General features: G+C 36.0%; 3 protein-coding genes across 4 annotated transcripts in view; 1 reads left to right on the top strand and 2 right to left on the bottom strand.

Annotated features, from left to right (window-relative positions):
• Positions 1 to 27,784, bottom strand: part of LOC149794511 (uncharacterized) — a 30,225-nt gene extending 2,441 nt beyond the window's left edge. Inside the window, exons 1-6 of the mRNA XM_089968766.1 lie at positions 27,682 to 27,784; positions 22,277 to 22,425; positions 21,320 to 21,379; positions 12,395 to 12,440; positions 4,720 to 4,769; positions 4,157 to 4,199 (exon numbers count right to left, since the gene is read on the bottom strand). Of these exons, the coding sequence (XP_089824892.1) occupies positions 4,157 to 4,199; positions 4,720 to 4,769; positions 12,395 to 12,440; positions 21,320 to 21,379; positions 22,277 to 22,404 (327 nt within the window). The 5' untranslated portion in view covers positions 22,405 to 22,425; positions 27,682 to 27,784. The remainder of the gene's footprint in view (positions 1 to 4,156; positions 4,200 to 4,719; positions 4,770 to 12,394; positions 12,441 to 21,319; positions 21,380 to 22,276; positions 22,426 to 27,681) is intronic.
• An 8,144-nt stretch (positions 27,785 to 35,928) lies between these two features.
• Positions 35,929 to 51,598, top strand: LOC149794510 (uncharacterized). The gene is made up of 3 exons (XM_089968765.1): positions 35,929 to 36,085; positions 47,605 to 47,728; positions 51,307 to 51,598. The coding sequence occupies exons 1-3, from the start codon at positions 35,964 to 35,966 to the stop codon at positions 51,571 to 51,573; spliced, it is 513 nt and encodes a 170-aa protein (XP_089824891.1). The 5' UTR covers positions 35,929 to 35,963; the 3' UTR covers positions 51,574 to 51,598.
• Positions 51,599 to 51,745: 147 nt separating this feature from the next.
• LOC149794509 (uncharacterized) lies at positions 51,746 to 60,723 on the bottom strand. Of its 2 annotated transcripts, none has more exons than XM_089968756.1 (2): positions 60,459 to 60,723; positions 51,746 to 57,847 (listed from the first exon to the last, which is right to left on the bottom strand). In XM_089968756.1, the coding sequence occupies exon 2, from the start codon at positions 57,343 to 57,345 to the stop codon at positions 55,318 to 55,320; it is 2,028 nt and encodes a 675-aa protein (XP_089824882.1). In that variant the 5' UTR covers positions 57,346 to 57,847; positions 60,459 to 60,723; the 3' UTR covers positions 51,746 to 55,317. The 2 variants fall into 2 exon arrangements, with proteins under 2 accessions (XP_089824882.1, XP_089824883.1); XM_089968757.1 differs by lacking the exon at positions 60,459 to 60,723 and adding an exon at positions 59,679 to 59,805.
• Between the last annotated feature and the right edge of the window lie 11,366 nt (positions 60,724 to 72,089).

The following is a 72,089-nucleotide window of genomic DNA, read 5'->3' as shown; positions in this document are numbered from 1 at the left end:
CTGAAAAATGGCTTTAAACCTAATAACAACAGCAACAAATTAATCTTTTACCATGTAATTCCAAATAAATCACTGTCCCTCTTGTCTGCAATGCCATGTATCCACAGTTTCATTAAAGAAAGAGATACAGAACTCAAGATATCATGCAGAAACTATTTTACTTCTTAGAGAAATTGTGATCTTGATTTTGACACGAAAGTCAAAAGGTATCCATCTTAGCACAAATGCCAGGCATTTACAAAGTTTGGTCAAGGTATCCTGAATATAAGTCAAATTATTGTGTTATACAAAGTTTCTTTCTTTTAGTCCACATGACCTTCACCTTTGCCTTTTTGAGCACAGAATCCATTGGTTTATTCCCTGCACCAGATGCATGCTATTAACAAGGTTTGTTAATGGAGAACAGGGCAATATTATATACAAAAAGACAGTAAACCATAATAAGATGTGACATAATGTTGGATTTGGTATTGTGGATCTAATGCCAATTTTCAGCACATGATATGCTGCTACAACATGGTGGCCAGTATATTAAGTAGAGGAAGAACCAGACACACAACCCCAGCCCCCCTCCCCCAAGATGAACCACAAACCTAATGGAAGCTATTGGTAAGCTTTCTCATATATCCACATTGGCTGAGCTGAGACTTGAACCCATATGGAAAGAGGTGAGATGAGAGTGATCTCTAATTAAAACATCTTCAACAAGTTCCATTAGAGCTGAACAAAAAACATGTTGAAAAATCTGAAGAACTGTTATGACAGCATCAAAATCCAATCAGTTCATTCATATACACATACAAACATGAATACCAATTCTTTTGTCTGTTTAAACTAGGTTTTTGTTTAATCATGCCAGCAAATATGTTGTCAAAAAAGCCCAAAAGGATCTCTGGTGTGTAAATATCAAATAAATACTAATAAGACCACCAAATTTCATTTGTCTATCTCAAGTGGCCTCTACCTGATCATGCTAAAAAAAACTCAATGCCCAGAAAGTTAAAAAATGAGTTAACAAATTGAAAACTTTGTGTAATGGCCTGAAAATCCAATTAGATAATCTACATATTAAAGCAAATATGTCTACCAAATTTAATTAGTTTACTTTAAGTGGAGTTTGCTGACTCAAGCTAATATGGATTCTGGAACAAAAATTATTTTAAGAGCCAAATCTAAAGAAGTCATATACTTATGACCATGTTAAATTTTCTAAAATTTGAAGGTTCTGATTTGAATAGTTTTTCAAGTATCACATAAAAATGAATCAGGCCAGACATATGGATAGCAGCAAAACCATATGCTTCTTTCCACAATGGACTGACATATTCTCCTACCCCACCTAATCAATGAGGACCCTCCCTTCACATTTCCCCCAATGATGTGCCTCCCTTCACATTTCCCCCAATGATGTGCCTCCCTTCACATTTCCCCCAAAGATGTGTCTCTTGCTCACAATCCACCCTGATCACTACCATCAACATAAAAATTATACCAGTGTCTAGCCACATGAGAAAATAATCATGTATGACTCAAGGGTACACATGTGCTGGGAATTAAATATTAAATTAAATTATAGATCATCATAGGATATAAATGTGAATAATAATTATTGACAAAGTCTATCAAAATGAACCATGGTTTATATCTTCTATTTCTTGTATAATTTAAGCATCAAACAATACATTTCTGAAATATGCATTTTAAAATTAAAAGTACGATGTCATTAATTAGGAAAAAAATAATCATAAAATGAAGATAGAAGATGAATCTGAGAGTATAACATTACAGGACTTACATAAAAACTTCTATTTGCATATGGTACAAAATATGTGGATATGTTTTCAGTTAGCTATTTTGGAATATATATATATATATATATATATATATATATATATATATATATATATATATATATATATATATATATATAGATATATATATATATATATATATATATATATATACACAGTCGACTCCACTTAACTGCACATCGGTTAACTGCACACTCCGGATAACTGCATGTAGTCACGCCGGACCCATTTTTCCCCAATGCTTTTCAATGATAACAAACTTCGGATAACTGCACTTCACTTAAATGCACACTCCAGATAATAGCACGATAAATGTTCTGCCCATGGCACATTATTCATTACAATTTTACTCCAGTTAACTGCACAATGTATAGTCAGGATCAGTTATTGCCAGTATACTGCTGTAGCGCTTCAAAAAAGCTGACAATTAAGCCGGTAAATGCAACTTTGTAAATGATTGACATGTAAAGGACGCCATAGGTGGTAGATACATGTATATTCCCGCCCACCAGGGGGCAATAGTGTGGTAACAATCATATGTTGCAATAGATGACGATCTTCAGACAGAAGGTGAAATCGACAACTCAGTAGAAAATGATGAAAGAAGTGATGACAACGACGCAGTAGATGACCAGGTTTCATCTAAAGTCGCTATTCAGTCACTCCAGAATTTACGCAGAGTCATGGAACAGAGACAATGTGAGCTATTTGAACCGTTTTACAAAATAGAGTTGGCAATTCACCAACTTATTAGTAAAACTTGTTTGCAGACATCAATTGCCGATTTCTTTCGGAAATCGTCAATTTCATTGTGTTTGATTTAACAATATTACGTTAGTGTTGTTCATTGTAGACTCTTGTTTCATTTAAGTAAACGTTGAAAGAGTGGATTCTAATCATCTTTATACGTTATTCTTCACCTATATTCGTGCCATGCTGATTTAAAGCTGTACTATACCGTACTTCGGTTAACTGCACACTCCGTTTAACTGCACAGTCTCGTGATAGGCCCGAGGCTGTGCAGTTAACCGGAGTCGACTGTGTGTATATATATATATATATATATATATATATATATATATATATATATATATAAAGCTGAAACCTTCCCTCATTATAGAAAGAAAGATATTGACATGCAAATTATTCTGAAGGTAACAACAAGATAATGGCAGTAGCTGTTTCTAAAATAAATACACCCTGTTTTGATTATAATTAAAATTATTTATTACAAGTAAATATTGTAATGTGGTTAAGTAAAATAATTCAAATTCGACAAATCTTCTTGACAAGACCCAAGTCAAATGTTCTTAAGACTTTGATAGTAACAAATATACATACAACTAAATTATAAAATTAAAAAATGGAACATGGAATTTTCAAAATTACATTGAGGCAAGATTTGATTCACTCTGAAAAATATGATCCAGGTTGGTCCAAGTTTCCTACTAGAAATAAATTGAGGGATGCTTCCCCTTATACCTTAAAAATGCCCTCCCCCTCTACCTTTCTATCCCATATTCTGTCCGCTCAGAGTCATCCCTCTCCCTATGCATATATTAGAAAAGCAACTCCTTAAAACTATTTTTTTTCATTGTTTTCTAACTTATTTTCTGATTCATTTAATTCTGAATAAATACCTGAATATACTTTTGTCTATTTCTACATCTACAGAGATGATGTTCTAACACTTATCACAAGCATCAAGTACTTTTATCACAAAAATGTGTCCCTTTATTCCCAAACGTGCCCTTGGTTATTAAAAGTGCCCATACCAATAAAGGTGCCTTTCTTGCTATACATGAGAAATACCTAGCTGTGGTCATAGGGGCTCATGTCAATGCTTAAAATTTAACTATCAGTCATACATATAGTATAAAATAATACAAGGGAGGACACTTCTCTCCTTTCTCATGTGATCTATTTAAGAATCAATGCTGATTTTTCAAGCTACATTACATGTACCCTAATAAATTTAATACACATGTTTAGCTCTGGCATTTGACTTTGTACTCTTATCCCAAGTTCAGCTTATTATCAGCCAGACCATTTCCCATGCTACTGCTCAACATGGCTGTGATCGCACCCACTTAATATGCAAGAACAACGCCCTGAATGGAATAATGCCTTCTCATAGTCCAAATGAAAATAAGTTTTAAATAATTGCATGGCATCATTTTCTTTTAACCACCGAGGAGAGTATTCCATTCAGTAGGATTTCTCTTGCATATTAAGGATTTCTCTTGCATTGCATGGCAATGTCGAGCAGTAGTGAGAGAAATTGTACTTTATTCAGAACATTTCATATTTTATCAAGTAACAAAACACTTGAATGACCTACTGACCTTTGAACTGATCACCTCGGCACACTCATATGGATGATTTTCTCTGAAAATCAGACATCAATAATTCTGTATTATAAAATGAAATGTGATTATATGAATGTTACAATTTAAATCAAACTGATGGGCTTGAATCATTAGAATCTTACTGTAAATAAGTGTGCTATGTCAACAAATCATTAACTATGCAATAGGCCACCATAAAAGCAAGAAACTGGCCATGGCCTACATATCATGTCCACCCATGTGCTCTGATAATGTGGACTTTTATTTCCCCAGATAAAGATAAGCGCATACTGAACCTACACGCCAAATGTGAAGAGTGGAATAAATGGTACCATGGTAAGGATGGATATATGGACCAACACAGATACTGATGTGATCAATATGTAATGCTTCCACCAAGATGGGCTCAACTGCGAGCATTTTCTGTAGCTCATATCAATAAAGATAACAAGTCTCTCTCATCACCTACACTCTCCTCTCCCATCTCTCTCTGTTGCTTAGGTATAAATAAATCCAGCTATTATACATTTTTTTTTACAAGCATTCTGAGAGGTTCTTACCTGACAAATTTAGAAAGATCTGGCACTTTATCTGTGGCTGTTTTTATCATCTGAAATGGAAATGATAAAAAATAAACACCTGTTAATCCTGAGTCAATATATACCCATGTGTAATTAATAGCATGCTGTGAGTCATTACATACCTGTATGTAATAAGTAACATTCTGAGAATCAATATATACCTGTAATAAATAACATGCTGTTTTGGTATTAATGGTACTTTTAACAAACTAGTGCTTGTGCAATGCAGAGGCTAAGTGCCTTTCCCAAGGTCATGCCAAGGCATCCAACCCAAGCTGGATTGGTTGAGTATCAAACCAAAAATGTTTGGATGAAGAGTCCATTGTTCTGCCATCTAAGTGACTCCTTTAATAACAAGCTACTGATCCAATTAATTATTATGAGAAGACATGTTTGGCTCAGCTACACTGTGTCAACACAGATAACATAAATCACGGCCATTTTATTCCAAAGCCATGTATTGTCAACCTGAACTTACAGTAACATAGACTGCTGCTAGAAATATGTGACAAAAACAAAATTACACATGAAAAATCAATCAAAAAACCATTCCTCAAAGCAGCATCCAAAATTACACGTTTACTCATTGATATTACACTACACATACAATATGGTGCTGCTCTCTCATTGGTGTTATATCCAACATACAATATGGTGCTGCTCTCTCATAGGTATTGTATCCAACATACAATATGGTGCTGCTCTCTCATTGGTATTGTATCCAACAAACAATACTGTGCTGTTCTCTCACTGGTGTTATATCCAACATACAATATGGTGCTGCTCTCATTGGTGTTATATCCAACATACAATATGGTGCTGCTCTCTCATTGGTATTGTATCCAACAAACAATACTGTGCTGTTCTCTCATTGGTGTTATATCCAACATACAATATGGTGCTGCTCTCATTGGTGTTATATCCAACATACAATATGGTGCTGCTCTCTCATTGGTATTGTATCCAACAAACAATACTGTGCTGTTCTCTCATTGGTGTTATATCCAACATACAATATGGTGCTGCTCTCTCATTGGTATTGTATCCAACAAACAATACTGTGCTGTTCTCTCACTGGTGTTATATCCAACATACAATATGGTGCTGCTCTCTCATTGGTGTTATATCCAACAAACAATACTGTGCTGTTCTCTCACTGGTGTTATATCCAACATACAATATGGTGCTGCTCTCTCATTGGTGTTATATCCAACAAACAATACTGTGCTGTTCTCTCACTGGTGTTATATCCAACATACAATATGGTGCTGTTCTCATTGGTGTTATATCCAACAAACAATATTATGCTGTTCTCTCACTGGTGTTATATCCAACATACAATATGGTGCTGCTCTCTCATTGGTATTGTATCCAACATACAATATGGTGCTGCTCTCTCATTGGTATTGTATCCAACATACAATATGGTGCTGCTCTCTCATTGGTATTGTATCCAACATACAATATGGTGCTGCTCTCTCATTGGTATTGTATCCAACATACAATATGGTGCTGCTCTCTCATTGGTATTGTATCCAACATACAATATGGTGCTGCTCTCTCATTGGTATTGTATCCAACATACAATATGGTGCTGCTCTCTCATTGGTATTGTATCCAACATACAATATGGTGCTGCTCTCTCATTGGTATTGTATCCAACATACAATATGGTGCTGCTCTCTCATTGGTATTGTATCCAACATACAATATTGTGCTGCTCTCTCATTGGTATTGTATCCAACATACAATATGGTGCTGCTCTCTCATTGGTATTGTATCCAACATACAATATGGTGCTGCTCTCTCATTGGTATTGTATCCAACATACAATATGGTGCTGCTCTCTCATTGGTATTGTATCCAACATACAATATGGTGCTGCTCTCTCATTGGCATTGTATCCAACATACAATATGGTGCTGCTCTCTCATTGGTATTGTATCCAACATACAATATGGTGCTGCTCTCTCATTGGTATTGTATCCAACATACAATATGGTGCTGCTCTCTCATTGGTATTGTATCCAACATACAATATGGTGCTGCTCTCTCATTGGTATTGTATCCAACATACAATATGGTGCTGCTCTCATTGGTATTGTATCCAACATACAATATGGTGCTGCTCTCTCATTGGTATTGTATCCAACATACAATATAGTGCTGCTCTCTCATTGGTATTGTATCCAACATACAATATTGTGCTGTTCTCTCACTGGTGTTATATCCAACATACAATATGGTGCTGCTCTCTCATTGGTGTTATATCCAACATACAATATTGTGCTGTTCTCATTGGTGTTATATCCAACATACAATATGGTGCTGTTCTCCCACTGGTGATGTATCCAACATACAATATGGTGCTGTTCTCTCACTGGTGTTATATCCAACATACAATATGGTGCTGCTCTCTCATTGGTGTTATATCCAACATACAATATTGTGCTGTTCTCATTGGTGTTATATCCAACAAACAATATTGTGCTGTTCTCATTGGTGTTATATCCAACATACAATATTGTGCTGTTCTCATTGGTGTTATATCCAACATACAATATTGTGCTGTTCTCATTGGTGTTATATCCAACATACAATATTGTGCTGTTCTCATTGGTGTTATATCCAACAAACAATATTGTGCTGTTCTCATTGGTGTTATATCCAACATACAATATGGTGGTGCTGTTCTCATTGGTGTTATATCCAACATACAATATGGTGGTGCTGTTCTCATTGGTGTTATATCCAACAAACAATATTGTGCTGTTCTCTCACTGGTGTTATATCCAACATACAATATGGTGGTGCTGTTCTCATTTGTGTTATATCCAACATACAATATGGTGGTGCTGTTCTCATTGGTGTTATATCCAACATACAATATGGTGGTGCTGTTCTCATTTGTGTTATATCCAACATACAATATGGTGGTGCTGTTCTCATTGGTGTTATATCCAACATACAATATGGTGGTGCTGTTCTCATTGGTGTTATATCCAACAAACAATATTGTGCTGTTCTCTCACTGGTGTTATATCCAACATACAATATGGTGGTGCTGTTCTCATTGGTGTTATATCCAACATACAATATGGTGGTGCTGTTCTCATTGGTGTTATATCCAACATACAATATGGTGGTGCTGTTCTCATTGGTGTTATATCCAACAAACAATATTGTGCTGTTCTCTCACTGGTGTTATATCCAACATACAATATGGTGGTGCTGTTCTCATTGGTGTTATATCCAACATACAATATGGTGGTGCTGTTCTCATTGGTATTGTATCCAACAAATAATATTATGCTGTTCTCTCATTGGTATTGTATCCAACATACAATATGGTGCTGTTCTCTCATTGGTATTGTATCTAACATACAATATGGTGCTGCTCTCTCATTGGTATTGTATCCAACAAACAATATAGTGCTGTTCTCTCACTGGTGTTATATCCAACAAACAATATAGTGCTGTTCTCTCACTGGTGTTATATCCAACATACAATATGGTGGTGCTGTTCTCATTGGTGTTATATCCAACATACAATATGGTGGTGCTCTCTCATTGGTGTTATATCCAACATACAATATTGTGGTGCTGTTCTCTCACTGGTGTTATATCCAACATACAATATGGTGGTGCTGTTCTCATTGGTGTTATATCCAACATACAATATGGTGCTGCTCTCTCATTGGTATTGTATCCAACAAACAATATTGTGCTGTTCTCTCACTGGTGTTATATCCAACATACAATATGGTGCTGTTCTCATTGGTGTTATGTCCAACATACAATATGGTGCTGCTCTCTCATTGGTATTGTATCCAACAAACAAAATTGTACTGTTCTCTCACTGGTGTTATATCCAACATACAATATGGTGCTGCTCTCTCATTGGTATTGTATCCAACAAACAATATTGTGCTGTTCTGTCACTGGTGTTATATCCAACATACAATATGGTGCTGTTCTCTCACTGGTGATGTATCCAACATACAATATGGTGCTGTTCTCTCACTGGTGTTATATCCAACATACAATATGGTGCTATTCTCTCAATGGTGTTATATCCAACATACAATATTGTGCTGTTCTCTCATTGGTGTTATATCCAACATACAATATGGTGCTGTTCTCCCACTGGTGATGTATCCAACATACAATATGGTGCTGTTCTCTCACTGGTGTTATATCCAACATACAATATGGTGCTATTCTCTCAATGGTGTTATATCCAACATACAATATAGTGCTGTTCTCTCATTGGAGTTATATCCAACATACAATATGGTGCTGGTGTTATATCCAACACACAATATGGTGCTGCTCACTCACTGGCAATACATCCAACAAACAATATGGTGCTTTTCACTCACTGGTAATACATCCAACATACAAAAAGGTGCTGTTCACTCGCTGGTAATACAGTGTATCCCCCAGGGGTGTAAAACTGATGGGAAAAATAACCCTTGGTGTCAGAACTGGGGGTCAAATAAAAAAAGTGGGGGTCAAAAATGTACTGACAAATTTTCATAAACCAACATGCACAATTAACAAACAAATGCATTGTCCATCCAAAGAATAATTTTATTAGTTCATTTTTCTTTTAAAGTTGTACTTTTAACAGTGTCCTTATAATCTTTCTGAAGCAATATTATAGACCAACACATCAGATACAAGCCAATTCAAAAAGCCTAATAAATCTTTTTAACCAAATGGCAGTTAATTTACTGCCTGTCATAAAATGTGTACTATCATCGATTTCATTGTACTTCATCCTAGAACAAATTTATCCAAAAATCAAGGAGGCTAATGTTTCATCTTGTTTCTAAAAGGGCACACTTGAACTTTAAGATCTTTCTTTTATTGCAGCAAAGTTAAAAACCAACAAAATCTGCAATGACCCTGATTTTGTAATCCAAATAACGCATTTGTCTCGGCAAGTTTACTGATTTCTTTGTTGTGAAAAAATATCTTGGGTGTTCTCCAGATATCTTCTGGCGAACGAGGGCAGATTTTTTAAAATTCTTAAACCCCGTCACGAAAGGATTATTCACTTTTGCAGTCTTCGCAATCATGCGATCAGAAGTCACACCGGTAATCCTAATGGACGTGCCGTATTCCAGTCAACGGAATTTTTTTTCTCCATTTTTCATTAAAGTTAGATCCACAGTTACTTTTTGTGTTCTGCTTCTTTCACTTTCTTCGCTAATGAATCTTTGTGCATGACACTTTAATCTGGAGATCACTTTCTAGTACAACAAGCATTGAGGTTAAACATCTAGATGACATCTTGCTGAGCTCGATGGAAATCAAATAAAATCTACAACTGTACATACACTCATTTATACATATCTCTCTCTCTCTTACACATGCCTAAATCAAATTACTGACAGCTTACTTAAAATTTTGAAGTGCATGACTGAATTTATTTTAGCTGGCTGTTGGCATAATTAGGCAGGAAAACAGTTGTTCACACTTTAAACAACTGACGAATTGAGCAGTTGCTCAAACTCACCAAGATCAAAAAACAGTAGGCTCTTGTTTGAGAAATTGGATGATTAGAAAATGGACAGAAGCTTCCTGGGGTCATTGTTAATAGGATCTAAAAACCATAAGAAATACTGCAGTGTACCTCCACTCATACATTATTTTAACTGGAGATAGCATTGATTCAGAATTATAAAATAACAATTAAGAAAAACATGACCACACTGACCACAGAAGGAAGGTGAAAACATTGCTTGGTTAAGAAACACATGGAAGCTGACCAAGGAATACAGGTGTTGGTTGAATACATTACATTAATTTTGGAAAATGTCCATAGGGTAATGAGAATGGTCATTATGACCAGGTGACTGCTGAACTCAGGTGACTGGTAGGATAGGTCTGACTATATATTTGTCTTCATACAAATTTTGTCGAGTCCAAACGTTTAGCAGAAATGTAATTTGCTGACCAAATATGATAAGATTTTACATGTACTAAAATTTACAAGTATCTGAATGCTTGAAAATCACAACATATGGATTTATTTAAACTGTGGCAATTTATGGCACCCTAGCATAAAACTTATTATAAAGTGCCAACCAAAGATAAAATTTGAAAAAAGAAAAACCAAATTGCACAAAAATGATATTTATTTTCAAATTCATTATGTACATCATAACAAAATACAAAATGCATACAATGCACAGATCTTAAAATTCTGTAATATTGATTACATATATTCATATTCATATAAAATAAAACACATGTAATATCCTTAAAACATAATCAAAATTTGTGGCATGTCTTCATACAGCCTCTTCAAGGAGCTCACCTCAAAATATTTTTGTCCCACAGGGTGAAAATCAATGCTTTTGTTGTTGTTGTTGTTGTGGGGTTTAACGCCATTTTTCAGCATGATAGGCTATACATGGCGGCCAGTATTAATGGTAGAGGAAGAACCCGGAAAACCCCGGAAAGAACCACCGACCCACGAGAAGCTACTGGCAAGCTTTCTCACATGCCCACATTGGCTGAATCTTAGACTCGAACCGCCGCAGACAGAGGTGGAAAATCAATGCACTTAACAAGTATGTGATACACTGTCAGAGAAGACTGGCAGGATATACATTCCAGTTGACATTTACCTTTTGGGAAGGATGCACAAATATGTGTGACCGATACATGATCAGCATAATACCTCCTCATCTCTCTCATTCATTCTCCATGAGTGTCATTTATCAAGAGTGGGTTTGATTTTCTTAAGTTTGTTTTTGAGTCAAGCATGTTGAACTACACAAAATCTCAAGTCAGTATACTGAATCTTCCATTCAGAAATGGGGGACTGAAGGGTCTTTTATTATGTTTCTATAATACCTGATGCATTAAATACTTGTCATATTTGTGATTTGGAATGTGTAAAGTATATGCTGTGAAGCAAAAAAAGCATAGGCATCTAGAGTTCAATCTGCCACAGTTTTGATAAGCAAGAAAAGTAGGGATTCTGGTGATTATGAAATAATTCCCATATGCTGCATATGATTGGTATCTGGTCCCAAGAAACCAATGTACAGTTGTAATACATTCATTCAATAAACTAAGAGATTTTGCCACACAAATCTCACGTTTGGTCTGATTAAAGTATTAACAGGATCCAACAAGTTGTGTTTACCATGGATTGCTGTTGCTACTGCCAATGTAATACTAGTTACCAGAGTACTCAATCTGGATACATGCTAATAAGTTTTCTAAATGTGTAAGAGTTGTTACTGCCAAAGTTTTGATAATCACAAAAACATGGCTGTGTGATGACTCCTAAATGTTGTATATTATGACAGGCTGTGTGCAAATAAACTACACTAATCCTTTTTACCACTAAAACTTTAAACTTTGAATCCGTTACAGTAACATTTCTTTGGATTCAACACAGTTGGTTTGAACAGCATTCATTCCTACCCTTACTTCTGAGAAACAACGAAAAGGTTACAATTATTTTAAACCATGTTCACTAATACCATTTATCTCCTTTATAGATTTGCTAGGTCCATTAGGTGTTGAAATCAGTTAGACTATACTGTATATAAACATTATGTCTCCACACAGCTTTGAAATGACAAATGATAAATGATGGAACTATGAACATTATTAAACTCGTTATTACCAACAAAAGTTCTGAATCCTCTTCAACTTTTTCCTTCCATTCATACCTGAAAAAAAACAAAGACTTTAAAAAACAAAGGAATCTTCCATTATGTACAATTAAAATACATATACCTCAACTATATCGCTTTGGTTTGATCTGGTGTTTTAGTTAACAAAAACATGAGTATTATCATTCATTTTGTACATTTAAAATACATATACCTCAACCATATCATTTTGGCATCATAACTGCCCATAATACAATATTATCATTACTGCCTCTCCTACATATAAAACAAAAATAACAACAAAAAATACATTTTTGCATAATGAACATCTCTTTAATCATTCTAGGTTATGTTAATATTCTCAGAATATAAGAAAACAATATTTTCTGATTTTGTGCCCTTCTTTTAAATGTTCACTAAATACTGATCAGATACAATAAAATATTTTAAAAGGCTAACTTATTCTATTCTACCTGATTAGTGTATCTGTCAAGTAACAATAAATGAGATCACATCAATTTATGATCCCCTGCAAATGTATCTTGTTCTCTCTAAGTGCATTATTAAGTACATTTACTTTACAATTAGTTTTCGGCATAGTTCACTCATGAGAAAAACAAATGTCCCTCAAGGTTTGAAAACTAAATACAACATGTGCTGATGTCATTTATCTGCCAAAATATAAATCTTTCCTGACTGAAATTCACAGCAAGTGCACTACATCATAATTGTAATATCGTGCTTCTGGCTTTCTTATTTTCCATACATACTGAATAGGACTGTGATCACCTGGTGAATTGCAAGGAATCTACATGCATGGACCTTACTGCCAACCAAAAACTGAAATTACATGGTGGCTATCATGGTTATGATGTACTATCATGCCCCTTCTGAGACTGAAATTACGTGGTGGCTATCATGGTTATGATGTACTATCATGCCCCTTCTGAGACTGAAATTACGTGGTGGCTATCATGGTTATGATGTACTATCAGGCCCCTTCTGAGACTGAAATTACATGGTGGCTATCATGGTTATGATGTACTATCTGGCCCCTTCTGAGACTGAAATTACATGGTGGCTATCATGGTTATGATGTACTATCTGGCCCCTTCTGAGACTGAAATTACGTGGTGGCTATCATGGTTATGATGTACTATCTGGACCCTTCTGAGACTGAAATTACGTGGTGGCTATCATGGTTATGATGTACTATCTGGCCCCTTCTGAGACTGAAATTACGTGGTGGCTATCATGGTTATGATGTACTATCAGGCCCCTTCTGAGACTGAAATTACATGGTGGCTATCATGGTTATGATGTACTATCTGGCCCCTTCTGAGACTGAAATTACGTGGTGGCTATCATGGTTATGATGTACTATCTGGCCCCTTCTGAGACTGAAATTACGTGGTGGCTATCATGGTTATGATGTACTATCTGGCCCCTTCTGAGACTGAAATTACGTGGTGGCTATCATGGTTATGATGTACTATCATGCCCCTTCTGAGACTGAAATTACATGGTGGCTATCATGGTTATGATGTACTATCAGGCCCCTTCTGAGACTGAAATTACATGGTGGCTATCATGGTTATGATGTACTACCTGGACCCTTCTGAGACTGAAATTACATGGTGGCTATCATGGTTATGATGTACTACCTGGCCCCTTCTGAGACTGAAATTACGTGGTGGCTATCATGGTTATGATGTACTACCTGGCCCCTTCTGAGACTGAAATTACGTGGTGGCTATCATGGTTATGATGTACTATCTGGCCCCTTCTGAGACTGAAATTACGTGGTGGCTATCATGGTTATGATGTACTATCATGCCCCTTCTGAGACTGAAATTACATGGTGGCTATCATGGTTATGATGTACTATCTGGCCCCTTCTGAGACTGAAATTACATGGTGGCTATCATGGTTATGATGTACTATCTGGCCCCTTCTGAGACTGAAATTACATGGTGGCTATCATGGTTATGATGTACTATCTGGCCCCTTCTGAGACTGAAATTACATGGTGGCTATCATGGTTATGATGTACTATCTGGCCCCTTCTGAGACTGAAATTACGTGGTGGCTATCATGGTTATGATGTACTATCTGGCCCCTTCTGAGACTGAAATTACATGGTGGCTATCATGGTTATGATGTACTATCTGGACCCTTCTGAGACTGAGAGAGGCCTGATCCACTTAAGAGTTTCATGCCCCTAGACCCTGGTTAAAATGACATTTGAAAACGACCTGAATGCCAAAACAAATCCATATAATTTAATCTGTAAAGATTGAAATAAAGATAAGTACAAGATGAAGCATATTTATCAATATCGTACGGCCCCTCATCACTCTGACTGGGTCTGCACAGTATATTAGCCATAAGAATTGCAAAGGCCAGTTCAGTATAGAACCTGCAAGGTCATGTTTCATTCTGTACTGAATTCATTTATCTGACGATATCATGTAATATTTGACAGTCATGTTTCATTCTGTACTGAATTCATTTATCTGACGATATCATGTAATATTTGACAGTCATGTTTCATTCTGTACTGAATTCATTTATCTGATGATATCATGTAATATTTGACAGTTAAAAAATATGTAGATTGTGCTTTTTACATATTATTTGCATTAGCTTTTATTTTAATGGGGAAAAGGGAGGGGGTATTTATTTTAAAACAGAATATGATACTGGTATACACTTTGAGGGGAAGTAAATAATTAATCAACCTACAAAATGGATTAAGTGTGCCAAAACAAAAAAATATAAACCCTGCTAAACAAAACTGACATTCGTTATTTTGTTAGAATTTCTTTCAATTATTAATAGCTACCATTTCATGATGGTCTAAATTTCTTTGAATTTACAAAGTGTATGTTCTAGAAATTAATTACGTACAAGCAGAAAAGATTGGTAGAAGTAACTAAACTCTTTAAGGATTTTGACTTGAAGTTGCATGCATTGGGTCTCGATAATATTTAAACAAATTTCAATATCATTATAAAGCCAAATAAGGAAAATATGTATTTCCAGTGAGCCAACAGTCCATTTTTTTTCTTCTTCCTGACCCTAGTATTTTTTTCCCCAGAGTAAAAACAAATTTTTCAGATAAAAAAATCCCAAATTGATTTGTGCATCTGATCTGGTTTAGCCCAGTACTTGAATTGGTTAGTACATTATATATACTAATCATTATAATACATGTATATGTTTAAAAAACCAAAATGTACCCACCTACCATAATGTTTTAAAAAAGTACAACAGGAAACATGTGCTCTTTCTTCCTGAGAGTCAACATCAGAAACCATTATTATTATTGGCTAATACATATATTCTTGCATATTGATCTTTCTTTAAATTTTCAATGTTCCTAGTTTATTTGTAGCTAAATCCCAAAATGAAAACAGCTCCACTAATGAAAACTGATCTGCCAACATTCCTTAGAATTCTACCTCTGCCTAAGAATGATCATGTGATCATGAAAAACTGGGTACATACTACATTGCTATTTTATGTCCACCTAAAAATATAACCTAATCACAAAAAAAAATATTAATGTAGCTCTTGTATAATAATGAAAAGATTATAAAATCTATTTTCAGTCTTTAAAGCTGTTCAAAATGACAGACGTACAGATCAATGTTTATAATAAAAGTGTTGTTTCAGATTCAGGTGATAAGAAGTAACAACACTGAAACATTGAACATTATGAAAATTTCATAAAGCTGTTACAAAAATATACCACCAAGCAAGAACTTTCAATTTCCTCATGTAGAGTTTTGTACAAGCAATTAAATTAGTCCAAATTTTAAACCAGGTCAGGAGCCCAGAGCAGCCAAGTGGTCTAAAGTGCTCGCCTGTACCAACCACTGCCATCTCACCTCTTTCCACATGGGTTAGATCCTTGGGTTCTGCCAATGACAATGGCTGCCAGTAGCTTCCCAGGAGTTAATGGTCCTTAACAGAGTTTTCCTGGGTTCTTGGTCCACTTCCAGTTATATTAACCTCCATGTGTGCCAAAAAATGGCGTTAGATCCACAACAACAAAGCAGGTCAAATGATTCCAGTTCTCTCAAACATCATTAGAACTTGCAATGAAATTTTGATAATAATGAACAATAAAAGTTGAGTTAAAAATACCATGAAGCAAAAAACGATAAAGGTGTCAGTTTGTTGTTATAAGGGACCTTAACGTCTGTTTCAATCAAAGGGATGGAAAGTCAAGAAAATTGGTGCTTTGGACAGTTCATATAATTTATGTTTCAATATACTAATGTATATTGATTGTTCGAGTCTGTATCATGACACACTATCACCAAAGTAAATAACAGAATTCATCAATTAAATAGTGATATCGAGTCAGTTCTAATGATATCAAGTCAGCTCTAAATCTAAGTACAGTACATGCATCGTGTATTTTACTGACCACTCAAAATAGCTGACATGGACACAGGGTGCAAAGGATTATGTGTCAAGCATGGAAGGTGGATGTCCTCCTAGTCCTACAACGTAAGACACATCACCCTATATTTTTGTTCTGGAGGGTGATGAGTCTTATGACCTAATTAATGGCACTGTGTAGCATGTTTTGATGTTGACTAACAGTGTAACGGAAGTCAAATTTTCAGGACCATCACACACAACTTTCAACCAATAACAACGCTTTTCTACAAAGTAAAGTTATGTTTTTGCCAGACTTTGCTTACTCTGATTTCTTTCTCTAATATATTAAAATTTTCTCAAAAGAAATGGACCTGTTTTCAAGTTTAATTGGCCTACATTTCAGGTGGCTGGAAACCAATGAAAACCGAGAATGCCAAAGTCAGGTTAAATTGAAATATTATTCTTTAACGAAACGAATAAAAATATATTATGCCTATTGGAACTGTAAGCAATGTTTCATTTTGTTCAAGAAACATATCCCCCACATGAACCTACTTAAACAGACTTCAGCATAACTCGACTACCATCGCATTGCAACAAATTCAAATGTATGTCAATGGAACATGAAAATGCATCCATTTGCTAGTGTCATATTTTCATTCTGCCAGGATAAAGACGGCACAGTAGGTATATTAGTTACACATAGATTAGTGAAAGAGTGTCGATATAGGCAGCCAAGTGTGTGAGATTTCCTGAAACTTTGGCTACTCATTCCAACGTCAACCGACATCAGAACACTCTATACAAGACCGACTTTTTGGATAGTAAGACATATCACTAAAACAAAAACATGAGCTACGTCTTACATTGTAGGACTAGATGTCCTACCAGACATCATCAGAAGTCTTCTGATGGAAACCCCAGGCTGATATGACTTTGCATTCAGGAGAAGTATCAATAAAATGACTCTCAAAATGGCTGTTGAGGTTTCCACCTGAGATATCAGATCTGCACCAGTTTCATTAAGAACCAGCCAGGCATCACACAGTGAAATCTCCAGGCTGATAGGACCATCTGTTTAAGAAAGGTAACACAAGTTTCAAGATGGCTACTCTGGCAGCCAACCAAGTGGCACTATTTTCATTTAGGACCAACTAGACGGATGAATGAGTGTGTAAATTTTCATAGCAAGTAGCCAATAGCAATATTCTGTAAATGGATGGATGGACAACAGGCAAAGGGTCATCTCATCAGCTCTTCTGGTCAACATGGTCAATGACCATTAAAGCAAAAGAGTACCATGTATAACTAAGTCATTACTAGATAAGGATCAGTAACAACATCATAGTACTGGTAGAACATTTTATTTTAGGGACTAGTAAAATCGCAGCAAAACAGTTGATTTTAAGCTACGAAACATCAGGTCAAAGCCAAGCCCTGTAGTTACATGCAGTCCAAAGTTACTTATACTGATGTCAGGCCAGGGAAAATAATGACACTGGCCATCATACCTCAGTTACTTGTACTGATGTCAGGCCAGGGATAATATTGATATTGGCCATCAGACCTAAGTTACTTACACTGATGTCAGGCCAGGGATAATATGGCATTGGCCATCAGACCTAAGTTACTTATACTGATGTCAGGCCAGGGATAATATTGACATTGGCCATCAGACCTAAGTTACTTACACTTACACTGATGTCAGGCCAGGGATAATACTGACATTAGCCATCAGACCTCAGTTACTTACACTGATGTCAGGCCAGGGATAATACTGACATTGGCCTTCTGACCTAATTTACTTACACTGATGTCAGGCAAGGGATAATACTGACACTGGCCATCAGACCTCAGTTACTTACACTGATGTCAGGCAAGGGATAATACTGACACTGGCCATCAGACCTCAGTTACTTACACTGATGTCAGGCCAGAGATAAAACTGACATTGGCCATCAGACCTAAGTTACTTACACTGATGTCAGGCCAGGGATAATATTGACATTGGCCATCAGACCTAAGTTACTTACACTGATGTCAGGCCAGGGATAATACTGACACTAGCCATCAGACCTAAGTTACTTACACTGATGTCAGGCCAGGGATAATACTGACACTAGCCATCTGACCTCAGTTACTTACACTGATGTCAGGCCAGGGATAATACTGACATTGGCCTTCTGACCTAATTTACTTACACTGATGTCAGGCAAGGGATAATACTGACACTGGCCATCAGACCTCAGTTACTTACACTGATGTCAGGCCAGAGATAAAACTGACATTGGCCATCAGACCTAAGTTACTTACACTGATGTCAGGCCAGGGATAATATTGACATTGGCCATCAGACCTAAGTTACTTACACTTACACTGATGTCAGGCCAGGGATAATACTGACATTAGCCATCAGACCTCAGTTACTTACACTGATGTCAGGCCAGGGATAATACTGACACTAGCCATCTGACCTCAGTTACTTACACTGATGTCAGGCCAGGGATAATACTGACATTGGCCTTCTGACCTAATTTACTTACACTGATGTCAGGCAAGGGATAATACTGACACTGGCCATCAGACCTCAGTTACTTACACTGATGTCAGGCCAGAGATAAAACTGACATTGGCCATCAGACCTCAGTTACTTACACTGATGTCAGGCCAGGGATAATACTGACACTAGCCATCAGACCTAAGTTACTTACACTGATGTCAGGCCAGGGATAATACTGACACTGGCCATCAGACCTAAGTTACTTGCACTGATGTCAGGCAAGGGATAATATTGACATTGGCCATCAGACCTAAGTTACTTACACTGATGTCAGGCCAGGGATAATACTGACACTAGCCATCTGACCTCAGTTACTTACACTGATGTCAGGCCAGGGATAATACTGACATTGGCCTTCTGACCTAATTTACTTACACTGATGTCAGGCAAGGGATAATACTGACACTGGCCATCAGACCTCAGTTACTTACACTGATGTCAGGCCAGAGATAAAACTGACATTGGCCATCAGACCTAAGTTACTTACACTGATGTCAGGCCAGGGATAATATTGACATTGGCCATCAGACCTAAGTTACTTACACTTACACTGATGTCAGGCCAGGGATAATACTGACATTAGCCATCAGACCTCAGTTACTTACACTGATGTCAGGCCAGGGATAATACTGACACTAGCCATCTGACCTCAGTTACTTACACTGATGTCAGGCCAGGGATAATACTGACATTGGCCTTCTGACCTAATTTACTTACACTGATGTCAGGCAAGGGATAATACTGACACTGGCCATCAGACCTCAGTTACTTACACTGATGTCAGGCAAGGGATAATACTGACACTGGCCATCAGACCTCAGTTACTTACACTGATGTCAGGCCAGAGATAAAACTGACATTGGCCATCAGACCTAAGTTACTTACACTGATGTCAGGCCAGGGATAATATTGACATTGGCCATCAGACCTAAGTTACTTACACTGATGTCAGGCCAGGGATAATACTGACACTAGCCATCAGACCTAAGTTACTTACACTGATGTCAGGCCAGGGATAATACTGACACTGGCCATCAGACCTAAGTTACTTGCACTGATGTCAGGCAAGGGATAATATTGACATTGGCCATCAGACCTAAGTTACTTACACTGATGTCAGGCCAGGGATAATACTGACACTGGCCATCAGACCTAAATTACTTGCACTGATGTCAGGCAAGGGATAATACTGATATTGGCCATCTGACCTCAGTTACTTACACTGATGTCAGGCAAGGGATAATACTGACACTGGCCATCAGACCTCAGTTACTTGCACTGATGTCAGGCAAGGGATAATATTGATACTGGCCATCTGACCTCAGTTACTTACACTGATGTCAGGCCAGGGATAATACTGACACTGGCCATCAGACCTCAGTTACTTACACTGATGTCAGGCCAGAGATAATTCTGACACAGGCCATCAGACCTAAGTTACTTACACTGATGTCAGGCCAGGGATAATACTGGCACTGGCCATCAGACCTTAGTTACTTACACTGATGTCAGGCCAGGGATAATACTGGCACTAGCCATCAGACCTCAGTTACTTACACTGATGTCAGGCAAGGGATAATACTGACACTGGCCATCAGACCTAAGTTACTTACACTGATGTCAGGCAAGGGATAATAATGACACTGGCCATCAGACCTCAGTTACTTACACTGATGTCAGGCAAGGGATAATAATGACACTGGCCATCAGACCTCAGTTACTTACACTGATGTCAGGCCAGAGATAATATTGACACTGGCCATACTTACACTGATGTCAGGCCAGGGATAATACTGACACTGGCCATCAGACCTCAGTTACTTACACTGATGTCAGGCCAGGGATAATACTGACACTAGCCATCAGACCTCAGTTACTTACACTGATGTCAGGCCAGAGATAATATTGACACTGGCCATACTCACACTGATGTCAGGCCAGGGATAATGTTGACATTGGCCATCAGACCTAAGTTACTTACACTGATGTCAGGCCAGGGATAATATTGACACAGGCAGCCAGACGGTTCTGGATAATACCACTAAAAGAAATGAAAATGCACAAGTTATACTTACATTTAACTAATAGTGTCTGTTTTATGTGTTATAACACAGCAAATTTAACTTTCAGTGTCTGTTTCAAGGATTATAACAATGCAAATCAACAGATAATGTTTTGATAAGCAATACATTTGAAAATTATTGCTGTAGTTAATTAAAAGTGTAAACATTTCATAATTTATGTGGACAGCTATGGTAATAAGAAAGTAGAACATTCTTGAATATTCAGCAATTTCAATAGAGCTTTAACAGGTGCAGTAAATGTTGTATAGAATTTAAAATAGATATAACTGACAAGACTCCTCTGGATATAAAACTGCTTGTAACTGTTTGGATGAATCTTGATAAAATCAATTTGTATGTCTAAAGCTGATGCTACCCTAATTAAGAATTAATTCTGTGTCAAGTCCAAAGAGCCAGATCTTCCAATACATTACATGCAGGCAGATCTGGGGCTATACAGTTTGTTAGGAGTAATCAAGACAACAAACAATAGAGATCCCAGTCTTATGGCACTCAATACAATTGAAGAAAAGTCTACTTTGCTTTAAATCTGGACTGGACTTGTCAGCAAATATATATGGTACTCTATTGTGTGCAATTTGTTTTTACATGTTTTATTTTTAAAAAATTTCAGGTTGTCCCATAATTATAGGTAGAAGTGTGAAAAATTTCCTATGGTAATTAATATTTGAAAAATTTTAATAAGAAAAATGCCCTGCTGCCAAAAGTGGAAAACATATGTATGGATTAATGCTGTAAAATTACTGACAGTACATTGTTTCACTTTAGGGGACTTTTTCATGCAAAATGACGAAGCTGCTTGCTGACGTGCATTAAAAGCACAGATAAGATAAGCAAGCAGGATAAAATATTACTGAGCTAGTTTCTTGGCCACATCTATATTTGGAACTGTTACAAATGCCATAGAATGAGTTCCCGGTATGTAAGTGCTGGACGACATGGTGCGGATGCCTGCCCGTATCAAGCCAGTCAGAAATGGCATGCAATACACACAAACTACAACCTGCATAAAACAGAAAACGTGATTAATATATAATGTACATTTAGTGGCTACAAATAAAAAGAAAACAATATGTTATATATATCTTACATACATGTTGTTCAAAAAATTCAATGATTTTGTCTACAAGGTACCAATGAATACAACATGGCATATCTTTCACCATGCTTAAGTCTGAATAATACTTAATAAATCAGGTCTGCTAAAGAGGTTTCTTCAAAATTCATGTACTTTCAATCTGAAGCAAAACAAATATCTCACTTTTAAAAAAAAAATTTTAATGTGGACTACTGTGTCTCCAAACCTGATAAAGTATAGGCCATGGCAGATCTCTTCTTTCGTTTCAAGAATAAAAATTCATTCTAAGATTAAACAAAAAGTTATCAATTCAAACAACTGTCTGTTTTTTGTTGCCAACCCTAGCACTTTCTCCCATCAACCTCCCCAACCTTAAATTTATCTTATAAAAAAAACACCAAAAATTCACCAAAATTATTTTGTGCATCTCCATGTAAATGAGTCAGTTTTGTCCAGCACTTTAAGTGCTTAGTACATTATATATACTAACCATTATAATATAATTTTAAAACCAGTGCAATAGGAAGCACTTATATTTTTTGGCCCAATGAACAGATGGACACATAAATAAATAATTTCCTGTGAATTACTGTAATTTCATGAGAATTTTCATTCTTTTGTGAAATTGATCATTAATTTGAGGATCACAACAGTCAATAAGACATGACAAGATCTTGAATTATATTTATTGGTCAAATCTTAGAAGTGATCTTTCTAAATACCGTATTACAAATTAAACTTACGGCAAAGCTCATTAAGTCTACACTTCACTGTCAGTACAACAGAGTGCTGATAATGATATGGTTGAGGAATGTAACTGGAAGGGTAGCTGAGATACATCTACAAAAATGTCGGAATTATAGAAAAGAAACTGGGCAAACCCATGCCAAATTTGCAAGGGAAAGAGAACAACTATTTGATAGGCGGTACTCAGCTAAGAAGGTTGACCAAGATTATGATAACTTCAGATGCTCATATTGATTTAAAAGTTCAGAGGTGCATCCATGGTGATGTCAAAACCTATCTTGAGACCAAAAAAGTGATTATTTTGCAAGATGCTGCTTGCACAGCTGATGATTATTCCTTGACTCGAAAAGCATCATTTATCTGTAAGCATTCCTCTCAACAGGTTTTTGATAAAAAATTATCATCTCAGTCACAAATGAGTAAATGTACTTCCAAATCTCAATCTGGCACATCTGATAAGACTGATCAGAAATCCTTATCTCTTCCTACATGCACCTATAGAAAACCGAAAGGATAGGTAATTTCTGATTGCTACAAGTTGATAATTAAGCAACAGAATAAAGACAGAGCTATTCCAAATGCTCTTATTTCAAAACGGTCATACTGTATTTCATGTTATTGTTCGTACACAAAAAAATAACTATTAATTTCAGTGTATGAAAAATTATATGTAAAATAAATAATTATCATTTGGTGGTACTGACTGTGTATGAAAAATAAAGGGATTGTATCTGAACAAGTTTTACGAAACATACGCTACTCAATAACCTAACAGTACAAATGTATACAGTAAACATATATTTTCTGTCTCATTCTGCTCTTAACTCAAGAATCTAATTATAATATAAATAAAATTACTCCAAGATTTTTGTTGTTATTAGTGAACGGGGGGGGGGGGAATTATGTCTCAGTGTGCAAGATTGTCTGCATCTAGAGAATATGTAGCTTTTATGTTGTGTAATGTTGGCAAAATGATTAAGATGGTTTGAACATGTATTAGTTATTTATTGGTAAATTGTACACAACGATATGATACCACATTGTCAAGAAATAAAGTGCAACTTGTAATTTTACATTTTAAAAAAATCATCAAATTGCAATAAAAAATAAAGAACTTGAAATCACGTTTTAGTTAATGCGCATGAGCGCACGTGTATGGGGGGGGGGGTGTAAGAGAGAGAGAGATGAAACAAAAATTTTTTCAGTGTACAAGACCATATTTATTCAGGGTGGTTTTTATTTGTAGCATTTGCAAAGAGAAAAAAAGACTGTTACCTGACAGTTGTGATAATCCTCATGTATTACGACCCTACTATATTCCATTATCAATAAACACTTCTAAATCAACATTTCTTTCTGTTTTAATTACTATGTACATTGTCAAGACAACCACAAGAGGTCAAATCAGCGAGGCTGCCAGTAGGAAATGAGGCTCTCTTTAGGGAAATGAAAATCTGTCACTGTGCTATTTAAGCTTTTGTCCATACAGCAGATGTTATAGGACAAGTGGTCATACGCATTACTTATCTGAACTTGCCAATAAAAATAGTGGGGCATATTGTAGAACAGATTTGCAATAAAGTGTTAATTGTATCCAAGTCAAAAGAGAAGTACTTAAAAGATAGTATATGTATATATACAAATCAATTTAAGGGAATCGATAACTTTCATATTTATGATAGAAAATGACTAGGTTTTTATATTTTTTGTTTGTATGACTATAATGAAACAATAAGACTAGTTGACCAATGGTATGTGGTCTTCACTTTAGCATGTACTGAGATGTAATTAAAATGCATGTGGTGTTTTGTTACACTGATGGACTTAATAAGGAGAACTAATTAACAATAATATTTAAAGGTATGGTCTGTGAAGTCCTTTGTCCATTTGTTAATAAACATCAGTAGATACTGTAATGACAATAACAGAGCTTATGCAAATGGACACCCGCAGGATTTTCTGCAGTGGAGGTGTCAGTCAGTTACGGCCAGGTGAGTTAGTATAGTAAGCAGACTGAAACTAAAGCTAATATTTACTAAGCATTTTGAACAGAATCCTGTGACATATTTTCAGCTTCATTTCCATGATTAAACTTGTCGGGGGGATCATGTGACCCTTTGACATATACTGTGGGTACCCATGCTTATGCATCAATCACTGCATTTCTCACCAACAATTATTAATTTCTGTAAAATCAAAATGGCAATATGCTATATTTTGCAAACATAAACCTTCTTGGTACAAATTTGACACCTATAATTTAATATACTTTGTTCAAAAAATACAAAGTGATATGTACGAAAAATTATGATACATTTAAATAATTATTACTTTGACAGCTGTATGAAAAATTAAAGGATAAAAAAAAATACATGAAATAAAGTAGTCACTGTCATGTACTGAAAGCAGTGCATTTGTAGGGTCAAATAAATTGCCATCTCATTTTATTTTGTCAAGCATATCCTTAATCAAATATTAAGGGACACAGGAGCCAGTCAGAGTTTTTTATCATCAGGTACTTTGCCTCTTGTCTGAAAAGTCTTCTAGTGAAAAATTGTCTGAAAAGTCTTCTAGTGAAAATGTTCTTAGTCAGGGAGTACAGTATGGCTGTGTTAATATTCCTCTAAATTGTGTTAATTTGGCATCTGACAGTTTTAGGACAACTTGAAAACCAGGAATAAGTCAACACCTCATTCAGTGGTGTGAACCTAATAACAAAACTGAAGCTCAGGTGGAATCCCACAAAATAAAACAGAAGAAGCTCAGGTGGGATCCCACAAAGTCTACTCAGCAATAGATAAAGTTTCTTTGCTTCAAGCACTGGTTTAGAACTATCTGAGTAAACAAAAAGGAGGTTGTTTTGTTTTGTTTTGTCTTTTGGTAGACACTTCCAAAGCTTTTGACTTATTGATCACATGAAATTACTGACTTGCTTAGTCAGCAGAAAGTTGTTTTAAGTTCTAGATTTATGTACAAAAATCTATGTTCACTAGTTTAACTGCTTGTCCTAGGATGGCAATCAAGAAAAGCATTTTAAAAAAGTATAAAAATAGAAATTGGATGAGTGATTTTAAAGTAGAAGTTGAACATAAACATAAAAAAAGAAAAGATTTGGGATACTGCCATGAGTTCTGAACTTGCAACCTCTTGTTTGGCAGCCAGGACACAGAATGAAGGACAAATTTGGGTATTTATAAGATCTATACAGAATTCTTCACCTGTAAGATTGGCGCAAGACAAGGTTGTATAGGAAGCACTCTTCTATTTAATCTATTTACATGTATACATAATTTAGTATCAGACCTCTAACAAAATTGTCATAAATGGTATCTTTATTACACAATAAATATCTGACATTATTGTGTGGTTGTATAACACTGCAAACTGTACGGATACAGTCAGTTCTTTGGAACAGCAAATTAATATTGTGGAGACATTTTATGAAAACAGTGGAATATGTGTTAGTTTAAATCAAACTAACATTTTTGTATTCAGAAACAGCTGATTTCTGAGTAGTAACATAAACTGGTATCATGATGGTAAACTGTATCTGAGTACAAATGCATGTGATTACATTTCACTCCAAAAACTTATTTTGAAGACGGTAATGCAAGAACTCGTAATTCAAACAAAGAACTATCGACATAAATAAAGTATTATTCAAAAAAAGTTAGGCAAATTATCCGTGACAGAAGCTTTCAAACTATGTATATTTGCATAGGATTATGCTGATTTGAATGGGAGATAACTGATATTCAAGACAATGTTATATTATGCTTCAAACAAGGACAAGTCAGGTAAAGTTAAATGGGTTTTAAATGTTAAAGACAAACTATTCAGGTATGGATTTGGCTATAATTGCTTCACACAAGATGTAAGAAATAAAACAGTATTTATGTCCAATTTCAGGCGTCTTAAAGACAATTTAGGAATGGAATTCAGTCATAAATAAATCACATAAGGCATATCACTATCATGATACATTTTGTTGTTGTTGTTGTAGGATTTAATGCCATTTTTCAGCACACGATAGGCTATATATGGCAGCCAGTATTAATGGTGGAGGAAGCACCCGAGAAAATATAATATATTATACAACGTAAGACACATCACTCGATATTTTTGTTGGGGTGGGTGGGTGATGTGTCTTTCATTGTAGGACTACGGGTTTGATAGCCTACATCCTTCAATATCACGATAAGCACTCTGAAAGACACTGACAGTCTCTCAAGGATTGAATGTCATATTTAATATGTAGTTTTGACGAGGTACACAACAAACAGCTTTGCAATTATATCACAAAGTGAAACTGGCTAAAAACAATGAACGAAAATTCACTGAGGTCAGCAACACGTCTCAACTTAAAATCACGACTGATTAAATTAAAAATGAAAGCCCCAAAATTATATTAATGAACAAAATAAGATGAGATACCAAAGGTAGGCGATTACCAGCAATAGGGCAAAAGCCCAAACACTGCAATTTTTTGAATAAGTGATCGTTTTTCTGCGTAGTCTTCCGATTTCTAATCACGGGTTTTTACCTAATCAGGATGCTTGCTACATCACCGGCAATAGCTTTGTTTTCTCTGCAATGATTGGCTAATTTTAAATAAAAGCCCAATCAAGTTTTACAGTACAAAAGTCCCTAACCACAGAGACTGGAAATTCCCTACATAGTCACCTATCTATAAATAACTTGTCGGTGAAAACTTTAGAAACGTCTCAATTTGCAAACCAATATTATTGTGCTGTTTCTCTAGAAATCGAGTGACCGTGCGAAGCGAAACAAATAGACCCAGAGTGCCCAGTTCTACGTCAATAAGTGCGTTTACATTGGAAAAAGTTGACAGGAAGATTTTCTTAAAACCATTTTGCAGGGGCAGATATCTTAACAGTAAAACAGTTATAGTCTGAAAATACCTCCCGTTTATTTGTACCCATTTCCATTCTGCCCATTTTGCCTGGACGATGGACAACATGGTAGTTTCTCCTATATGCGAACACCAAAATTTATCATTTTTAACAAGGCACACTGAAGCAAAATCAACTAACAAATCACAAACATAGATACTAACAGAACGCCCGATTTGCGTTCTTTTTATGTAAGTAATTTTTGTAAAAGTATTTTGAGATTCATTGAATTTGTTTCAACTTTAAAAAAAACATATAAACTCAACGGTAAATCTGCCAGCAGACCACAAATATGGCTGCTGATGTCATTCGGGAACTATCTGTTTCTTCACTGATTTATAATTTCTGACCTGGCTGTGACCAGAGTGGCCCTAACACTAGCATCCTCTGCGCCTTGCATGAGTAATGGACTTTTTCCATAATGGGGCGCTCTACATGTATTTTGAACTTCTGAGAAAGTGGTGAGAGTAAGGTGAAGTTGTTTACATTTGCAACATGCACAGTGGAGAGAATTTGGTATATCTCTATGTTACTTTGATGCACTGTGGCTGAAATTTCATTGGATATTGAACTTGTGGAAATTGTAAATGATCTAAGTGCACAGCTAACTAAAATGGCTGCTCCCTTACGCTAAAAAAAAATCAGCCTGAATTAGTCTCAAGTACGCTATCTTTAGCAGTTATTAAAGTAAGGAAAATGAATTTTGCCAGACTAGACAATAATAGCTTCTGAAAGTGCAATGAATGTATTACCAAATACATAAAATGTAAAACGAAACAAGTTATCGGTTTTCTTTTACAATTTACCTCTGAAGTCCAGGAAGTGAAAATGCTCAATCGGAGCTAGCATATTTTTGAATAGTGCACAAGCCAAGCTGTATAATCTATAACCCTTATTAAACCCATATTAAACCCATGAATCATATACCAAAATAAAGGGAATTAAAGGTTCTTTGAACTATACCTGAGATATACAAGGTATTTTTTAAATAGCCAGTATAAAGAGTGAGGACATACGGGGAAATTCTTTTTCTTTAAAATTCTAACCCTCCCTATGCAAAATACGAACCTGATGAGCGCCACCTAATAACACGTGGCCATACTATGTGCACTAGGTGCAAGTCTATTTTCCTCAGAGATCATTGTAACGTACTTCATCTTATTCGGTAACTGCGGGATAATTCGGTAAGTTACCGTCATGTTGAGAGTTTAGAGTAATATCCCTTTCCACATATGCAGGTATAAATTAAGCCGCTTATTAAATTTTGTGAAAGGAAAATTTGTAGTTGTCATTTTTTCTTTGCTTGATTCGACATTGTAAATTTCGAAAGCATACAACGTAGTATTTTCCTTCTATATACATAATTGTGCAGTCGAGCATACACCCATTTGCTGAAAATGGACTTGTCCAGGAACTGGAAATGACTGGGGAACAGGATCGTCTTTTGCACTGAAAACTTCCGCTTGGAATGTAACGCGCAGATCATAACGGTGTTAGGCCTCCCTGGCAATAATCAGGTTTGAAATTATAAATCAATAAATGAACTGATTAATTTATGTGCATCGTTATCTTTTAAATCGGTAATGGTTACAAAACAAACGGGGAGGTATAGTCAGACTTTAATAAATTGGTGACAAGGATTAGTGTCATAAGGCGCATTTTGCCGCTTTATGACTTTTCGGGTCCTGAAAATCGCCAAAACCTCTATATTATATGTGCAACCCGTGGGTCATTAATTCACGAAAGTGATGATTGTTTTACTCGACTTTTATTGCCTGTAAATCCTCAACCGCACGGGTTCTTATCTGTGCTCGCCCTTGTCAGAGATTTTCCATTTCCGCCAGCAGACTCAAGAATTCTGCCTTGCTAATAATTGTATCCTCGATAGCCACTGAATACAGGTTACTAATCGTGTTGAGACTGCTTTCTACAGCTGCGACAGTTCTGAATAGAAACATACTCGTGAATGAAATCGTATCGAAATTAATTGGCTAACAATACCAAAGACACTGGTTACTATCGATATAGCCCCGACAATAATTCTGATTAATGCAACGAAGATGATTGTCGTGGGTACAATTCCAGCCACACCAAGCCCAACAATTGGAATGAATCTATTTTGTCACACTATTCACCTTTCTTTAACCAGTACACATACGGAATGTTTTATCTGGTTTTGGAACAAGTATGCATGGTGCTCTCCAGTCACTTTTACTGGGCCCTATAAAATCATTTTCCAGCAAATATCGAATCTCTTTTGTCAATTATTCATGTTTGAGAGGGTTCGTCCTATACGGGTGTTGTTTAACAGGTTTAGAATTTACAATTTCAACGTCATGGAAACTGTTTTGTTTCTTATTGTAGGGACATCTGGAAATAAGTGCTCATATTCAGAAAATAACTGTTTAAGAACATTTAGTTCTTGCTCTTGCCAGTGTGAAAGTTTATGGTCCAGATCTTTCATAATTTCTGATTTCCGTAGATTTGTCCCTCAGAAATCAATATAATCCGATGATATTCCTTCACCTAAATCTTCAATGAGTGGGACAGGTTCAACTAAATTAATTGCATGTTTAACCTGGCTATCTCTTTCAATATACTCTTTGAGCATGTTTATGGGACAGAGTTGTTTTTGTTTACGCCCACCAGGAGTATTTATGATGTAATTTAAATCATTTATTTTCCTGTCAACAGTGTAGTGACCATAATACTTGGCCTGAAGAGGATTTTATGGCATGGGCAAGAGAGCCAGGACTCTATCACCAGGCCCGAAAGCTCCTTTCCATCGAGTTTTTATCATATTTTGACTTCATTTTGGATTGAGTAGAGTGCAGATTTGCTCTAGCGACCTCACAAGACTTTGATACATAAAATTAGAAACATAATGCCCTTTGTCTCTCAGGGCGATAGGCAGAAGATTTTAATTGTTGGATGCCTAATTCGTACATAACTTGCTGGAAAATTCCAGACATGAAATTTGAGCCTTGATCAGACTGGCAGACTTGGGAAGGCCAAACTAAGTAAAAAAGAATAAAACTTTACCAAAGCTTTCACTATTGTTTTAGATTGTATATTCCTCAATGGAATTGCCTCTGGAAACCTTGTTGACGCACACATAATGGTCAACAGGTACCGGTTACCTGACTTGGTCTTAGGTAAGGGACCAACACAATCTACCATAATTCTACTAAATGATTCGTGGGTTCGAGTCTCGGATTTGGCTAATGCGGGTATGTGAGGAAACTTGCCAGTAGCTTCTGAAACTGAACCTGTCTTACCTCTAATTCCAACTTTTTTAGCTGTACTTCCATTTTCAAAATTTCCAACCACTCCTGAGTAAAATTTACATTACGATAGCATGTTTTGAAAAATAAATAAAATGTAAAACTGACAAACAAACAATTAAATTGAAATAAATATATATTAAATCAGATATAATTATATCAAATATACACAACAGACCCCATCCACCATAACGACCGGATATAACAGATAAATACGATCCAGACTCGCGCGTTGTTAAGATGCCAGAGTTATGTTTATCTAAACCATTTTCATAGTCAAAAGCAAATCGACCAGTTATTTTACTACCAATAGTTTCTATTTGTACATCCACGTATTTTATTTATTTTTTAAATCTTTTTTGTAGCATTAGTATTCTCAATATACTATTTAATATAAGTAATCGACACACCAGCGTCTCTGATTCAGCCGTTTTCGGTGACTTCAACCAGGTTTTTGCGACAGCGCCTTTTACCTTGAAAAACAATTTTCTTGAATGTTAACATTAGATGTTTTAACATTACCAGTGTGATCTCCATAAATAACAAGGTCACCAGGTTCAACGCTAATAACCTTGCTGGTAGACTCAGTCAAGTCCGCTTTTGGTCGCAAACTTGCTTAGATTCACATTAGCACCGTTTCGTCGAGCAGAGTAACATCCTTAAATGTTAATAAATATTTGTATAAGATTAAGATTACATTAATATGAAATCAATAAGTACTTTGCGGGGTTCCTGAACGCTCATTTACATGCAACGACCACATATGGGACAATCCCACCGTGTCTGTACTGGTATATTTCAATAAAACTGGTCGTCGTCTGTGTACGGAGCTAGTGCCCTTCGTTAAGTAATTAGCAACTTCAACTGGTAGTGCAAGTCCATACGAGTCAAAATATAGACGATGTCAAGGTGTCACCACGTATGCAACCCAATGAGTGTCAGTTCCTGTAGTCAAATCCAAACTGACAATACTGGTTTCACGTATGTGGCACCATCGATGCAAGTTCATTTCTCATAAAGACGCCATGAAAATATGCGTGACTAATTTTGCCATCGCGGGTAAATCAAGTTTAGACAACGGCATGATTTTCTGCCTTTTGTACCTGGTAATCGAAGACCTCTGTCCGATGGTATTCGACGACTCGTTCCTGGTAAGCAAAGGCCATTTGCCTTTTTACGCTATAGACCTACCAAGTCGACGATGAACTATGCGACTGCAAATCGCCTTTTTCAGCACCATTCCTGATGCAGTTTGTGCCGCCCTAATTCAGCAGCTTTTGCAACCGCTGAATCCGCTGTTGCTAAGAACGCTGTAACCGCTGCAAGGAAATGGAAATATTCCATCAGACTTTTGTATTTGCCTCACCTCTCACTTGAATAACTTTGATGTCATCTAGGTGTTAGTGCGTTTGGCCGTGTTAAGACCAGCGAGTTGTGTTTGGCTCAACCACACGGGACATTTCTGGTCAATTATGTTGAAGAAAGAGTCAACTTAACCACCACAATCATTTTTTTAAATTGCGTTTTTGCAGTGGCCGAGTGGTCTAATGCGCTCTCCGTTACGGATCACTGTCATCTCACCTCGTCTGCATGGGTTCGAGTCTCCGATTCAGCCAATGTGGGTATGTGAGAAAGCTTGTCAGTAGCTTCTCGTGGGTCGGTGGTTCTTTCCGGGGTTTTCCCGGGTTCTTCCTCCACCATTAATACTGGCCGCCATGTATAGCCTATCGTGTGCTGAAAAATGGCGTTAAACCCTACAACAACAACAACAACAACTGTTTTCGCAAGTTGATTTTAACTAAGACCGGTTTTCAATGATAGGGCATTATTTTTTAACAATGCAATACGTACGTTTAATTATGTATTTTGCACATGTGCATCAACGATCCGCATTCAGCCACAAGTACCCTCAAATAACAGAGTAATGTCGGAAAGCATCACATCATAACATCTGTAATTAACACCAGCGGGAGTTACACGTGCGTGTTAATACACATCAGCATCGGATTCCCTGAACAACTCCATGTGTTCCAATGAAAACTAATAAATCAGGTACAATTTACGAAAGTCTTCTTGGAAAATCTGCAAACCGGTGTAGATATTTTGATGCCGATCCATGTATGATTCTGCTGCTTGAGTGCTTAGATTCAGCATTGCCTTCACTAACTGATGTTATTAATACCTCTCTCTCATCCGGGGAATTCCTATCTTTTTTCAGAATTGTCATTGTAAAGCCTCTGCTGAAGAAACCAACACTAGACCATAATGATTTAAAGAACTACCGCAAACTTTCTAATCTCCCATTCATATCAAAAATCTTAGAAAAGGTTGCTCTATCCCAGCTTGTATCTCAATGAATTCAAGCAGTCTTTTCAGCAATGTAAACTCTGCATATCGCCCTTGCCACAGTACTGAAACTACTCTTCTAAAAGTAGTTAATGACATTCTCTCTGCTTTGGATAGCGGAAAGATTACAGTCCTCACCCTCCCTGATTTGTCTGCAGCATTTGACACAATAGACCATGCTATATTACTTCACCGTCTCCAGCATTTACTTGGCATTCATGATACAGCCTTACTGTGGTTCAAGTCCTATTTGGTCAACAGGACACAAATTGTGTCTGCAAATGGAATACACTCCAGCCTAGTTAATCTATGTTGTGGTGTTCCACAGGGGTCTGTTCTTGGACCTGTTCTCTTCATTATATACACTCAGCCGCTCTCAAGTGTCATATATCATCATCCAGTGTCTCACGAATTGTACGCTGATGACACACAAATATACAAATCTAGCCACCCAACTGAACTTGATGCTACCATCCAAGGTGTAGAGAGGTGCATTTCTGATGTGAAGTCATAGATGACATGTAACAAGCTGCAGATGAATGATGATACAACTGAGGCCATTCTGATCACAACACAAAGACTTTCTCATTCACATCCTTTACCTCAAACAATAAATATCAGCAACACCAACATTAAATTCACACAGTCAGTACGAAACCTAGGTGTTACTCTGGACAGTACTCTCACATTGTACCAACATGTCATGAGTGGCCCCGAATGGCCGAGTATTCTAAAGCGCTCTCCGTTACGGATTACTGCCATGTCACCTCTGTCTGCGTGGGTTCGAGTCTCGGATTCGGCCAATTTGGGTATGTGAGAAAGCTTGCCAGTAGCTTCTCGTGGATCTTTCCGGGGTTTTCCCGGGTTCTTCCTCCACCATTAATACTGGCCGCCATGTATAGCCTATCGTGTGCTGAAAAATGGCGTTAAACCCTACAACAATAACAACAACAACATGTCATGAACATATGCAAGGCTGCATATCTTGAGCTGAAACGCATGAGCTCTATTCGCAAATATTTTTCAATTGATGCCACGAAAACACGTGTGTGTTCATTAGTACTTTCAAGACTGGACTATTGTAACTCAGTTATGTCTGGTGCATTTCAGTATCTACTCCAGAAACTTCAAACAGTTCAAAACACAGCTGCTCGGATCATACTTATAGTACCACGAACAGAGCACACCTTCCCGCTGCTCTGTACCGTACACTGGCTATCCATTCAATCCAGAATCAAACACAAAATTTGTTCTCTGTACTACGTTTCATTGTCGGACTCTAGTCCAACATACCTATCTGACCTCACCCATGTGTACACACCAGCAAGATACTTATGCTCCTCTTCTGACAATCGTATACTCATTATTCCCACTATGAAAACAAAGTCATATGGACAACGTACTTTTGCATACCAGGATCCAGCAACGTGGAATGAATTGCTCACTTAACTTAGACACAAAGACACAGTGATCACATTCAAGAGTGCTCTTAAAACTCGCTTATTTCGACTGCAAGAACAAACTTGAAAACCTAATAATTTTTCCTACCTTAAATATTTTCAGCATGTTTTTTTTTAATGTTTTCTAATTTCATGGTGTTTGTTTTTTGTAATCATATCATTATATATGTTTTTATGTTATAGTTTTTGTCTAATGTTATAAAGCGCTTAGAGCTTCTAAAGATTAGGCGCTATACAAAATCCTCATTATTATTATTACCATAAGATGTGATACGCACGTGCAATATGAGGAGTATCAGCAGTGAAATCAGGCCGATTTTCTTCAGAAGACTCAAGATGACAGTTTAACCGCAACGAAAATTCAGTCACTCCTAAGATGTTAAATATCTATGCTCTTGACTATTTTCTCGATTTACATTTTGAAATGACACAAACATGTTTTGGCGCAATACGACCATGTTAGGTGCTTATTTGCCACGTAAATTGTCCCGCAATAGAACTTTATAGCGGCGCGTCTGTGGTACTGTGATAGAAATGGTAGCCATGAAGTGATTCCCGACGTCATAAACACGCAGAAAACCTGACCATTCTGTTTCACGAGAATGAGCGCAACAAGTTGAAATTATGAGTTATTACGTACACGTCATCAAGAAATCAGTTATTCTAAGTTGCTCTTTATTTTAACCGCACACTCCCCCTCCTACGTAAACAATATGGCAGAGCATGAAATAGAGCGCCTGAAGGAATCACTGAATTTGCAGCCACATCCTGAGGGAGGTGCCTTTATTGAACTATGGAAGGGAGACCGAAATGTGAAATTCTTGGATGATACAAAGTACTGTTGAGCCCAATCTTAATTTATGTACATGATCATGATTACCATGTGAAATACTGGCGCCCACCAGTTTTTGCTGAAACGGCTATTTTAACGTGATCTGACCTCGTGGGTAAAGCTATATATTGTTCTAATTATTTAGCTTTAGCATATATTTCAATCAACCTAGGTGAAAATTCGATTTCAGTTGACACATGAGCAACGTAAACTGCTCTTTCAAGAAAAACCTCACTGGCTCACGGTGGTGTATGTGGTTGGGTTTTGCAAAGCAGAAAAGGTGTGTGTGATTTGGATTTTTAACTTAGCTTTCACGCTTTTTCAGGCATATCGCTACGATGTCTGCAGTGTGTTAGTTTATTGTGATGTATAGGACTGGTGCATCTTGCTGCAGACATAGCATTATGTCCCACCCAGTCACATTATCTTGACACTGTGCCAACCACACCTAACACTAACATCTTAAAGCTGAGTGCCATGCGAGGTAGTTGCTAGTACTATTTTAGTAAGTCTTTGGTATGACTCAGTTGTGGCTCAAACTTGCGACCTTCTTCAACATCCAAGGCAGACACTCTAACCACTTAGCCCACCGGTGCGAGCAGAAAAGGAAAGCTTAAAAAAGTCTTTTGCAATGATCAAGCCCTCTCTCCACAATAAAATATACAGATGCTCTGTGTTTCTAACATTAGCCAAAAAAGATCAAATGCTAACAGAGACATAGGTAAAACAGCAGCACCTTAAAAATACAAACGTGTTTCAAAACCATATTGATTACAACACAAACACTGGAAAAACATTAAAAAATGCAGTTCATAAAAATATATATTCAAGTAACAATTCTAATTATATATATATCTATATAGAAGATGGAATTTAAGTGACAGTAAGAGTTATTATAATATGAGAAAAGTGTTAAGAGAAAGAGAAAAATATTAAAAAAGTTTAGTAATATTAATTATTTATTTACTTAATATTTAACACATTAACCCCTGGGGTTTTGTTGTCGTTTTCACCTGAAATTCGAGTAGGAAACACATTTTGAAAGCCATTTCTGAATAGATCTGAAAACACCAAATCCCAGGTGATTTTTCGATAACATACTGCCTAGTTGTGTTAGAAACATCATTTTTCTTTGGCTATTTGGCTTGCACATAAGCAGAAGGGTAAAAGTTGGAGTTCTTTTTGCTAAACGGAGCCATTATTTTTGTATTTAGACCACTCTTTATTCCAAATGACCATCTTATCCTACTTTTTGTAAAGGTTCACCTGTCTGTTTGCAGTTCATACTTTTTTGCCTTAGATCTGAGACCAAAAAGTCTAAAATCCAGACACAAAATCAGATCCCGACCATGGGACAATTTTGGGTAGAAAAAATTGGGTCCAAAACATGAGGTTTTTGTAGTGCAACTAGAAATTCCAGATTATTTGGTATCATTATAGAGCTACATCTGTCTACCTTTCTATAATACCACCCACTTTAGTGTATCATGCATGACCATGATGCTACAGAGCTCAACAGTAGGCTACTACATCCTGCCATGTTAACTCGTCACTAGGGGTTATTGTGTTAATGTTGTTGTTGTTGTGGGGTTTAACGCCATTTTTCAGCATGATAGGGTACACATGGCGGCCAGTATTAATGGTGGAGGAAGAACCCGGAAAACCCCGGAAAGAAACACAGACCCACAAGAAGCTACTGGCAAGCTTTCTCACATGCCCACATTGGCTGAATCTTAGACTCGAACCGCCGCAGACAGAGGTGAGATGGCAGTAATCTGTAACGAAGAGCGCTTTAGACCACTCGGCCACTCAGGGCCCCTATTGTGTTAATAAGCCTCCCATTATAAAATGCTATAGTTATCCTACACAGGGAATAAAATAAAATCACATCTATATTTTTAATGAAAGTGTTTCATCAGCTATAATGAAAAATCCCTGAACTTAAGTTCAATACAAAATTGCTACATTCTGGCATCTGGGACTAAAATTAAAATTAGAAGGAAGTGAAAAGCAGTGTAATATGTGGTTCAGTCTATGTGACAACATTGCATAATGCAAATAGTGATTGATTTTGTTTTATCAAGCAGAAAATTAACATGTTACTCAGTACAGGTGTACTTGGGTGTGCATTCTCATGATGTAGTGGGTAGCATTTTAATATCCAAGTAATATGTCAAACAATTTCAGATTTGCTATGCTGTACCTTTAACTTGTCGTGGCCTTTACAAATTACAAAATATAGATTTATAAATTTTTTGGTTAATTCTGTTTTATTTCTACCATCATTTGTTTGAGAATAAGTCTGAACAGCAGTAAATTATATCAACATATAAATGATTTAATGAAAATTGAGACCTGGTTTCATCTTGTTTTACAAGAGGAAGCATATTTTGTGTTTGCTAATGCATCATGAGACTAGTATAAGCAGAAACCATACTAGGTTATGGGGAGATAATTGCATTACATGTCTATGTTGTGAACAGATTAATAATTACACACCTTCAAGAAATAAAAAAGTGTGTGTGTGTGTGTGTGTGATTTGGATTTATAATATAGCTTTAACAATTTTTCAGTCAAACTGCTATGATGCCTTCAGTGTGGCAGTTTTTATAGTGATGTCTAGCACTGTGACATCCTGTTGCAGACATTTGTCATCATGTAACACCCATTCAGATTATCATGACACCAGGCCAACCAGTCCTAACAATAACTTCCATTTTTATGTCTTTGGTATAACTCCACCACGGTTTGAACCTGCAACCTCCAACTTCTGAGGCACATCCTCTAACCACTTAGGCCACTGGAGCAGTAATTAAATAAGATTTATAAATTAACATTATCAAATAACATAAACTAAACACAGTTGTGAGATCAACCTGTTTGAGTAAATTTGAACACTAGTTCATGCAAGTTGCAAAATTATTCCTGGATCCACTATGCACTTTGATATGACTATCAAACCCAACTTGATGTTTGATATTAAATGTAAAAGGAAATGTACTTGGATAAGAGGAACTGGTTCAGCAGTGTGCAGAACTATGCTGCAAACTATGCTGTTTTCATAGTAGATCTGCATGGCAAGCTATTTGCGATGGAATAAAACTTTTTGCTGCAGTCAGTATTCTAGACATGATATGGCACTGAGAGAACTTGTCCACATGCAATTCTAGACATGATAAGGCACTGAGAGAACTTGTCCACATGCAATTCTAGACATGATAAGGCACTGAGACAACTTGTCCACTTGCAATTCTAGACATGATAAGGCACTGAGAGAACTTGTCCACTTGCAATTCTAGACATGATAAGGCACTGAGACAACTTGTCCACATGCAATTCTAGATATGATATGGCACTGAGAGAACTTGTCCACATGCAATCCTAGACATGATAAGGCACTGAGAGAACTTGTCCACATGCAATTCTAGACATGATAAGGCACTGAGAGAACTTGTCCACATGCAATTCTAGACATGATATGGCACTGACAGAACTTGTCCACATGCACTTCTAGACATGATAAGGCACTGAGAGGACTTGTCCACATGCAATTCTAGACAGGATATGACACTGAGAGAACTTGTCCACTTGCAATTCTAGACATGATAAGGCACTGAGAGAACTTGTCCACATGCAATTCTAGACATGATAAGGCACTGAGAGAACTTGTCCACATGCCTACACATGATATGGCACTAAGAGAACTTGTCCACATGCAATTCTACACATGATATGACACAGAGAACTTGTCCACTTGCAATTCTAGACATGATAAGGCACTGAGAGAACTTGTCCACATGCAATTCTACACATGATATGACACTGAGAGAACTTGTCCACTTGCAATTTCACACATGATAAGGCACTGAGACAACTTGTCCACATGCAATTCTAGACATGATAAGCCACTGAGAGAACTTGTCCACATGCAATTCTTGACATGATAAGGCACTGAGAGAACTTGTCCACTTGCAATTCTAGACATGATAAGGCACTGAGACAACTTGTCCACATGCAATTCTAGACATATGGCACTGAGAGATCTTGGCCACTTGCAATTATGACATGATAAGGCACTCAGAGAACTTGTCCACTTGCAATTCTAGACATGATATATCACTGAGAGAACTTGTCCACATGCAATTCTAGACATGATAAGGCACTGAGAGAACTTGTCTGCATGCAATTCTAGACATGATAAGGCACTGAGAGAACTTGTCCACATGCAATTCTACACATGATATGGCACTGAGAGAACTTGTCCACATGCAATTCTAGACATGACAAGGCACTGAGACAACTTGTCCACATGCAATCCTAGACATGACAAGGCACTGAGACAACTTGTCCACATGCAATTCTAGACATGACAAGGCACTGAGACAACTTGTCCACATGCAATTCTAGACATGATATGGCACTGAGAGAACTTGTCCACATGCAATTCTAGACATGATAAGGCACTGAGAGAACTTGTCCACATGCAATTCTAGACAGGATGTGACACTGAGAGAACTTGTCCACTTGCAATTCTAGACATGATAAGGCACTGAGAGAACTTGTCCACATGCAATTCTAGACATGATAAGGCACTGAGACTTGTCCACATGTAATTCTAGACATGATAAGGCACTGAAATAACTTGTCCACATGCAATTCTAGACATGATAAGGCACTGAGAGAACTTGTCCACATGCAATTCTAGATATGATATGGCACTGAGATAACTTGTCCACATGCAATTCTAGACATGATAAGGCACTGAGACAACTTGTCCACATGCAATTCTAGACATGATAAGGCACTGAGACAACTTGTCCACATGCAATTCTAGATATGATAAGGCACTGAGACAACCTGTCCACATGCAATTCTAGACAGTATATGACACTGAGAGAACTTGTCCGCTTGCAATTCTAGACATGATAAGGCACTGAGAGAACTTGTCCACATGCAATTCTACACATGATAAGGCACTGAGACAACTTGTCCACATGCAATTCTAGACATGATAAGGCACTGAGACAACTTGTCCACATGCAATTCTAGACATGATAAGGCACTGAGAGAACTTGTCCACATGCCTACACATGATATGGCACTGAGAGAACTTGTCCACATGCAATTCTACACATGATATGACACTGAGAGAACTTGTCCACTTGCAATTCTAGACATGATAAGGCACTGAGACAACTTGTCCACATGCAATTCTAGACATAATAAGCCACTGAGAGGACTTGTCCACATGCAATTCTTGACATGATAAGGCACTGAGAGAACTTGTCCACTTGCAATTCTAGACATGATAAGGCACTGAGACAACTTGTCCACATGTAATTCTAGACATATGGCACTGAGAGATCTTGGCCACTTGCAATTATAACATGATAAGGCACTGAGAGAACTTGTCCACTTGCAATTCTAGACATGATATATCACTGAGAGAACTTGTCCACATGCAATTCTAGACATGATAAGGCACTGAGATAACTTGTCTGCATGCAATTCTAGACATGATAAGGCACTGAGAGAACTTGTCCACATGCAATTCTACACGTGATATGGCACTGAGAGAACTTGTCCACATGCAATTCTAGACATGATATGGCACTGAGACAACTTGTCCACATGCAATTCTAGACATGATAAGGCACTGAGACAACTTGTCTACATGCAATTCTAGACAGGATATGACACTGAGAGAACTTGTCCACTTGCAATTCTAGACATGATAAGGCACTGAGACAACTTGTCCACATGCAATTCTAGACATGATAAGACACTGAGACAACTTGTCCACATGCAATTCTAGACATGATAAGGCACTGAGACAACTTGTCCACATGCAGTTCTAGACATAATAAGGCACTGAGAGAACTTGTCCACATGCCTGCACATGATTTGGCACTGAGAGAACTTGTCCACATGCAATTCTACACATGATGTGACACTGAGAGAACTTGTCCACTTGCAATTCTAGATATGATAAGGCACTGAGACAACTTGTCCACATGCAATTCTAGACATGATAAGGCACTGAGAGAACTTGTCCACATGCAATTCTAGACATGATATGGCACTGAGAGAACTTGTACAGCATGCAATTCTAGACATGATATGGCACTGAGAGAACTTGTCCACTTGCAATTCTAGACATGATAAGGCACTGAGAGAACTTGTCCACATGCAATTCTAGGCATGATAAGGCACTGAGACAACTTGTCCACATGCAATTCTAAACATATGGCACTTAGAGATCTTGGCCACTTGCAATTATAACATGATAAGGCACTGAGAGAACTTGTCCACTTGCAATTCTAGACATGATATGGGACTGAGAGAACTTGTCCACATGCAATTCTAGACATGATAAGGCACTGAGAGAACTTGTCCACATGCAATTCTAGACATGATACGGCACTGAGAGAACTTGTCCACTTGCAATTCTAGACATGATAAGGCACTGAGACAACTTGTCCACATGCAATTCTTGACATGATAAGGTACTGAGACAACTTGTCCACATCCAATTCTAGACATGATATGGCACTGAAAGAACTTGTCCACTTGCAATTCTAGACATGATAAGGCACTGAGAGAACTTGTCCACTTGCAATTCTAGACATGATAAGGCACTGAGACAACTTGTCCACATGCAATTTTAGACATAATATGGCACTGAGAGAACTTGTCCACTTGCAATTCTAGACATGATAAGGCACTGAGAGAACTTGTCCACATGCAAATTAGACATAATATGGCACTGAGAGAACTTGTCCACATGCAATTCTAGACATGATATGGCACTGAGAGAACTTGTTCACATGCAAACTCAGTTCAGTCACACTTGTCTCAAATCAGACTCCATACTGCCGAAGTTTACAGGTTGACCTGACTGTCCTACAGTATGATACTAGATTTGTGATGTGCCATTTAATTTTATAGGGACATACTGAGCACAATACATACATACATACATACATACATACATACTTGTCCACATGCAAATTAGACATAATATGGCACTGAGAGAACTTGTCCACATGCAATTCTAGACATGATATGGCACTGAGAGAACTTGTTCACATGCAAACTCAGTTCAGTCACACTTGTCTCAAATCAGACTCCATACTGCCGAAGTTTACAGGTTGACCTGACTGTCCTACAGTATGATACTAGATTTGTGATGTGCCATTTAATTTTATAGGGACATACTGAGCACAATACATACATACATACATACATACATACATACATACATACATACATACTTGCATGCATACATAGACATAAATACATACATGTATATATACATACATACATACATACATACATGTATATATATACATACATACATATATATACATACATACATACATACATATACATACATACATGCATGCATATATACACACATACATACATATACATACATGCATATCTACATACACACATACATACATACATATACATACATAATTACATATACATACATGCATACATATACATACATACATACACACACAAATACATACATACATACATGCATACCCATTTCATTTTGATCTTATAAATTATCTACATGTGTTCTAAGTGAGAGATAACATGATAATCCATTTAAATCATTACAATCGAATGTAAATAATTCCAATTCCATACATACATACACACACACATACATACATACATATACATACATACATACATACATGTATATATACATACATATATACCCTATATATATATACGTACATATATACATACATACATATACATACATACATACATGCATATATATACATACATATATACATACATACATATACATACATACATACATGCATATATATACATACATATATACATACATACATATACATACATATATACATACATACTTACATATACATACATACATACTTACTTAGATATACATGCATACACACATACATACACATACATACATACACATACAGACATACATAGATACATACATACATACATACATACATACATACCCATTTCATTTTGATCTTATAAATTATCTACATGTGTTCTAAGTGAGAGAGAACATGATAATCCATTTAAATCATTACAATCGGATGTAAATAATTCCAATTCCATACATACATACATGCATACATACATGCATACACACACACACACACACACATACATACATACATACATACATACATACATACATACATACATACATACATTATTTGAGCTAAGTATGTATTATGTTGAGTGTCCTTTCCTTGAAATAACAGTAGGGAGCCAATCTATCACCATGATATTGGGACAACTAATTGTAAATCATTAAAGTCAATTAGTCAACTTGGGCCAATTAATTATTTAATTATTCTACATTTTAACATGATCCTATCTGCAATGACGTGACCATTCAGAGATTATGTTATACCATAAAAGTACACAATTTGTTTGATATTACAATATTTCATTTTGTTTATACTGTACTCTTGCTGCTTCACATTTCCCATCCTTTCTTACGTGATTTTTTTTGGGGGGGGGCCCTAAGTGGCTGAGTGGTCTAAAGCGCTCTTCGTTCGGATCACTGCCATCTCACCTCTGTCTACGTGGGTTCGAGTCTCGGATTCGGCCAATGTGGGTATGTGAGAAAGCTTGCCAGTAGCTTCTCGAGGGTCGGTGGTTCTTTCCGGTTATTTCCCGGGTTCTTCCTCCACCATTAATACTGGTCGCCATGTATAGCCTATCGTGTGCTGAAAAATGGCGTTAAACCCTACAACAACAACAACAACAACGTGATTTTTTAAAATTGTAACTGTTTCTCATGGTGCATATGTATTTGAACATTTGCTGTTAGTAGCTTCACCATTATGAACATTAAATATTGTAGTCAGATATAAACTACAACTTTATTGCCATGATATACATAATGATTAATCATATTTTTTAGGCCATGAATTTGTCAATTTTTATAAATCTGGAACCTTCATCATATTTGTCGCATAAATGTTTTTAGCATTAACTCTTTTTTTATTTTTAGTTAATTTAATTACTAAACAACAGAATAAATAACAATTTATTGACCAATTTTTAATACTGTATAAATTAATTATGATTAATAAATAATTAATTATAAATGAAATTGATAAATAATTAAAAACTAGTTAATATGTTAAATAAATAAATTTTTAAACAAATAATTTACCATATACTTCAATTTTAATAAATAATTATTGATAAACATAATGATTTACTATAAGTAAATATTGTTTAACACAATTTACATGAATAAGTGACATGTAATTCAGTTTTAGCTAAATACTGCACACACTATATATATATATATATATATATATATATATATATATATATATATATATATATATATATATATATATATATGTGTGTGTGTGTGTGTGTGTGTGTGTGTGTGTGTGTGTAAATGCTATAACACTATTCTGATTCATTATAACACAAATTCAGATATAACACAGTTGTGTGTTCTGTCTCCCAAAATTTCATAGATAGTACATGTATTTTTCTCTTAAACAAAATTGTTTTGTCTTATAAGTATGCGCAATAATGTGCAAAAAGTTCATTATCATTTGGGGAAGAGATCATGTATGAATTTGAATATAAGATGAACATGGCATGGCTTCTGAAATTTCAAACACCCATACTTTTCTTGTACATTGAAAAAAAATCTTCTTAAAAGTATGCAAAATAATGTGTAAAAAGTTTATTATCATCACATATGAATTTGAATATAAAACAATTGTGGCATGGCTCCTATAATATTAAAATTTATCTAATTTCTTAAATAAGTTTTGTGCCAAAATAAATATTGGAAATATGAGTGTCTGAACCAATGGCTGGGCGTTTTGATAACTCTCATCTTAGTTTATTGCTGAAAGTTGTCAACTCAGTCTTATTATTACTGACCCATGAACAATGAAGCCACTTTTTGTCTGTCTTCAATGCATTCTGTTGTGTGCATGTGTGATTTGGATTTTAAATACAGCTTTAACAATTTTTCCATCATATTGCTACAGTGTCTGCAGCATGACAGTTTTATAGTGATGTCTAGCACTGGGGCATCATGCTGCAGACATGTAGCATCATGTCTCACCCATTCACATTATCCTAAAATCAGTCCAACCAGTCCTAACACTAACCTCTTAATGCTGAGCACCAAGTGAGGTAGCTGTTAGTGCCATTGTTACAAGTCTTTCTTATGACTCGGCCAGGGTTTTTAAACCCGCAGCCTCCCTCATTTGAGGTGAACACTCCAACCACTAGGCCACCAGTGCGGTCAATGAATTCTGTATACAATCATTGTTAAAACAATATCCAACATATGTTTGTTCTTTAAACTGCATAAACAACCAAGCAACAAATGATGTGGTGGTTGATAAAAGATTCTCACGAATTTATAAATCAATTAATTTAATTACATTGCTGATCATAAAAGTAATTTGCCAAGCTAAAACTCATTAAAGTTATGGGGAAATGATGGATGAAACACCGAAAAACAAAAGCCACCAACATGCTGGAATGGCATGGCTTTTGTTGTTAGATGCAATCAGTTGACCAGTGAATGATGTCATCCATTCCCTACAAAAATGCCCCCATTGTTGACTGACAGTTATTCTTCCTGTAATAATTCAAACTAATACGTGTAAAAGTGTTAATTTTGGACATTTAGTATGGATAACAGGACACATAAAATTAAAGCGTTAAATGGAAGAAGATAAAAGCCTGAAGATAATCCACCAACAGCAACAGAAGTCCAAACCTAAAGTGTGCTTGTAGATGGATGGAAATGTAAGATATTGATCACATTTTTTAGCCTGCTTTTATTACTTTTATTGTTTGGTACATGCATCATTTTCTTCAGTTGACTGACCTGGTTATAACATGGTTCATCCATATCATGGTCAGGCTTTATGGACTCCCATATTCCAGGCTATAGCAGGGTCACTTATTATATATATGTGTGTGTGTGTGTGTGTGTATGTATGTGTAGCCACCTATGGAAAATCACCAGTTTGGAGCAGGTGACATCTGAATTTAGGTTCATCTAGCTATTAAATTGGTTCTAAAAAGGATCATGGGCAACTTCAAATATTATTATCATTGTTATTATTATTATTATTATTATTATTATTAAATCTCACTCTAAAATGTTTTTTTTTTATCAGTGTTAAGTTTTCTTTTCTTTTTGCATTTTATAATATAGTATACTTTCTCTGAAGATGCCTTATTCCACAATATGCAATCCTACACTTGTTGCCACCCACCCACCTCCTTTTGAGACATTTTTTTTGGACAATTTTCATAATTTCCTGCTTCAATGATTTATTTAGCATTTAAATATTCTGGTACAAAATATGCTTTATATCAAGATTGTCCCTTCATTATATAGATAATTATTATAATTATTATTATATATATATATATATATATATATATATATATATATATATATATATATATATATATGTATGTATCATTATTATTATTGGCAGACATGATGGTGTAAGAGCCACAGGTACCAGTATTCACTACCTGCTTGTCAGTCCCAGCTTTGTATCCTGGCACCGCCATCTCTCGGATGAAATCTTCTTCTGGCATGCTGGGGGACCATTACGGGTAAGCATTCAAAATGATCTTTGGATTTTGGCTTTTCTTCAGGAGAAAAAGATTTTTAAATGATAAAAATATGTTCTTACATATAGAAGAGCTTACATTTACACTGATCAGTGACCTCCATCAATACAGTATATTGATTACCTCCTTCTCCATCAGATAAATATGCCTACGCTGTAGAATGTCATTTATTTTGAATATGTTCAACATGGTTACTGAATTGATATCAATAACTGAACAAGACAGAACTTCAATTGGAAAGCGATGAAGATTAGATTTGCTCAAAACAAGTCTCCAGAATCCATTACAGGGGCGATAATAAAGTGTGTTGGCCAGTATGGGCCATAAAGCTTGGCAAGTGCAGGTCCATAAAACCTGGCTATTGGGGGGGGGGGGGGGCATAAAGGTTGGCAAATTTGTTGCCCATAAAGGTTGGCCAGTGTGTGGCTGTAGAGGTTGACCAGCATGAGGCTGTAAAGGTTGGTTTTCGTGAGGCCATAAAAGTTGGCAATTGTGTGGCCATAAAGGTTGGCCAGCATGAGGTCATAAAGGTAAGCCAGCATTAGGCCTAAAGGTTGGCCAGTGTAGGCCATAAATATTGGCAAGCATGGGGCTGTAAAGGTTGGCCTGCATGGGGCCATAAAGGTTGGCTAGTGTGAGGCCATACATGTTGGCCAGCTTGAGGCTGTAAAAGTTGACCTGTGTGGTGCAATAAAGGGTGGCCAGTGTGGGACCATAAATGTTGGCTGGTACGGGACCATAAATGTTGGCTAGTGTGGGACCATAACAGTTGTCCAGTATAGGGCCATAAATTCCACTTTTAACTCCTTAACCTGGATGTGCATTATGATGTAGTTTCATTTAATACATCTTATATTTTCTTTCAGTCATTAATCATGTCAAGTTAAACCTTCTCATTAACTGACGAAAATTCATTGTATAGAGACTGGCTGACATCTTTATGGACTTTGTATTGCATTCTAGACCCATGCACATACACAGACTGCAGTCAAAGTTCTATGTTTCAGACATAATCAGATAAATTTAAATTTTTCTGATTCATACAATTTTATGATAGGTAATTTGTTATATTCTATTGCTCTCTCTCTCTCTCTCTCTCTCTCTCTCTCTCTCTCTCTCTCTCTCGTAGACTTAGATGGGTAATTTGTTATATTCTATTGCTCTCTCTCTCTCTCGTAGACTTAGATGGGTAATTTGTTATATTCTATTGCTCTCTCTCTCTCTCTCTCTCTCTCTCGTAGACTTAGATGGGTAATTTGTTATATTCTATTGCTCTCTCTCTCTCTCTCTCTCTCTCGTAGACTTAGATGGGTAATTTGTTATATTGCTCTCTCTCTCTCTCTCTCTCTCTCTCTCTCTCTCGTAGACTTAGATGGGTAATTTGTTATATTCTATTGCTCTCTCTCTCTCTCTCGTAGACTTAGATGGGTAATTTGTTATATTCTATTGCTCTCTCTCTCTCTCTCTCTCTCTCTCTCTCTCTCTCTCTCTCTCTCGTAGACTTAGATGGGTAATTTGTTATATTCTGTTGCTCTCTCTCTGTCTCTCTCTCGTAGACTTAGATGGGTAATTTGTTATATTCTATTGCTCTCTCTTTCTCTCTCTCTCTATCTCTCTCTCTCTCATAGACTTAGATTGGTAATTTGTTATATTCTATTGCTCTTTCTCTCTCTCTCTCTCTCTCTCTCTCTCTCTCTCTCTCTCTCTCTCTCTCTCATAGACTTAGATGAGCCTTTAAGTATTTTGAATCATCAGTTACTTTGTAATGAGTAATGGCCTTTAACAGTGACTTCGTATCTTAGCAGTGAATGTTGCATATAATTAGTGTGGTTCTACAACCCTTGCACACATTTGGATGACATTTGGTAGGTGATTTGATGATGAAATATTTTATTTTTGTTCAGGTCAAATTTGGCATCACTATTACATGTAGACTACCATTAACTGGCATGGCTCAGGAATCATTCAGATATTTTGATGCATTTTGGTGGTGCATCTAGCTTGTATGATGTAGAAGTGACTTTTATGGGTTTTGTCTTGCCAGCTGCATGTCAAGGGGAGATCACTCTGTGTTATAAGGCCTATATTTGCCTTTTGGGGACACTCTGCATATATTATGAACTTCTGAGAGAGTGGTTTGTGTAAGATAAGTTGTTTACATTTGCAACATGCACAATGGAGAGAATGTTGGTATAGCTCAATGTTACTTTCATGTACTATGTTACTTTCATTGAATATTGAACTTGTGGAAATTGTAAATGATCTAAGCACAGAGCTAACTAAAATGACTGCTCCCTTGTTCTAAAATAATCAACCTGAATGTCTAAGGTACACATTCTTCAGCAGCTATTAAAATTGGGAAAATGAATTTTGCTAGACTAGACAATACTGAAAGTGCAATGAATGAATTAGCAAATATATAAAATGTGAAAAAAAGTTATCAGCTCTTTTTTTGTCACAATTTATCTCAGAAGTCCAGGAAGCAAAAATTTGACTTAAATGTATATTTATCTTTTTTAGTCTTGTTACTGTTACTTTATTATTAATAAAGGCATTGTGGTAGTGTTGAACTCATTTTATTTTATTTTATTTTATTTTATTTTATTTTATTTTATTTTATTTTATTTTATTTATAAAAGAGAAATGCACTTTTTCCAAATCCAAAAGTAAATTTAAGAAATTTTATGTGATGTTCCACTTTTTCCACATCAGCATTTTCAAGTGTATTTGAATCATAATACAGTCACTTCCCTGGAAAATTTAATTCTTGTCCACTTGTGCTTGCAACAGCAGCAGATGATCTATTTACTGGATACAATATGCAAAAAAGTCCATTATTTACTGGATGCAATAGAACCCATTATTTACTAGGTACAGTATGCAGCAAAATCCATTATTTGCATGTTGATACAGTATGCAATAAAATCCATTATTTTCTAGGTAAAATGTGCAATAAAATCCATTATTTTCTAGGTACAATATGCAATAAAATCCATTATTGAGTTGTGGATACAATTATTTACATGTTGATACAGTATGCAATAAAATCCATTACTTGCTTGTTGATGCCTTTCTGAAGGCATTCCAATGCATCAGATGCTGTCACAGATCAGGACATTCTGTTTGTAAGAGACCTAATCAAAGTTTCTCTTCTAAACACATTACTTATCAATCAGTAAAAGGGCACTAATGTTGACGTGTTCAAATTTGTTTCATTGTGGTGTTGGTGATGTATATTTGTTTATACATATTTATGAGAAATGAGGACATCTTGTCACAGGCAGCTATGAGTGAAAAACGAGCAGCTTTAGCATGTAGCTTGTGACAATGGATGTTCTTTCAAAGAAGTGTGTGTTTTACTCAGTTTTAATAATCTTCCTGTCTCTCCATTTGTCATGGCTTTCTTCTGTTAATAGTGGTACATATGTAATTATGTTTTATATGTGTTCTAATAATTTGAAAAGTAAAATGGATAAATTAAATGTACATTGAGATTATTTTACAAAAATATCTGATTTAGATTATTTTATACATTTACATGCATACAACAAACCTTGCAGATTAACATGATCCAGAAAGATGGCAGCCTTATGTCACACACATTAGGAAATGTTTTATTGGACCCGAGTTATGTCTACCAGGTTACAGTTCCACATGATACTTGGTACAGTGCCGAGCTTGTCAATATGACACCATACTGCCTTTACAGTGCTGTTGTTATGCCAGGATTTGAATACCAGGATTGGTTTCCCGCTGACAGGATTAAGCTCACTGCAGAATTCCCTCAGCATGAAGAAATTATTTCAAGACTTGCAAAGCCAACTTAACATAATAAAAATATTTTAAAAAACATTGCCAGTCTTTTTTCTGAGTAAATTTTGCAACACACTTTTGCTGTCTTTTATAAAAGCTTTTACATTTACCATATATATTCACGTATAAGTCTGACTACAAACTGTTGTTACAAGTCTATGCTCTTAAATAAGTAACAAAAAAGAGTGAAGACAAGCTGTGTAAAAATTCAACAAATAATTAATTTCCCTAGAATACAAAGTGAAAAATGAGAAAAAAGAACTTAGTTTTACGAATTAAATCCAAAAATAATCCCAGAATTAAAAAGAAAACAAGTCCAATCAATGAAAAGTTCTAAGTGAATCTCAGTTAAAATCCACGTGAAATTCAAGATGGAAGGTGATGACATCTGTAATAGTCAGCATTGTACTGATGTGTCAACAGTCTCTTGTTGAATCACAGAAAATATTATTCCAGTTTTGAATTCCATATAAATTCCAGTGAATGTTTTTGTCCAAGAATTATATCAGAACACTTTTGTATTTCCAGAGAAAATACTCACTTGAATTCAGTAATTTGAAGAAAATAAAATTCAGCCCGAACTGGTCACAACATAACACAACTTAAAGTGCTAGGTGTTAAAGCACGACTGACTAAATTCTGACAGTCTCAAGATAATATAGTTCTCTGTTTGACCTCAGGTCACAAATTAGCATTTGCTAAAAACAACCGTTACTTAGTGTAAAATAACTTTCTAGCATGATTTAATGAGCCTTGTTTTTTTAAAAATGTAATAGCCTATAAAATTCCCTTTGGTTTCTCCAAAACCCTGACCCAAATCAACATGTTTACATAAATGAAATAATAATAAAAGTCAATCAGGTCAAACAGAACTGAACTCAGTTCTGGACATGGTCAAGTCCAGTAAACAATGTTACAGTACAATAGCATGTAATGGAATAAATTTAAAAAAATTGAAAACTAGCAGACAAACAATTAAATTAAATATACATAACACTATAAAGACCCAGCTCTACCATCACATAATACACTGGCAGGTCTTAGTAAAAAAAAGTTTGAAGTAATCAGTAGAACAATAAACATTGATCCTGATCTGCTGATGCATGATGTGATGGCAGGTCAGGGTCTATGTTGTTTGCAATATGATCCAACTTGTAGACAGATACATACAGTGTCTTGGTAGACAGATACATACAGTGTCTTGGTAGACATAAATTCGGTGTCTTGGTAGACAGATACATACACTGTCTTGTAGAACCTTTTGTATGTTTTGATATTATCCTTCTAATCTCCAGGTTATATCTCTAAACACTTTTATAAGATAATTAGAGTTATGCACCATCAAGCTTCATCACAGTTCAAATATGACTTTACTTGAAACATTTCACAAATGAATTCATGTGATTTTACTAATAAATGTATGTTGCTTCACTGCTAAATCCATGTGGTTTCACTAATAAGTCCATGTGATTTCTCTAAAAATTGATATGGTTTCACCAATAAAACTGTGTGGTTTCACTAATAAATCAACATGGTTTCACTAATAAATCCATGTGATTTCATTAATAAATACACTTGGTTTCACTAATTAATGCATGTGATTTCACTAATAAATCCATGTGCTTTAACTAATAAATCCATATGGTTTCACTAATAAATCCATGTGGTTTCACTAATAAATCCATGTGGTTTCACTAATAAATCTTTGATTTCACTAATAAATCCATGTGGTATCATTAATAAATCCATGTAGTTTCACTAATAAATCCATGTGGTTTCACTAATAAATCTTTGATTTCACTAATAAATCCATGTGGTTTCACTAATAAATCCATGTGGTATCATTAATAAATCCATGTAGTTTCACTAATAAATCCATGTGGTTTCACTAATAAATCTTTGATTTCACTAATAAATCCATGTGGTTTCACTAATAAATCCATGTGGTTTCATTAATAAATCCATGTAGTTTCACTAATAAATCCATGTGGTTTCACTAATAAATTTGTATGGTAATGATCAGCCCTGGCTAAGCTTCACAATAAAACAGAGATTAAGCTACTGCTGTTACAACAAAAATTGATATGCTTGTACAAAAAATGAGTTCTTCATATTGCCGCTTTTGAACACATTCTTGATTTTGCTTCTGCATGTCTTTGGATAAAAAGAATTAAATTGATTTTAACAGTATCTTTAGCTAATCTTATCTTACTTTCAGCCATTGTTCAAAGACACTCACTAGCAGTGTTTTGGTTTCATGTTTTTAATCACAACAACAAAGGTGTCTTATTTGGTATCAAGACAGTTTCTCTAAAGTGTCATGTCTAAGGACACAAAGCATTGCCGAACATGGCTGATCAGATGATAGAATTTAATCCCATGCCCTTTACCACTTAGGTCATGATTCCAGCAGAACACCACTGTGCCACCACATTTCCTGCCTCCATTAGTTGTATTCTACATATGGAGAGCATACCAGGCCTATTCTACATCTCCAAGCCCACAGAAGGTCACTTGCAACATCCAAATAAATAAATAAATATATATATATATATATATATATATATATATATATATATATATATATATATAAAACTTCCTGTTGGGTATATATATATATATATATATATATATATAAGAAAATGTTCAAAAAGCTATATGTCGCTGAAATAGCATAATGTTTCAATTCTTTGCCTCACTGTGACTTTTATCTTTACACATACACACTCAAAACCATTAGGCCTTATGTCTTCAAGACAAGTCATGTGCACATATGTGAGGTTCGATAGAGTTTATTTAGTAGAATTCAAGTTACGTTGCAAAAACTCTTCTTGCATTGGTGATCTTAAACTGGCTGTGATGTTTGGTAGAGGTTACAATCAGAAAAAAAAGAAGGGACAGATGAAGCAACCAGTCAGTATGCATTAAACAGTTGTATTTATGCATCTTGTCGTATAGCATGCAGTTTTTAAAATTACACTATGGAGTTAACAGTTCCAGAAATGTGCATTATCTGTATGTTTAACTAAAACTACCAGAAAAATGCAGACTTTATATTTATCGTTTCATATATCTACAAATAAAACATAAATTTCATAGTTTTCTTTGTCATCTTTTTCTTCAAATTGCATGTTACACACCAGTAAAAGATAAGATAAAGTGAAGATCAAATAAAATTTGAAATGCACTACTAATAAACTTACATAATGCCAAATGTTAAAAATTGGGTGCTTTATTATTGTATGAGACTGTATATACATGTATTATAATGAACTCTCAGTCATAAATATAATTTAAAAAATTATAATAAGACATACATTTTAAAATATTGAACGGTGTCTGGGACACAAAATCGTAACATTTAAGAGCCAAACTCGCGTTGAAGATTGAAACATTTGTTATGAACAAACAATTTCACTTTCTTTAAGCATCTCCCATTCTCTGTCTCATTATAGGGTAGTACTAGTTTCCCTGGCCAGATCCAGTTTTATGATTTAAGTATTTCTCATAAATCTTGGCTTATAAATTACGGCTGCAATCTCTCCAATCACAGTAAACATGCTCATCTACAGGCATACATTTTACTTTTTTTCTTGGCCATGTTTTTAAAATGGGTTCCATTTGAGATATACATTCTCACATAATGTGGATACAGCTGAATACATCAATAGTTATAAATATTATCATAAGTATTTGGGGACACTATCTGAAAATATGTTAATTTAGGAACATGGATAAAAATAAATGCAGCCGTTCTATCAGGCAAGGCTATAAATCTTTACCACATCTTTATCACCCTGAGTAATAAGTAGTTTTTTCTCCTTTGGCTCAAACGTTATGGCCCTGGGATAGGAAATTCCGTCTGTTACCAGAACCTTTACGCGATCGCCCAGGGGTGATACAACGTGGACACTGTTAGACGTGTTTCCGCACACATAAATGTTTCCTTCTTTGTCCAGTGTAACACCCGCTGCGTGCCCTAGATCCATTGCGGAGTACGTGAAGTTATGGTCTCCATTGTTCTTAAGGCACACAAGGCACCCGAGACGCTCATCGGAGACATAGATTTGGGAACCGTCCAATGTAGCGGTCACGTAGATTGGTTTAGAGAATAAGATAAATCCATCGTCGTCCGTGGCAATAATTGCCAGTTCCTCTCCGTCCGTGGACAGTATCTTCAGATGTGGAGGATCACCATCATAAGACACTGCTAGAATCTTTCCATCTACGTAATGGATTCCATAGCATTGGTCGTCCGTGGCAATAGCTCTTGATGTTGACATTGATACGCTCATTACATGTACGATCTGAATTGTTTTCTCCGATGGTAAACTGACAGCAACCTCGTTGTTTGGCATTGTGGTCACGTCCCATGGTTTTGAGGACAAGGTGAGGTCAGTAATAAGCTGTAGGTCACTGGAATAAAGCTTGAGTTTTTTGTTCGTCCTATCAGCCAGTAATATGCGACCGTCTGGCAAGAATTCGGCCCCCGTGAACCAGCAGTCACTTGAATCATCGTGACGACCATCTATTTCGTCTAACTCCGTCGCCTCCTTAACACTCAGAGTAAACTTTGGCTGCACGATCTTACTCTTAGGGGCAGAGCTTTGAACTACTTTAGGCGACGGTGGCAGCCCTGATGGTAAGGATCGCACTTCCAGACGACCAAAAGTGTTGACCTTTGTCTGGAACTGTTCCAGTGTCTTGTCGAGTGTGAGGCTGTAGTCCACGTTCCTGAGTCGCGAGCACAATATGGCAATGTGTTCCTCGTAGTACTCACACTCCACTCCGATCTTGTCAAGGACGTTGAGGAGCTGGGAGTCTGATCCGTGGTGGTCAGTCACCTCTAACAGATCCCCACAATTGTCCACAGCAGACGTGATTTCCTGGGACCGGTCAATCTCCTCACGCAGTCGTTTACCCTCTTTCTCGTTTGTCTGGTTCATCTTTCCTTCAAGTTCTTTCTCAAGCCTATCCAGATGATCAGTGATCCGGAACTTCAGGGCCCTAAAATCACTCAGCACCTTTGTCTTCTTAGCTTCCAAGTCTTTCTTCTGGGTATTTCTGTTTTTTAGAACCAAATTTAAATGAACTATATATTTACTTAAAGCGTTTCGCAAAGTTGAAATTTCTTTCGAACTGCGGCACTTTTTGGCGGCTTCTGCTAAAGGAATGACGTCATCACATTTTCGATGCTCCTCAGCAACACAGTTTGGACAGCAAAGCTTCTTGTGATTGTTGCAGTATTGCTCAAGAGTTTTATTGGTATGACGACTGCATGTCTCTTCTTCCAGCTTAAGGTTGTCGATATTTGCCAGATACTCAGATTTGCCGAGAACAACGTGGTCCTGGCACAGCTTCATGCCCCTGTGTGTCTTCATGCAGGTCTCGCACAGTGCATCTCGACAATTCTTGCAGTACGAATGAACCTGTGATGATATTTTGTTCCTACTACAAGGGTCGCATTGACGAGTGCCCGACTTCAGGGTATAAATACTGCCCAAGTCTAAAAGTAACTCATTCTCTGAAAATTCCTCAGCCCATTTTGTTGGTCTAGTTTTAGCCAACGAGGGGGTTGCTGCGAATTTTCTGCAGCATGGACACGGAAATCCTTTGACGCCTGACTTGGAAGAGTCCGTGGCAAACCCTCCCTTAGTTATGTAATCAACCAAACAACTTTCACAGAAAGAGTGGAGGCATGGCAACATCCGTGGATGTTTGTAGTGTTTAGAACACAAGGAGCAGTTTAGAAAGTCCTCTTTAAACGCGTAACGTGGTGTCTCCATTTTGGGGCTTTCTACAACAAAATTCGGAACAATCAAGTCACTCCAAGGTCGTGTTTGTGGTGGCTGTCAAAAAGTTGAATGAGGAAGGTTGATACAGTATGGACATAACTTTAACGGTTACTATTGCTGAAGTAGCATTTATGCTTATCAGGCAACTGTGAATCCTGCTTAAAATTGTATCACGAGTGTATAATTTCTTTCATTAAAGCATATATTTCACCAGACTTAAAGAATGGCTGACAATTCGTTGCGTTGCCAAGAACCTCTTATCAAACTAACTGAGACACATCCTGTGAACATTATTTAAGTTTCATCCAAATTAGTAGCTTTGTTAGCTCCTGATGTTTGATACTCAACCAATGGCAATTATTCCTGGGTCCAGATGATCTGGACTTCTTCAGTGTTATACAATATGGATTTCTTTAGTGTTGTAAAATAGACCGACAAACAGCTTGAAGACGAGAACTGGTGCATTCAACGTGATATGACAGTAGACAAACACCTGGAAGGAAAAAATATGAAAAAAATTAGTTACCTTTAAGGACTCAAAAGTACTTATTCCTGCTATAAACAAAATGGGTGGATAGACCTGCTTCAACGTTTAGATAGCACTGGATGCTTCCTGAAGACAGATTGAATTAGTATTACGTTAAGATTTGCGATTGGTTCCTATCAAAGCTCATAGCTTTCGAGTGTGTGTGTGTGAGAGAGAGAGAGAGATTTGGAATTTTAACGTAGCTTTAACAGCTTTTCAGTCATATCTCTACGATGTCTGCAGTATGATAGTTTATAGAGATGTCTAGCACTGGGGCATTATGCCACAGACATGTAGCATCATGTCCCACCCAGTCACATTATCCTGACACCAGACCGACTAGTCCCAACACTGACATATTAATGGTGAGCGCCTAGTGAGGCAGCTGTTAGCATCATTTTGTTATAAGTCTTTGGTATGACTAGGCCGGGGTTCGAACCCAGGACCACCACATCCGGCTTTCGAGTCTAACGATATGTTGCTTCAAAATCGTCTTCAGGGTATCCATGCATATAATATTACTTTGAAGTGGGGGGGGGGGGCTACAATGCTTCGTTTTCATCTATGAATTTCTTTAAAGGCTAAAAGAAAAACAAAATAAAACTGGCAATGGATGGATAAATGTTGTTTTGTGGGGTTTTGTTTTGCTGTCTATAAAACAACGTTCAATTTAAATCTACATCCTATTTATTATTTATGTCTTTATTTTTCATTTTGAGATAGCAGTTTTCAAATACATTCATTCCAAATTCAAAAAAGTCGAATAACTCACAAACGGCATCAGGAAACATAAAGCCGAACATCAACACGATCTACAAGGACCTTTAAACCTTGAATATAAAGATATGCTCCACAAAATTAAAGACTACAGCGTCGAATCATCGAACAGAGAATCCTCAACGCAAAAAAGTACGAGCATTAAACAAACACGAAAGTAACAATTGTTTACCGCGGCAAAAGCCTCAAAAATTGACTTTGAACCTTGACACTGCTCGTTCTGTTGGTGTTAGGTATATTCAACACAATATTTGCTTTATCATGCCGAGCTAATTGCATTTCCCAAGGGCACATCAAAGCAGTCAACCTGAGTTGGCCTCGGATGGTGTTGAACCATCCTACATTTAATTACGACGCCCTGTTCCATGAACTACTGTGGCTATATACTTTAATTATTTTTTACATATTGCTTCAACAAGGGATATTTTCTTCACGAGTGTGCCTAACCATCTGTCATTTTTAGTGCTTGGCGCGTGCATGATAAGTAGTTCTCGTCGGTCATCTAAATAATAAACCGCTCCAGTGGAATAGTGGTTAGAGCTTCCACCACAGACTCGAGAGTTCGCGGGTACGAACCCCGGCAGAATCCTACCAGACTTTAAAAAAATGGTACTGACAGCTGCCTCGCTAGGCGCTCATCATTAAAAGGTTAGTGTTAGGACTGGTCGGCCTGTTGTCAGGATAATGTGACTGGGTTTACATATCTGCGACATAATGCCCCAGTGCTAGACATCACTATAAACTGCCAAACTGCATGACATCGTAGCGATATGACTGAAAGATTGGTAAAGCTAGGTTAAAAATCCAAATCACACACACACACACACACTAATATTATCCCCACAACAAGATTTTTGTTAGATAATCTCTTTCGTTTCCCCGTGTACAAACTATCACCAATGTACAGTGTTTGGAAACAATGTGTTGTACTCCAATAATGCTGTTGCTGACAAACAGTGCGTGTGTGTGTGAGAGAGAGACAGACAGACAGACAGAGGGAGAGAGAGAGAGAGCGACTTACAACAGAGGCTGAGATCTTGGCACAATAAAAAAGAATCTTTGATTTATCCTCTTACTCTATAAAACATCCGAATGAGTAATTTGAATCCATGCCACTGCAATATTACATCGATGAATCGAGCGAATTTAATGCATTCGGTCTAAGGATTTGAAACTCTCTATTTTATAATCGATTGATATAGGGATATATATATAATGCTTTCAGTTGAACTCGACTGAACACTGGACCGAAATCTATGGAAAGCAATTTTCTTTTTCGACACCTTACCTGCATATAACCAATAGTGTCAAATTCGTCTTTTTCATGCTGGCTAATATAAGTTTATGATCAACAAAAGAAACAAACTGTAGAGTAGAGCTCCCCATTCACTACTGCTGTTGCCTGCATTGAAACGCGTATAAAAATCTTAAACTAACATAAACTTCTGCTTTTGTTGAAAACTTTAAGATGACACATAATGTAATGCTTATACAGAGCTTACCTTTTTAAGACACTATTGCGCTAGCATATATTTATCTGGTACACTAATGGTTAATGTAATCGAAGCGATACGATTTAAAAATTGGTAAAGCTACGTTAAAAATCTAAATCACACACATCTAAAAAAATACTTATATTATTCCCACAACGAGATTTTTGTTTGATAATCTCTTTCTTTTTCCCGTGTACAAACTATTACCAAGGTACAGTATTTGGAAATAATAACGTGTTGTACTCCGATAATGCTGTTGCTGACAAACAGTGTGTGTGTGTGTGTGAGAGAGAGAGAGAGAGACTTACAACATAGGCTGAGATCTTGGCACAATAAAAAATTCCTTTGATTTATTCTGTTACATCTTGTTCATTCCTGAAGCTTTCATTTATGCGCCAGTACTACTTATTTTGAGAACTGAAGTGACGGTTCGTTTACTGTTTTGGGCAGTTTATCTCTAGGGAAGTTATATACCTGTAAGGAACTTTTTACATTAAACTGGTTAGCTATGAATATTAAATGCATATACACCCAATATATCCGTTTACTCGTCAAGTGAACTCTATTAAACATCCGAATGTGTAATTTGAATCCATGCCACTGTAATAGTACATCGATCAATCGAGCGAATTCAATGCATTCGGTCTAAGGATTTGAAACCCTCTATTTTATAATCGATTGATATAGAGGTATATATACTGCTTTCAGTTGAACTCGACTGAACACTGGGCCGAAATCTATGGAAAGCAATTTTCTTTTTCGACACCTTACCATATAACCAATAGAGTCAAATTCGTCTTTTTCATGCTGGCTAATATAAGTTTATGATCAACAAATGAAACAGACTGTAGAGCAGAGCTGTTGCCGGCATTAAAACACGTATAACAATCTTAAACTGACTTAAACTTCTTTATGGGCAGCCGTCACCACCAAAATTACGTTAATCAAATGATGTAGCACGAACTCGAATGACTTAACCAAGAAAATGAAATGATCAGTCTAGATTCCAAATGATGTGATGTCACATGAAATGATTTAACGAACAAAACCGAATGATGAATTTTGTTTCCAAATGACATGGTATTAAATTAAATGATGTAGTATGAAATGAAATGATTTAACCCAACAAATGGAATGATGAATTCAGATTCCAAATGATGTTGTGTGATATGAAATGATGTAACATGAAATGAAACGATTGAACCCCAAAAATGAAATAATGAATTCTGATTCCAAATGACGTGGTATTAAATGAAATGACTTAGTATGAAATTAAATGATTCAAAGAACAAAACAAAATGACGATATCTGCTTCCAAATGACGTGATAGGCCTATTAAATAAAATGATGTAGTCTAAAATGAAACGATTTAACTAAGCAAATGAAATTATGAATTTAAATTCAAAATGATCTGGTATTAAATAAAATGATTTAAACAACAAAAGGGATTGATGGATTCTGAATCCATTATTAAATGAAGTTACGTAATATGAAATGAAATAATTTAACCCAACAAATGAAATAATGAATTCAGATTCTAAATGATGTGGTATTAAATTAAATGATTTAAAGAACAAAACGGATTGGTGAAATTTGCTTCCAAATGACGTAGTATTAACTAAAATGAAATGATTTAACCCAAAAAATGAAATGATGTATTCGGGTTCCAAATGATCTGGTATTAGATGAAATGGTCAGAAGAACAGAATGAAATAATCAACTCATATTCCAAATGACGTGGTATTAAATGAAATGTATGGAAAGTAAACGGTCTGACTCGAAACAGCATTACAATTTAAGGTCAAAATGTAAATGGGGTGGGGGCGCTGTTAGCCAGACTTATAATCGACAGGCGTATGTACATCATTCGGCTGAGATTTTTGCAGACGATAGTTGGTCAGCAAAGCAAAGGTAAGTGTTTCTTTTCGTATTTCATAAACAAGAACCTTGTTTTCCAATCAGCATAAAGTGATTTTATCCACATTAATGAATGTGCGTGTATTTTTCTTTTCAAGTTCTGCTCTGTACTGTGAGAGTTTCGTAGGCTTCAACAAAGCGAGATCTATCAACTAAAGATATTAAATCTTGATTTTATTTGATCAATATTAATTACCATGTTTAATGACCTTAAACGCTAAGCCAAAAATGTGTTGCCCGTCACTTTTGGTATATTTTAAATTACCCGCCCTACGTGCATATGCATTATTCGTCCAAGGTCTATATGTTATCAATTCTTCTTTGTCCGCCATTGAATGCAGTTTGCAGTGACATATTAATGCTTTTTTCTTTTATTTTTCCTCTTTGATATCGAATATAATTTTTCTTAGAATCACTTTTTCACGACTCTTAGTGCACATGAAACAACACACTCTCCTTTCCAAAAGTATTTAAAATGGTTGGGGGGGGGGGGGCTTAGTCATATATTATGGCAGACATTAATACGTGAACAATAAACAGTTGCCTCCTTTGGGGTGTTTTATGGCGAAGAAGAAGCACGGATCATGCTTGAATAAACCCAAAGGTTAGCAAATGATGTATGAAAATAACAAAGAAAGGCGATGGATTCTATCAGAATTTTTAGAAAAAACAACAGCATCAATGATTTGTAAGTGATACCACGTAACCCTTAGGGTAAAGACGCTCTCTCTCTCTCTCTCTCTCTCTCTCTCTCACACACACACACACACACACACAAAACGGTCGAAGCTTATACTTTCTGCTTTCTGCTGACTGCTCTGGACCAATGCTAGATTTTACCTGCTATCCATCGATTTAAGTAGCATCTATATGGTATTTATTTGTACCTAGCTCAACTGCCTGTCCTATGACGGGAGTGATAAAAGTAAGTTTCACCATAATTTTCTTTCTTCAAAAAGTAAACCAAAAAATAATAATGGGATGAGCGAATTTTTAAAAAAGTTTGAATTTAAAAATACAAAAAAGGTGTTTAAAAAATTGCGACCTCTCGTTTGGCAGCATGACACATAAAAAGATAAATGTGGGTATCAATATAAAAAGGCGATATATTTTCACGATAAAAATAAAAAAGTGAAATTGAGATGAGCGAATTTAAAAGAAATGTTGAAAGTAAAAATGCCAAAAAAGGTATATTCAAAAAAGATGGGATGCCGCCGCGAGTTTCGAACTCTCGACATTTTGTTTAGCAGCTGGGACACACAGACAAATGTGGGTGTTTATATATAAGACTAGGTTAATAGCCCATCCTACAACGCGAATTTAACAATAAATTGAAATAAAATTTTTTTTTTAAATTGGATGAGCGAGTTTACATGAAAGTTTGAACATGCAAACACAAACAAGTGTTTAAAGAAATGGGATGCCCCGCGAGTTTCGAAATGGCAATCTCTTTGGTGTCCGAGACACAAGTTGGTGTTTGTATTTGATTGCATGCACACGGGATATCTCCCTGGATAATGAGAACGCTTTCGTGGATATGAATATGCATTTTTCAAAATTCAAGTGGAAAATAATGTTTCACTACAGGATTTAGTGGCCATGGAACTGAAAACTTTTCATTTTGATTTATATTTTCGTCATAAGTTTGAAGAATTTCACGATAAATTTAAAAACATAGTTTTCTTCTTTCTTTCCATGAAAAGATTTATGCAGCGGGAAGGACAGAATGACGAAGAGTCCATGCATCTGTGTAAACAGTTACGTATCTATGTAAACAATTATGTATCGATATTTGTTTATATACGTGTGTGTGTGTGTGTGTGTGTGTGTGTGTATTTATATCAGTCGTTGCTGTCCCGTATCACTGTATAGTTTGGAAAGCAGATTTCTTTGAGTATGAAGATATCTTGATTAAATTGTCTGGCAATTTAAAGAATTTATGTTTGTCTTACATGCACATGCAATGCAAAAGCGAGGTATATTGTATCACTTTTCAACTTTGATGTCATTAGCAGTGCCAACAAGAACAAAATATCAAAATTTATAATAATAATAATAATAATAATAATAATAATAATAATAATTATAATAATATGGAATGTCAAAAGTAACAAATTGTCATTGCCACAAGAGCAATGTTTGTTTTAAAGCATAAATACATTCTAACTTTGCATGTAAGCAGTGGCGTACTAAAGCTAAATGGCGTCGAGACGACGATGATAGCCCAATGGGTTTTGGCGCCACAACACCATGGGCGCCCATCCATGGTTTTGGAGCCCCAAAGCCACTGGCGCCCAGAGCAAACACTCCATCCGTAACCCCACCTTCCTTTACAACACTACTGCATGCAAGTTTATATTATCTACTTCCTTCTTCTGACATCATAGACCTAATCAAGGTTTCTTAATTGTATGCTTCCAAACATAAGTCAAGCTTAGTGTACCCCCCCCCCCCCCCCCGAAAGGTTTGATCTCCTTGTCATGCCACTTAATATCAGATAAAATGAATGAACGATATTAGTTTATTACTAATATAGTCCAATTTAGCCAGAAGAGATTCAAACTTTGTACTAAAGTAGGACATTATCATCCTTGTGTATTCCGAGACGATGAAACATAAGGTAGCTAGAGTAAACGACCCTTGGCTGATGATGTGATTATCTGTGAAGTGAGAAAAAATGATTGACACGTTTTGTATAATTGTGTCACAGACACACAAATAAAAAAACAATTCCACAAAAGCACTGTACCTCTTCATCAAATATTTAAGTCCAGTTTGCATCGGTTCCCAAAAGTGTTTTAGCAGAAGAGTTTTTTTTTAGGTGATCATTAATATATACAATCAGGTTAAAAATAAAGTTCACCCACAAAATAAGCAACCTCCAGTTACATCATCGTTATTACCATTAACAGCACTATAATCATTGTTATCATCACCATACCATTATATCAATTTAGATAATTCATTTCCTTCATGTTCTTGCTTTTCTTCTTATTGTTCTTGTTGTTGTTGTTTTTGTTGTTGTTCTTCTTCTTATAATAATAATAATAATAATAATAATAGGAAGAAGACTAAATATATTATTTAATTAATTTATTTATTGTCATGGTAGCTTATAACTTTTCGGTACTGACTAATTTTAAGATCAACCAATAACAGCGTTCTCTCCAAAACTGTATAATCCTGTCAGTTTCACCGGCTTCCACATATCAAGAAACTCAGTTTACATGTTGCTTTATTTCTTATATGCTGGTCACTTCTTGATCGAAGCACATAAAGGAAGAAGTACTTTAGGTATGACATTGTTTTTGGCTATATTTTAAATGCATTATCACTAAATGGTAATAATATATGGCTATAGGCATATTAGAAGTAACACCGAAGAAACTATGGCCATTAAAATATTAAAATATTAAATTAAAATAAATAATTAAAATAAAATTTAATTTTTTTTATAAATTAAGCTAAAGTTTTTGAAATGAACATTAACATGGAAGTTTATAAAAGCATACGATACAAATTTACACAAACCTTGTGCATGCAACATTCGTGCAACAAGTTTTATCAATTTGCATAATAGTTAAATAGTCATTTTTTTGTAGTTTCTATTTCTGTCCACATCTCATCTTTTTTCACAAGCCAAACTTATAGTCTTTTATCGTCCAATATTTAAAACCTAGTACCAAAATAATAACTTTGTATTTTATAAGAATGAATATCTAGTTTGAAAGAATTATATATGTCAGGTAGTTTTATAATTCCATCCCAGTTTTCCATCTGCATATTATTTATGGTGTGTCTACATTTTTAATAAAAACGAAGATGGAACTTTCATAGTGATATATGGTTTTGTAAAGTTCCTTGAACAATTGTGAAAACAGAAAATATTTTACAAGAATCATAAACATGATACTGGGATAATTCAGACAGAAGAAAAGAAATTGATTTCATTGCTGTCTTTCTTTCAATATATGTTTCAACACTACAAGGACTTCCATATTTGTGAAGTGGTATGTGATGAGCCCTTAGAAAGACAAACGGTCCACATCTTCAAATAGATCAAACAAATCAACATGGAACGTGTATCAACAATTAGCATCTCAGGATACTTTAAATTTTGGTCTGTATGAAGTGTTACAACTCTATGGTGTTAAACTAACTAACAGAAACAAGCGAAACCGTGAAGTTTAAGAAAAGCTAACTTTGTGCACCATCAACAGATTTATTATGTCAAGTAAATTCTTCTTCTTCTTCTTCTTATCATTATTATTATTATTATTGGTGAACATGATATTTGTGCTGCTGGTGTCTTTAATTTATTCTCTTGATATTGTTTTATTGTGGTGCTGTACACACCTACAAGCCCTTCATCGCCTTTTTGTGACATGACTGGAGGCGCCACCAGTTATCGGTCTAGGTGGTGCTAAATAGTGATGGTGATTGCAATGTTTTGTTATTGAAGAATAGCTTCACTAGGGATCAATAACTTTTCTCATAGATTTTATTCAATAAAATATGTATATATGTCACCAGTATTACATGCGCAGGCGCATATAAGAAAATATATTATAAAAAGGAGAGCGATACATGCATTCCAATCAATATGTAAGGTATGTACAGCAAATATGACTTGGAACGAGGTGAGAATAACGATAGCAAACGACATGTAATTAATATTACGTATAAATATGAGTGACAACATCATACGTGGTAACTGTTCTAAAACAAATTGTTCAAAGTGGAAAGACTTAGTTTCTAATGATTCGACGCCAAACTAAATAAACCATATGTTTAGTAAAATGACAAATAATGCCAATACAGTTTCTTGTCTATCAATATTACGCTCTATGCCAAATTATAAATTTCTTCTTCCTAAGCCCGAAATGGAATTGTATAATAATATTTTGGGTCCAATCATTTGGAACTGTCTACCTATAGATGTTAATGAAGAACCATCAGAGCATTCCTTTCGTCACAGGTGTTTGAAAGAAATTCAATCCAAATAATGTCTATAAAATGATCCTGGGCGTTCACCCGTGTGTGTGTGTGTATGTGTGTGTGTCTGAATGAAAAAGCTTTCAATCATGCATATTGGTGTACACAATGCTGTCTGTGCTATATCAACACTTACTTGTTCCTGTGTATATCAATCATTATACCTTTTCTGTATGATGTTTGTTTCTCAACTGTATTTTATATATTTGCCTCTACATATATAGATAATAAAGTGCCACAGGTGAGGTTAGTTTCTGTACTAATTGTGTCACCATCATCACATAAGACTATTATTATTATTATTATTATTATTACAAAATGCAAAGAGAAATGAACATTGAACGTATGGTGGAACATTGAACGTATGGTGGAAAAAATGGTGGAACATTGAACGTATGGTGGAAAAAAAAGAGAAGAAATTAATATGTAAAAATCAGGCGTGGATATGAGTTGCGCGATCAATGAAGTAGGCACTGAATGAACGATGGGATATACAATATGACGACGATTATTAACTGGAAAGTAAGGTACACTGTGAAAGAGGTAAAGTATATGGTGGGGAATTATGGTTTGTTATAGGCTGATATCAATTACTAGTTCAAAGGCATCTATGAAACAGAATAATCCAGGTGAGCACCATTTATCAATGAAGTGAACCAGACTCAGTCAGTAAAAAGACGACTTTTATTATGCATATTAACACATTAACCCCTAGCGACGACTTAACGGGGCAGGAGGTCATACTCGTAATAAAATATTACGGCTGACCACAGGATGTATGCCCACACCCCTTCCGAAAATATTTCTGCGAGCGCCTCTGATGGGGAGGAATCTGGTTACACTACCAATGAAGAAAAATGTCATGGTTGGCAGAACTTCGTAACCTGTTTAACAAGGGGATGATGTGTATCATCACTTAAGACTTTTTGGTGCCACATAAAACAAAGTATATTCAAGTATATTCAAGCCCAAGAAAATATACACATATGGAATACTTGATAGAAAATCTTCACATTCTGAAAAGGTTATATGTTCACTAATATTATAGCTAGTAGATGGGACACTGAATGAAATATTTTTTTAGTCACATTTAAAGGATCTTCACACAAAATCATATTTTGCGATAATTATTATCAGTACCAAGATACCTTCGTCATTATAATCTCTCTCTCTCTCTCTCTCTCTCTCTCTCTCTCTCTCGTACTAGAATGATTTGCACATAGGCTTTCTTTCCTCATGTGTGTATATATCTTGTTACAGAAACTGATGGCGATCACTGTTTACATTAGAAGCAGTGTTCAATCTATTTGACAGGGTGATGATAACAGAGCCGACCAAATTACTTTTGTCACAGAACTGTTTGGCCCCTTCGCGCGCTTGGCAAATTTCCGGTTTTGCTTCTCATAAAGAAGTTTCATATAAAGAAGTTTGCACATCATGTAAGGACGAAAGCACCGCATATAAAGAAGTTTGCACATCATGTAAGGACGAAAGCACCGCATATAAAGAAGTTTGCACATCATGTAAGGACGAAAGCACCGCATATAAAGAAGTTTGCACATCATATAAGGACGAAAGCACCGCATATAAAGAAGTTTGCACATCATATAAGGACGAAAGCACAGCATATAAAGAAGTTTGCACATCATATAAGGACGAAAGCACCGCATATAAAGAAGTTTGCACATCATATAAGGACGAAAGCACCGCATATAAAGAAGTTTGCACATCATATAAGGACGAAAGCACAGCATATAAAGAAGTTTGCACATCATATAAGGACGAAAGCACAGCATATAAAGAAGTTTGCGCATCATATAAGGACGAAAGTACCGCATATAAAGAAGTTTGCACGTCATATAAGGACGAAAGCACAGCATATAAAGAAGTTTGCAAATCATATAAGGACGAAAGCACCGCATATAAAGAACTTTGCACATCATATAAGGACGAAAGCACAGCATATAAAGAGGTTTCGACATCATATCATAACAATTGTCATCTTAAGACAGCTCCAGCGTTCCATTTCGATCTCCCAGAGGAAAACAAAAAAAACAAAACAAAAAAAAACAAAAAAAAAAAAAACAGCACAGTAATAAGTCAATGCATACTTGATTAAATGGAGGAAAAAGAAGAATTCTTACATATAAAACTTGGACGAATAATGCCTATGTACCTATGGCCGGTAACACGAGACATACAAAAAGTGGTGGGCAACAAATAGTTGGTTTAGTGAGTATGCTACGTTAGGTCATTAAACATGGTAATTACTATTGATCAAATAAGATGAAGATTTAATCCCCTTAGCTGATAGATCAAGCTGAGTTGAAGCCTTGAAAACTCGTGCAGTACAAGGCAGATTTAAAAAAATACACACACGTTCATTAATGTGGATAGTCACTTTATGCTGATTGGAAAATATAGTTCTTATTTATATCAAATGAAAAGAAACACTAACCTTAGCTGTTAAATGTCGTCTGCAAAAATCTTAGCCGAATGATGTAAATGCGCCGGTCGATTATAAGTTTGGCTAACAGAGCGCCCCCCCCCCCTCCCCCCGTGTTTGGATTTACGCTAGCTGGTTTACATTTTGACCTTAAATCGTAAATCGTAATGCTGTTTCGAGTCAGACCGTTTACTTTCCGTACATTTCATTTAATACCACGTCATTTGGAATATGAGTTGATCATTCCATTTTGTTCTTCAGACGGAATCAAAATTCATCATTCGGTTTTGTTCGTTAAATCATTTCATGTGACATCACATCATTTGGAATCTGGACGGATCATTTCATTTGCTGGGTTAAATCATTCGATTTCATGCCACATCATTTGATTAATGTAATATTGGCAGTGACGGCTGCCCATACTTCTACTTTTGTTGAAAACTTTAAAATGACACATAATGCAATGCCTATACAGATCTTACCTTTTTAAGACACTGTTGCGCTAGCATATATTTATCTAGTACACTGATGGTTAATTTAATCGAATGTATTTAAAATTGTTTGGAGTTGTTGACAAAACAGGTGTCAGAAAATTGAAAAGCGGTAACCAGTTCGATGGATTCAGTAGTCTCGTCACGGACTGAGTCGCTGAATTTTTAAACAGTCATTAGCACTCCTTTCAGAAAATGTACAAAAGAAATAATACGGTTTTTAATTTCAGTATAATGCTGAATGAAAAGGTAGAATCACTGAGGTTTGGTAAATATAAGCACCTCTCAAATATATGTAATAATCTAATATACCGCAAAATCATACTTAAACTACATTACTGAGTTCGTCATACTAACTTGAAGCATAAATACAGAATTAGGTATGCAGATGTGGAACATCACTATAATTATATACTTACGTTAATTGCCCCGACAGTAAATTGTAAACCTGTTGCTTAACGCGCCATTTATATTCGCTGAATCTGCTAGAGGATCATTATAGCGAGATAAAAAAAAGGCGCTATTACGCATGTTAACACACTGTACGAACATAAGTTAAATCAGAATGATATATGTATGTGATTTTTTTTTTCAAGATCTAGAATACGCGAAATTTAGTATCCAAATGTCGGGGACGGTGGTTCTGTCGTACCTTCTTATCACCTAGGGTGTAATGGGCAAAATCAAAGCAAGAGTGTTTGAGTGATTGCGACTGCAAACAGGCTATATATTCCCAATGTTTTCGTTCAGTTTGTAGGACCATTCCAAAATGCCATCCTTCAAAGTGTAACGTTCACACTTGATTTTAGTTCATTTCCCACAAATTGGTTGGCATTGGCGTTGTTTAGTAAGGGTTGATTGAAATGATGGACAGCTCTGTTTAGAAAGGTAATCCTACTCCACAATGTCCCCCACCCACCCATCCAGTTCAGGTTACTGAGGTAAACAGGTTGGATGAAATTAATTTTATCGCACGAGGGATACGTATGAGCTGGAATTCAGCATATGTTCTATCATCCTGTACTGGATATAGAGGTATACCTCAGTATCATCAACCCATTTAAGCAAAATTTCCGATTTTCATTTTAACATCCTTTGAGATTTTTAATAATTATGTCTGGTTCGCTCATTAATAAAATGTTAAGCATTAGTGTACTTCTCCGTATATCTGTTTGTCTGTCTCTCTGTCACTGCCTGTGTGTGCACTTCTTTTTATCAACAAAAAATTAAAAGTACATCCTGTATTTGAACAGTTATATGTACACAATTTATAATGATTTACTGTAACTTTAGATGGTATGTCCAAAGTATGATCCATGATATCTATCTACTTGCCAAAGTGTTTTTGAGAACCTATTTTGCCTGACGAAATATTAGCTTATTTACAATGCATTTTTACGTACGACTTTTCATGCTCGATTATACTGAACCTTGTCAGTCAGATAGCAGACGAGTTAATGTTTCAGTAGTGGCAAATTGATATGTGCTTTGGAGTACAAGATGGTGGCTGGTCCTTTATAAGTCAAAATAAATTCTAAATATTTAAAACGTTATACTCAGTCAAAATTTGCACTCCAGTTATTGATATAGCCACTGACTGAATTCCATTTTAAAGTTTTCTTTGCATTTATATCTGTAATACATAGTCAAACCTTTTTGCTGCATTCCAATATGGCAGCCTATGAAATCTGCATGAAAAGGGCCAAGATAAGTTATTCATTTATAGAGATGGTATTCTTCTCGTTAAATGGACATGTTTGTATATTGATTTAGTTTGTTTGCTTGCCAGTGTTTAATTACCATACTCGTAAACTATCGATGATTCATTTGATGCAAATGGTCAGTTTTCTCAAAGGTGAAAGGGTCGTCAAACATTTGTTCTCTCTATCGCACTCATATGTGAAATAAATTAAAATAGTTTTTATAAAAAATATCGGTTGAATGAAATCATTGTAATATTCAAGCTTTTGCTCCAATGCTCAAGGTCACGCTAACTATCTGCATTACATGTACACTTACAAAAAATAGTTGGATCATCTCAGTTTTGCACCAGTATTCCATTCGAAGCATGTAACAGTTCGAGTCAAAAT

This window comes from Sinohyriopsis cumingii, chromosome 8, assembly GCF_028554795.1.
Source record: "Sinohyriopsis cumingii isolate HCF-2022 chromosome 8, ASM2855479v2, whole genome shotgun sequence".
In the NCBI taxonomy this organism is placed as follows: domain Eukaryota; kingdom Metazoa; phylum Mollusca; class Bivalvia; order Unionida; family Unionidae; genus Sinohyriopsis; species Sinohyriopsis cumingii.
The sequence above is the reverse complement of the archived record's forward strand: the minus strand, read 5'-3'. Positions and strand labels throughout refer to the sequence as shown.

Coding starts and splice junctions, on each gene's coding strand:
- LOC149794510 (XM_089968765.1), top strand. CDS start 35,964: ATGGCAGAGCATGAAATAGAGCGCCTGAAGGAATCACTGAATTTGCAG. Junction 36,086..47,604: donor AAATTCTTGGATGATACAAA/GTACTGTTGAGC, acceptor TATTATTGGCAG/ACATGATGGTGTAAGAGCCA. Junction 47,729..51,306: donor ATGCTGGGGGACCATTACGG/GTAAGCATTCAA, acceptor CAAACCTTGCAG/ATTAACATGATCCAGAAAGA.
- LOC149794509 (XM_089968756.1), bottom strand. CDS start 57,345: ATGGAGACACCACGTTACGCGTTTAAAGAGGACTTTCTAAACTGCTCC.